The sequence below is a fragment of the Silene latifolia genome, chromosome 10 (assembly GCF_048544455.1).
Source record: "Silene latifolia isolate original U9 population chromosome 10, ASM4854445v1, whole genome shotgun sequence".
In the NCBI taxonomy this organism is placed as follows: Eukaryota; Viridiplantae; Streptophyta; class Magnoliopsida; order Caryophyllales; family Caryophyllaceae; genus Silene; species Silene latifolia.
Genome location: NC_133535.1, coordinates 136,713,440 through 136,785,528, shown reverse-complemented (window position 1 = coordinate 136,785,528; position 72,089 = coordinate 136,713,440). Strand labels below are relative to the sequence as shown.

At 37.8% G+C, this 72,089-nt stretch overlaps 3 protein-coding genes across 4 annotated transcripts; 1 reads left to right on the top strand and 2 right to left on the bottom strand.

Annotated features, from left to right (window-relative positions):
* The first annotated feature begins 43,601 nt into the window (after positions 1-43,601).
* LOC141606017 (equilibrative nucleotide transporter 8) lies at positions 43,602-45,773 on the top strand. The gene is made up of 2 exons (XM_074424976.1): positions 43,602-44,218; positions 44,774-45,773. Exons 1-2 carry the CDS (start codon positions 43,696-43,698, stop codon positions 45,484-45,486), a joined length of 1,236 nt encoding a protein of 411 aa, XP_074281077.1. The 5' UTR covers positions 43,602-43,695; the 3' UTR covers positions 45,487-45,773.
* A 638-nt stretch (positions 45,774-46,411) lies between these two features.
* Positions 46,412-49,188, bottom strand: LOC141606016 (uncharacterized). Its single transcript, XM_074424975.1, has 3 exons — positions 48,565-49,188; positions 47,608-47,780; positions 46,412-46,761 (listed from the first exon to the last, which is right to left on the bottom strand). Exons 1-3 carry the CDS (start codon positions 49,063-49,065, stop codon positions 46,608-46,610), a joined length of 828 nt encoding a protein of 275 aa, XP_074281076.1. The 5' UTR covers positions 49,066-49,188; the 3' UTR covers positions 46,412-46,607.
* Positions 49,189-59,493: 10,305 nt separating this feature from the next.
* Positions 59,494-65,397, bottom strand: LOC141606015 (uncharacterized). 2 transcript variants are annotated; one of them, XM_074424974.1, is made up of 6 exons: positions 65,249-65,397; positions 64,476-64,541; positions 64,143-64,276; positions 63,219-63,671; positions 60,085-60,244; positions 59,494-59,829 (listed from the first exon to the last, which is right to left on the bottom strand). In XM_074424974.1, the coding sequence occupies exons 2-6, from the start codon at positions 64,500-64,502 to the stop codon at positions 59,809-59,811; spliced, it is 795 nt and encodes a 264-aa protein (XP_074281075.1). In that variant the 5' UTR covers positions 64,503-64,541; positions 65,249-65,397; the 3' UTR covers positions 59,494-59,808. The 2 variants fall into 2 exon arrangements, with proteins under 2 accessions (XP_074281075.1, XP_074281073.1); XM_074424972.1 differs by having other exon boundaries at positions 59,494-60,244.
* Between the last annotated feature and the right edge of the window lie 6,692 nt (positions 65,398-72,089).

Sequence of the window (72,089 nt, the reverse complement as noted above, 5' to 3'; positions counted from 1 at the left end):
ACAATTAGTCTCACTATAGACGGATATATCCGTCTATAGTGAAAAAGGGTTCAAATATGCTTAACGTGGTGATATTTTTTGGCCCCACCATACAACTTGTTGTCTGTCTTATGTTTAAAGTGGGTGTATATTTGACCCATCTATAATGAGAATTTGTCTAAATGTAATTACATACGTTCTCCAATCTCCACATGTATGTTACCTTCCTTTATCTTGTAATGAGACCTAGGTTGCACAGACACGGCTCTTTTATGGCCTCCGTGTGTCCGACACGATGTCGGACACGGACACGCCTAGGACACGGCTCAAAACGTGTCCGACACCTCAAAAACCGTGTCGTCGGTTTTATTTTAATTCACGGCGTGTCGGACACGGTCCAGAACAATTGGACACGGCCCGTATTTGGTGGACACGGCATTTATGCCTTTTCAAAACAACAAAATCCAACAACAGTACGACCCCAACAGCCGCCGCCCCAACCCACCGACACAAGATCTCCTCGTCGTCGCCGCCTGCCTCTCGTTGTCAACACCACATTCCAGGATAATCGTTTTCCCCTAATTTCTTATTTGTTGTTCAAAATCAATTTTTCCTAATTTATTATTCTAGGGTTTTTCTTGGTTTTCTCTAATTAAGAATAGTTAGTTAATAGGACATAAACAAAGGGTATCATTGATTTGATAAATCATACTGTTCCGGGTGTAATTCCAGAGCATGTATAGTTACCACCCGTGGCTTGTTGAATGATGTCTTGAGTTGGATTCTCCCTTGGCCTTAATCGTTCCTCTCGGCCTCTCCTGCAACAATGAACAGGCGAGGGCTTGGCTTTGAGCCAAGCGTACCCACTCCGACGCCCAAGTCAGTAAACTTAGATGTATAAGTTGTATGCTAATTGGCTAGGAATATATTGTAGAGAGATAAGGAAGATTATACCAGATGAATAGTGTATTTAGGTCAAGTTGTATATTTCTGGCTTGGATCCTTTCCTCAATGAAGGTTGAGGAGTATTTATATACTTCACCTTTTGTCACGTAGTGGCCAAGTGGCCAAGTGGCTAGCAGGTGGAAAGACTGATCTACCCCTCGGCCGAGGGACCTATGGCTAGCCGGCGGGCTCTGTTGACCCACCGCCGAGGGGTCTTGGATATGAGTACGCGGATATGTGCCCCGGCTGTCAGGTTGGCATGCCGGGACCCAGGCTGACAGGCCGATGGGCTGCATCGGTTAGGTTGTCTAAGTCGTTGACTTGCTGTGGATATCTTTGACCTTGTCTAATGTGTTGACTTGGTCAGCGGTGCAGAATATGCCCCATCAATTTGCCCCCAGCGTAGTCTATGTCGTGGTATGGGCTTCGATGTACGTCTGAGCGTATATTCTGCGCAAGTAGTTTGTAGAAAATTTTCTGCATCGGCTTCTTCTTCGGCGGCTTCTTTTGCCTCTGCCTGGTCTTTCTTAGGCCGTACCATATCCCCCCTCCACATGGATGTGTATTGGGCATCCGATGTGGATAAGAAAGGGACGCTGGCCGAGACCGGGGTTGAGCGCCGGTTATTTTTGATTGCCCCGCCGGCGGTGTCCGGCTTGGTCGATCATGTGGCGGCGGAGAGCGGATGCTTGGGAATTTTTTGAGGAAGGTGAATAGGCGGAGAGATTTGAATAGGCGTGTTGAAGACGTTTGGTCACTGTTGCATTGATTGACACAATTGTTGCAACGATTGACATCCCGTGGTTGCATGTCCGACACGTGTCCGCACGCTGATTGGTTGACGCTTCATGGGTGTTCTCGATTGGTCTGCTTCATGGGCTTTTCCCTATAAATAGGGGCGGTTGCCCCGTGAAATTGCCCACCAATTTCATTCTTCAAAATTTTCTTCTCTCTAAACTTCCAAGGGTTTCTTTGTCTTCTAATTTCCATAGTTGTTACTCCGGCGAGCGTTTTCTTCAAGGTAAACAAACAAACTTTCCAATTTTTAATTTTGTAAGTTCATTGTAAACATGTCTTCTGCTGACGCCGGGCCTAGTAAGCCGGGCCCTAGGTCTCCTTCTCCCGAAGTCGATCCTCGGGTTCTGGAGGAATGGGAGGATGATTCTGATGTCGATGATGACGCGGACGATTTTGGTGATGATCTTTGAGGAGGCTCGTCCCTAATACCGTGAGGCGGTACGTTATGGATCACGGCCTCGCCTGTAAGGCACGCGTTGACCGAGTTTGGGCCCATAAGTTGGCCAGTTCTTCCGGTGAGAAATTTTTCGAGGGCCACTTCTTCTTCGGCAGGGGATACAAGATTGTTGTCCCTGAGGAGGGCCAGGCCGTCTGTTGCCCTCCACCGGGCCACACTGGCGTATATATGCGACATTTGGAGTACGGGCTCCGGTTTCCGCTGAATGGATATGTTGTGGCCATCCTTAAGGCCATGAACGTTGCCGTTGCCCAATTGCACCCGTTGGCTATGAGGACCATAATCGGGTTTGTCTGGCTTTGTCTCTTCAAGGGGGAGGCCCCAACGGTGAACTTATTTCGCCGACTTCATTACCTCCTCCGCCGTCATTCTCGGCCGCGCCGGTTGGCACAGTGTGCACACGGAGAAGGGTTATGTCTCTGCTGACAAACTTTCCTCTTGCAAGGGCTGGCAGGGTCGGTGGGTGTACGTTAAGGTGCCGGACGACTATCCGCTGCCCTGCTCCTTTCAGCATCAAGTTAACTTGCGGTGTGAGACTAAGGCGGAGCATGACAGATGGGTCTCCCGGAAGAAACTCAAAATGGATGCTGGCAGGGTTCTTCTCTCGGAGGACGAGAGGCTGGCAATGCGGCTTTTTGAGGTAGACAAGGGTGGGCTGCCGAAAAGATGGATTCCTCCAACGCAGATCATTCTTCAGGATGAGCCGCTTTGCCATGTCGGCCTCATACCGGCCCTAGCGCAGGGTGAGTGGGGTCGGTGTGAGGCCCATCACCGTTCTCATTGTGTCTTTGAACTTTGATTTATTTCTTCTACTTAACTCTTGCTTCGTTTCCTTCGCAGGCCATTTTGGACCGGACCTGTCTGAGGATATCCTCCGGAGAATGGGGATCGAACAAAGATAAGACCGTTGCTAACTTACATCCCAAAGCTCTCCCCAATGACCGCAGGAGGTCGCCGACCGATCTCAGAGAAGCGGCGGCTGAAAAGCTTAAGTGCGGTGGAGACCAGCGAAGGTTGTTAGTAACGTGCCGCGCCACACGCGAAAAACGAAGTCCTCGGCGGTGGTGGCGTCGACATCGGCTCCGCCTTCCATCCCCCCTGTTCAGAAGAAGACGGTGGAGATTGTTTGTATCTCCAACGGGGATGACTCCGACGAGGAGGAGGGGTCGCCCCTTGTCCGTAAAAGAAAGCAGACGGCCTTTACCGCGACCGTTGATTCTGCTGCTGACGAGGAGACGCGCGTTTCGGCCAAGAAGGCCAAGCACGGTATTGTTCTTTCTGTGGCTTCAGATTTAGCCGGTTCCTTAGGCGCTGCTTGTGACAGGCTCTTCGGCATGTCTGCGTATGTCGATACTTATGCTTACTTTAAATTTTGTAGATCGACCGCAGTCGTCCGCCGCTCCCGTTGGGCAGCAAGTGGAGGGGAGTTCTGTGCGGGCTGGTGATCAACACGTCACCGCGGACTCTCCATCCCAGAAGGTTTTCCTCTCCCAGCTGCAGGCCGGTGATCAAAATGTCACCACTGTCCCTTCATCCCAGAAGGTTTCCCTCTCCCAGCTACAGGCCGGTGATCAAAATGTCATCACTGTTTCCTCATCCCTGAAGGTTTCCTTCTCCCAGCTCATAGATGAAGGCACGGAGCTTATCAAGGAGCTGGCGAGGTGGAACGGTCTTACCGGTGCTCGTATCGTAGAGCAGGAGAAGGCTAAAGAGGCGGTGAGGGCGAAGGCAGAGAAGGAGGCGGCCGCTGAGAAGGCAGCTCTGGCTGAAAAGGCTAAAGAGGCCCAGGAGGAAGCCAAGCGGGCAAAGGCGGCTGAGGCCGCCGAGGCTAAAGCCGAGGTCTTGGCCAAGCCGAGGCCGCTAAGGGAGCTATTTGAGTTACCCATCGAAGAAAGTGCCGCTGCCGCTGCTGATGGCGAGCAACAACGGACATAGGGAGATAATATTTGTAACCTTTTGTCTTTTGGGTTATGCTTGTAATTTCTTGTAATTCATTGAATATATTTAATAAGAGTTCGTTTTTACTTCACTTCTTTTCCTTGCGCTAGTATTTGAGCTTCGACTGCCCTTTTAGCGTCTCCGTCTTTGTCTGGGTTGTCTCCTTCCGTTATTAATTGAGTGTCTCTTTTGTTCCCGCCTCGGCTTGGCCGAGGCAGTCTAGAGTGCGTGTCTCAATTGTGTTAATGCTTCTAAGGCATTGTGAACGCTCTGCGCGTATCACCTGCGTCGGTGATTGCCGCTCTTGTCAGTGTGTGACAAAGTGTGAGCTCGCATCGCTTCTTGTTATCGATCGCTAGTGGCGTCTACCACTTGGAGTGATTTGCGACGGCGTCAAACCTCTTGGGGTGACGGCCGTGGCATCTACTACTTGGGGTGACTGCGACGGCGCCTGTTTCTTCATAGAGACTGTCGTGGCGTCTACCACTTGGAGTGACTGCGACGGCGTCAAACCTCTTGGGGTGACGGCCGTGGCGTCTAGTACTTGGGGTGACTGCGACGGCGCCTGTTTCTTCATAGAGACTGCCGTGGCGTCTACCACTTGGAGTGACTGCGACGGCGTCAAACCTCTTGGGGTGACGGCCGTGGCGTCTACTACTTGGGGTGACGGCCGTGGCGTCTACTACTTGGGGTGACTGCGACGGCGCCTGTTTCTTCATAGAGACTGCCGTGGCGTCTACCACTTGGAGTGACTGCGACGGCGTCAAACCTCTTGGGGTGACGGCCGTGGCGTCTACTACTTGGGGTGACTGCGACGGCGCCTGTTTCTTCATAGAGACTGCCGTGGCGTCTACCACTTGGAGTGACTGCGACGGCGTCAAACCTCTTGGGGTGACGGCCGTGGCGTCTACTACTTGGGGTGACTGCGACGGCGCCTGTTTCTTCATAGAGACTGCCGCTCTTGTCGGTATGACAGTGTGAGTCGGTGTCTGCTGCTTCCTAGTGACTATGGGAAGAGCGAACATTCTGATGGAAGACTTGGATGATTTTTCATTTAGGTAAAAACATGCGTCGGGGTGCCCACAGCTGTTTTGGACACCTCCGCCGCTACATAGATTATTCCCGAGATTACCAGCGTCCTAATGGCCTAGTCAGCCACTAGTTACATCCATGAGGTCGCCCTCCTGTTGTAAGGATAGACCCTTCCCTTTTTCTGATTTCTTTGCCACTTTGAGGGATTGCATGTTGCATCCTCTGGCGGCTATCTGGACGTTGACCACCTCGTCATTCTCGTCTTTGGAGACGAGCTTATGCGCTTCCCCCCGGTCCGAGACATACATCAGTGTTAGGGCCCGGATGGACATTACTGCGTCAGCCTCGCTCAGGGTGACTCGGCCTATGAGAACGTTGTAGGCGGACGAGCCGTCGATGACCACGAACTCGGCTAGGACATTCTTAGCCGCTTTCTTTTCGCCGAACGTTACCGGGAGTCTGATTGATCCCAGTGGCACCAGGCCGGCCCTGAGAAGTCGTATAGTGGGTTGGTGCGGGGGCTCAAGTCCTTGACTTTCGGGCCGAGGCCGAGGAAGCACTCCTGAACATGATGTTCGTGTATACGCGCTGTGTCAATCGGGCACCTCTTGACCAGGTGGTTGGATATGTCCAAATTGACTACAAGTGGGTCATTTGTGAGGAGCGATGACTCCTTCGTAGTCCTTCCTTCCGATGGTTATATCGGGGATGTTGGAAGCGGGGATCGTTGTGTTGGGCACAAAGTTGATGGCCTGATATAGCTCGTTCGGTGTCGTTTGTGCCCATGAGCGGACCCTCCGTTCTCGTTGCCCCAGATGACAACATGGATCACTCTATCCGTTCAAGACGGATTTCTTACCCGTCTTTGCCGGCGTCGGTCTTTTGGCCTTTGGCAACGTACTTGCCGAGGCTCCCCTTCCGGATCAGCTCTTCAATGGCATTCTTTAGATGCGGCGATCGTTGGTTAAATGGCGGTGTGGCGTGGTACTCACGATCTTGGCTCGTGTCACCGTCACTTTTTGGCTTGAGGGGTTTCTCCCACTTCTGGCCCTCGCTTTTGCTCAGGGCAAAGACCTCTCGGCCGACACGACGAGTGGGGTTTTGTCACTATACCGCCTCGGTGGTACGTTCCCGAACTCCACCCGGTGCCGTCGAGTTCGTCTCTGGCGATTTGTCCGACCGTGACCTATTATTCTCACGGCGTCGTTCATCGGATCGTGACCTATTGTCGTCACGGCGTCTTTCATCCGGATTATCCCCGGCGCTCTTCTTTTCGAGTGCTCGGCCTCGCTGGGGCCTACCCAAGTCTTGTGGTAGTCCTCCACCTTAATGGCTTGGTCGGCCATCTTCCTGGCGGCATCCAAGCCCAGGCCTCCGCACTTGATGAGCTCATTTTTCAGATCTCCCCTTGGGAGGCCCTTCATCAGCGCGAAGGCCGCCAGTTCGGGATTAATCTCTCGAATCTGTTGGACCTTTCCGTCGAACCTCTTCATGTAGCTTCGTAGAGACTCGCCCCCCTCCTGTTTGATAGTTAGGAGGTCCGATGTCTCCACGGCCCTTCTCTTGTTGCAAGAGTACTGGGCTAAAAAGGCGTCCCTTAGGTCGGCGTAGTAGTACACCGAGCCGTCGGGAAGCCCCTTGTACCAACTTTGAGCCATCCCATGCAACGTTGTTGGGAAAACTCGGCACCACACTTCATCGGGCTGCTCCCATACCGACATGTGAGACTCGAAAGCCTCAGCGTGGTCGGCTGGATCACCTTCCCCTTTGTATGATATGGGCGGCAACTTGAGCTTAGTTGGCACCTGGATTTCTAGGACATAGTCGCTGAGGGGCTGTCTGACCACGTGTCGAACGGCACGCGGCGATCGGCTCCTCACGTCCCTAGTTCGGCTCCTCTCCCCGTGGCGGGTAGGACTTCTTCCCGACTCGGCGAGTCGGGCTTCTTCTTCTCCGACTCGATGGGTCGGACTTCTTTCATTTCTCGGGGCGGGCCTCGTGGGCGCTGCGGTGACGCTATCCCCGCGAGCGCGGTCGGGACTTGTGTCCACCACTTGCATTCTGGGCTCTTCCGGGCGTTTTGACAGGCCAACTTCTTCTAGCGCTCCATTCAAGTCTCTTGGAGTCACATTCAGGCCCTGGTCTCTGTGCGGGTTCCGCCGCTCTTGTCGGTGTGACGAGTGTGTGAGCCGACGTACTACCAATGAGGTCTAGAAGTTGCTTTAGTAATGCCACGTCGACCACATGTCCCATGAGGGTGACTTGGTTGGCGGGGCGGCGCATCATCCGGTGTTATTGGCATCCCGAACTCCGGTTGGATCACTCCGCCGGTGGAGGGCTACATGACTCCAGAATTGTTGAAGGTATCATCTGGGTGGAGGGGCTCGTCGGTTACGAACACCTCTTGCTGTTTCGACATCTTCTTGGCTTTTTGGGTGGGTTTTTGTTTTGTGTTTTTAAGGGATTTTATTAGCTTTTAGTATGCGCTCCCCACAGACGGCGCCAATTGTTCCGGGTGTAATTCCAGAGCATGTATAGTTACCACCCGTGGCTTGTTGAATGATGTCTTGAGTTGGATTCTCCCTTGGCCTTAATCGTTCCTCTCGGCCTCTCCTGCAACAATGAACGAACTGAGGGCTTGGCTTTGAGCCAAGCGTACCCACTCCGACGCCCAAGTCAGTAAACTTAGATGTATAAGTTGTATGCTAATTGGCTAGGAATATATTGTAGAGAGATAAGGAAGATTATACCAGATGAATAGTGTATTTAGGTCAAGTTGTATATTTCTGGCTTGGATCCTTTCCTCAATGAAGGTTGAGGAGTATTTATAGACTTCACCTTTTGTCACGTAGTGGCCAAGTGGCTAGCAGGTGGAAAGACTGATCTACCCCTCGGCCGAGGGACCTATGGCTAGCCGGCGGGCTCTGTTGACCCACCGCCGAGGGGTCTTGGATATGAGTACGCGGATATGTGCCCCGGCTGTCAGGTTGGCATGCCGGGACCCAGGCTGACAGGCCGATGGGCTGCATCGGCTAGGTTGTCTAAGTCGTTGACTTGCTGTGGATATCTTTGACCTTGTCTAATGTGTTGACTTGGTCAGCGGTGCAGAATATGCCCCATCACATACAAATCAACAAAAATTAGAGTATTGATTTTGAATATGGAAGAGTGATGGTAAATAACAGGGGCGTTTTAAAACAATCGGAGACCCAGTGCGAAATAAAAAATTGAGGCCCTAAAAACTACAATCGAAACTTTGAATATACAGTAAAGTTTCCATTTGCTTAATGTACAGAAAATTAAAATAGAAGAGTAACCATAAATGGATTCCAATTTCCAACAATGCACAAATTAACTAAACATGGGACTATGTCTACCACTTTACGGCATGAAGAACGCCTCCTTACTTTAGATAATTTAGGTGTGAAATTAGAATACGCCGCTTAATTACTCTAGATTTAGGCATGAAATGAAGAATTCGACCCAAATTTATCATGAATTAACCAAAATAATCATGAAGAACGCCTCTTTTTTTTTTTTTTTTTACACAGTGAATATTAAGAACTTGGGCCCAAAATTTGGAGGTTCGGTTCGACCGCCCTGGGCTGCCCTGGGCCTCAGACGCCCCTGGTAAATAATGGCAGAAGGAAATCGAGAGTTTGGCAAAAGGATGAGAGAAGATGAGGGGGTTGTTTTCAACTAAGTTACAAAAATAATAGAGAAATGAGGTGGTTTGGGTTTTTTTAATTTGGAGCTTTGATGCATTTTGTTTATTTAGTAAGACCTGAATGTTCATTTGTAATTTGGAATTTTGTATTTTTGTAAGACATATTTGATCTTGATTTACACAAATTCTTATCATAGACGGGTTAGACGAATAATATCCCTCTCAAAAATGAAAGTGGGTAGTGTAAGTGGGTGAGAAATGGATACTCTCACTTGCCCTCCCACTTTAATTTGGAGAGAGGGTCACTATCCGTCTATAGCTATAGACGGATAGTGGTCGTCTATAAAGAGACGGACTGCTTGATTTATAAGACATTAATATTGGTTGTCATTTTACGATTTTGTGGCCTTTAAATGACCAAAGTTTAGATGTTGGTTATAATATTCTTCAAATTCTCTTTATTTTAATATATATATTGATATTTATTTTTGCCGTGTCCGTGTCCGTGTCCTAAAAATTTTGAAGTGCCATGTCGCGTGTTGCGTGTCGTGTCCGTGTCCGTGTCCGTTTTCGTGCAACCTTGAAGACACTATCACTCAACTAAAGTGCGTTCACTGTGAATACAGAATCACTTCCAAAAGTGATGGGTTGCTCTTATTTCTAGGATCCATCGCGATAATCTGAATGTGTGCACAGAATCTACGCTTTATGGGCCACATTGATGTCCTAGCCCAGTCACTCCTATTTTTTAGTTTGATAGGAGTCGAACTGAATTAAATGAAGTTGCGCAAAATTGAATGGAGTTGCGCTGAACTGAACTGAATGAAACTAAAATAAGAGTTATTTTGTAAAGAGATGAGCTCAACTGAGCTAAATTAAATTGAATAAAGCTAAACTGAACTGAAATGAGTTGAAATTTAGCCAGAAAGAACATGCCTTACTCCTAAATTAAAGGACTTAATTGTTATGTTGGGGGATCTATTTAAGTGTACTTGTACTATAGAAGCATAAACTATTTGGCTCAAAAATCGTATAGTAACTAGGTTTGGTGCCCGGCTTCGCCCGGGCTACCTCTATTTACCGTTAAATTTTATTTTCAATAAATAAACTATATTGGAGTTGTCTAACTCACACGTTTACTATTAGTAATACTCCCTCCTATCCACCCTTTTTTCCCCTTTGAAGTGGGCACGGAGATTAAGGGTGGGGAGTATAATATTGATGAAGATATGAGTGGGGTTTGGTAATTGGAGAGAGGTATAAATAATTATGATTAAATATTAATAAAGGAGATGAGTGGGGTTTGGTTATTGGAGAGAGATAGGAATAATTAGAATTAAATATTAATAAAGTATATAGTGGGGTTTGATGAGTGGAAAGAGGTAAGAGTATAATATTAATAAAAACTTTCTCAAAAAGGAAAGGGGAAGAAAACCTGAATAATCCGTTTTAGGAAATAGGGAAGAAAAGAGTGGATAGGAGGGAGTATATTTTTCTATGTCATATCTTGTAATTATGATGAAATGTAAAATTTATTTTCAAATTATGAGACACGTTCACTACCCCGCTATTAATATTATTACTTTCACGTCATTCTTTGTTAATATCATTACGTTCACTACTCCCGTGGTTACTATTATTTCTTTTACTAATTCCTCTATTTTTTTCTGTTAAATCATTATTCCCGTTAATTTTATCCAGCCTATATTTAAATAAATAAAATATTTCCTTGAGTCGATTGGTTATTTAATATTCATACTTTTTCCCATTGTTACCACTGTTACTTTCACTACATTCTTTATTACATTTACTACTCCCACTATCATTATTATAACTGTCACTACTCCCACATTAATACCGTTAATTTTATTAATCTCGTTGCTGCTACTATTACTTTTACTACACTTAATTTAATTTACAATTCTATGATGATATTAATTAATTCCATAAGTGGGACATGTTAATTTTAAGGAAAATCAATATATTATTATGTTTAATTTCTAAATTTAATTACTTTAATTTAATATAGTTTCCATAAATATTCTTCATCAAGGCATCTTTATATTATACTTTTAACCAAAACTATAAAATATTTACATTGAGGTCCCTTTATCAGGTTCATCACACGGTACTATCGATTTAAAACTATATAATATATTTAATTTGTATAAATTTCTTTAATTACATTGAAGTCCCTTGGTTTCTGGAATTAATATATAGTATTGATTGATATAGTTCGACAACAATTTATATGTGACGTCTACCACATGATATATGATACTTCATATATATAGACGAATTTTTGGGTTAATTAGCGTTAATTAGCAAATTAATTAGATAATTAGCGTTCAATTGAAACTATTTACGTTTATGGTGTCCACGTCATCACTTTTTTTCCCCAGACTTTCAACAAAGCCGCTAATGTTCTTAGCGGCTTTACCAATTCTTCATCGAAAATTCACACTAACCATATCCAGTAGCTACTGGAATACGCATATTCGTGTTATTCAGGAAAGCCGCTGAGAATCATAGCGGCTTTGTCAAGTTTTCAAAAAAAAAAAAAGAACGTAGTAAGCCGCTGAAAATCATAGCGGCTTTGCTACTTTGTCACTAGACATTCAGCTTCCACAATCCAGTAGCTACTGGACTCAAAAATTGCAAAAAAACACAGACAAAGCCGCTAAAGTTCTTAGCGGCTTTCTCTAATTTTCACGTAAAATAAAAGTAAACCGCCTAAGCTGCTGTAGTTCTTAGCTGTTTTGCCTGTTTATTTGAAAAAAAAAAGCTGCAAACACATAAAACCCAATGCCCAAACCTTCACCATGACAAGTACGGCTGCAAATACATCATTCATGTGACACCCTCATTTTTAGCGTTAAATAAACACGTAAATTCTACAGAAAAACTGACAGGATATGTTTGTAATTGGTTCAACTAGATAAAACCTGTAATTTTAAAAACTTTTCTAAACCATTCACAAACATTTCCAAATGAAGAGTGCCAAAACCTGCAAATACTAACAAACTAATTTACAAAACATAGCTAAAGTCACGAGAATAACGTGATACAAACCAAAGTAAGAGAGGGAGACATATGTCCCTTCAAAATATAAACACAACCAAATGTTTAAAGGTTTACTACAAAATATAACCAAACTAAGTCCAAGGTTCTTTTGCTCACTAGCTCTTCCGTGTACCCCATCTAATCATCATCAACCTGTCAATCGCATTTTATACAAACACGAAAGCCACAATTCAGTGGGGAGTAACTTCGAGTCCTCCCAGCCACGAAATGTCATATTTAATGTAACATGTAATATAACATGTAAACAACATCATAAATAAACTAATTATCGAATATTCTAACATATGAACACTAAACTGACCAAATTAACTATCATGTGAAACATAAAACAAGCAGTAATCCAAACTTTATCAATTGTAACCGGCTTGCATCTCACCTATTACAATTCATAAAATCACCATACAAGAAAGGGCAATATATCAAAGACAGGCATAAGTTCTTAGCACCGTCAATAGTCACTCAGAACTCGAGTCTATACCACGAGGTAGGGAAGGTAATCGAACCGGTATCTTGGCTCGAGGTTCTATCAAAACATGGCCAAGACACAACACAACCCTAGCCTAAAATGCAAGCTTGAGACCTAGACATGCGGATACACACCACCGCACCCAAGACCCACAATTTTTCTAAAACAAAGTGAGTACCCTAAGGAGTCCACCAAAGGGTTGGCTAGTACTTAAGCTGACCACTTACCCTCAAAACAAGTAACGAGGTCATGCCCCAACTTGGATATAATCCCACCAAGTCAGGAACACAAAGGCTATCAAGCAGTGAACATATACTCGTCAAAGACTATAAAGGCCTATCTATGACAAACACAACAACCTGCAAGAAGTATTCAATACCAATTCCATTTCAAGCAATATTAACAATATTAAAGGTTTCAGGGAATCTAGGGCCGTTTCAACAATATAAGAACCCATTCAAATCAACCAACAACATATGTGGAATAAAAACATATTAAATGGCCTAAAACAAGAATAAGGCCGATTATCCACTTTTCACAATAATTTTCATCCAACCGAATTTTTACCCGCAACCCCAGTCCTGCGCAGTGCGGGTTCAATCATGGTGACCAATCACACAATTGATCGACATCGATTGGTCAAAGGGACCAAGGGCTCGTTTTTTCGGCATAATCATCCAAACATTACAATTATCGCTATAAAATTCATTTTAAGCCTATTCATTACAATTTCATATCATAACCTATCCTAACATGTATAAACTACCAATATAAGCATAATTTTACCAACATCATTATATTCATTACTAACATTATTCATTTCAAAAGATTACCCATATGTTACTTATACTAAATATAACATTAATACACCGAAACGACATTTAACAACGCATGAAAAACCGCGAAACAAGCAACGGGCCGACCGGGCCAACCTGGGCCTGCCGTGGCCTGCTGGGCTGCGGGCTCTTTGGACCTGCTGGCCGCCACCCCCAACCCTCCATTTCTCCATTTTTGTTCAGTTTAACATCGTCTGAAGTATCAATTAATCATTCCCATTTCATTTCCATACTAATATGTGAACTTAAACTAACAAAAGACATGAATTAGACATGAATTTAACCCATATTATCATGTGAAATAAACCACTCAATTAACAATCACAAAATCATACAAAAAGCAAAGAATGTGACATTTATTCGTCGAGTAACTCGAAATATGTTACCTTAAGCTAGAAAAAGGCAAATAACCCTTGAGAAAACCCTAAAAACAGTAGCTATCCATCATCCTCTACTATATAGGAGTCCCCTATATCATCCTCATAATCTTCACCTATTAAAAACAACAAAAACACAACAATAATCACTAAAACCGAAATTATGCCCCAAAATCATCTTAAATCAACATAATGAAAACTGAAATTAAAACATACTAGGATGTAGATCTTGAAGAGAGGATTCCGAAAATATAAATTTTGCGAAAATCGGACTAGAAACGAAGAAGTTATGATGAAATTACGATTGTAAGATTTTTTTTTTTTTTTTTTTGGATTTCGGTCAAGAGGCACACAAGAAGAACAAAGGAAGTTCTAGGAAGGAATGGGAAGGAGGAAGAGGAGGTGTGCCGAGAAAGGAGAAAGAGGAGCGGGATTTGACGGAATTTCATTAGTCGGTTTTGGCTCGTTTCGACGATAATTAGAACCGTTTGTCAAATACAAATTCCGGCAATGCCAAAGTTCTTAAGCACGAGATTACAAGAAGATTGAGTACTCATATGACCCATTTCCAAAATCGTTTGCCCAATTTTCAAAAGAATTGTCATTTTTCCCGATATGCCCTTATTTCGAAATAAAAGGTTTTTACATGGTTTAAACTATTTTTAAACATTTCGAAACTATCAAAATAAATACTTTACTTCAAAATATAATAGAATTATATTTCATTGAATTATTATTACTTCAAATACATTAATATTAAATTCAACTTGATTAATAAATTACTTTCGCAATAAAATAACGGTCCGAAATTACGGGGTGTTACAATCACCCCTCCTTTTAAAAAGTTTCGTCCTCGAAACTTAGAAGGAGAAATTATAGTAAACAACATCTTAATAATATAATCATAAGAAAAATATAGGTATCTTTTCAATGAAACGGTGATACTCTTGCTGATCAGGCAAGAACATCCACATTTCATATCAAAATATAAAAATATTTCTACACCAATAAATGAGAAAACCCATTATTGGGACGTCTCCAATAACGAGATTTAACACTCATTAATGTTAAAATCATTAAAAATCATAAAAGCATTTTCAAAATTTTTAGTTCAAAGTTCTATAATAAGAATAATATCTATACTAATTATGATTAAATACGGCCTAGCAACGCGGAAAAAGAGTAAGAAAAAGGAATATCTTACGAGAATAATTCAGGATATTTAGCTAACATAGAAGCTTCAGTCTTCCAAGTCTCTTCTTCGACATTTCCACAACGCCAAAGAACACAGACTAGAGGTACAACTTTGCTCCTAAGTTGCTTGCTGGCTTTTTCGAGAATCCGGATTAGCCTTTCTTCCAAAGTCAAGCTAGGCTCTAAATCTGGAATTGAAATCGGTAACTAAAACATTTAAAAGGTCACTTATCGTAAGAATCAAAATTCTTTCAAGAGCTTCAACTAAAATTTTCCGACATAACCAAACTCTCATCAGAGGAACGGAAGTGTTCTAGTTACGTATTCAAGAACATCACATTCCAAATCAAAGATAAGGTCAAAAGGCAAATCATTTGTATAAATCAAAAATCAAAATACCTTCAAAAACATTAATGAAGAGTTTTCAAAAATATAAGTCTCATTCATGGAACGGAATTGCTCTTGTCGTGCACACAAGAACGCTAACTTTCCAAGTCAGAGACAAATTTAAAACAAAAACTATTCGCCGACAAGCGTAGAACAAGTTATCAAACTTTTCCAATAACTAGTTCTAACATCCGATCAACGTTAAAATCAAAATAAGAGAAAGGTAATCTACTCAAATTTTCTTTTGCAAAAAGCCAAAATAAAAATAAAGGTTTCACCTTTAAACTAAAAGGGGAGTTAAATTCCTGAAATATAATATTAAACTTTAACAAAGGCATCATGATTAGATCAAAGTGAATAGAAATTGGATAAAATTTACAAAAATCTCAGGTTTAGCAACTCAAAACCATGATAAAGAAGTCTATACTCAAAGAACAATTAGAGAATTAAATCAAATTTTCATTTTCCAAATCTTTACAAGCACGGGAAATTTTGTAATAGTAACATAAATTTTTAACAATGAACCAAAAATGGTAGCTTGAAATATTTAGAAATTGTGCGAAATGAAAAGTAAGTTAGACATCATAGATACAAGTATGCTAAGAGGGTTCAAGCTTAACCAATCAAAAGAGCTATGATGAATTTCATGGGGTAAGAATTGAAGTCGAACCTAAAAGGGTGTCAAAGATGGAGTTTCATAGGTTACCAACATCAAACTTATGAGAGGAGTATGATGAAGTAAGGAAGAAAGGTATGAGCGGTAACGCTCATGATCAAGGAAGAAGTGAAATTAGACAACAAGGAAACGCCAGACACTCTTATCTCCAACAACAACATCACTCAAAACGGTTCTGAAAACTTCCTAACAACAAAACTCATAACTACATCACTCCCAAGGGTTTCCTCAATCGCCTATGTTACCTCATCCTAATCTATTCCTTGAAACAAGGTACTCCACTATAGGTGTGATCTCATCGCTCCAAATCCTCAAACATCCAGAAACAACTTTCACAAGCTTAAGGTCAAGGCTTCCAACAAAGCTATATTCGTATCCAACTAGTGTCAACTATGGGTTCCTCAAAAAAAAAAGTAAACCTTCAATCAAGAATCCCAATACCAAGCTCTAAACTCCAAGAGAAGGTTCCTCAAATATTCCACAAGGTTCTCATTTCAAAACAAGGTAGTAACATATCAACCCCAAAATCTGAAAAAAATCAATAGAATCTCAAGTTTCTCTATTCTTTTACTTATTAAGGATTCCCAAAAGCCGAACTACACTCAGCTACAACATCATCCCATCATCTCAAGTACTCAATGCGACCTCAAGGTCTATAAAACTATAGGGTTGACAAATTCTTCTCAATACTAAGTCTCTCTCAACTCAAGAACTCTCAAGAGCCAACTAATACCAAATCACATCACCAATCCATTATGGTCATCAACATCCCAAGGAGTATTCTTTCAAATTTGACATCCTAAAACTTACTTACCATCAAATTCCCAAGGGACAAGGTCTTAATTGTAACAACACTTTATCACCTAAGAGTTCCTAAAACCATGAATTGAAACTATGTTCTTTAACCTAACAATTGGTGTCAACCATACCATTACCCTTTCTAGTTACCAAATCAAGTGCTAAGACTTCCCAACAATGTAGCTTACTCTCACTCTCATACCATACCTCAAGTAGTAATCAATATCACTCACTAAAACCAACTAATAATCCCACCATTAGCTTTTCTCATATGGTCATACACATTATCAAACTCTCATGTCCAAAGTGATTATGGAAGCCAAGCACAACTCGACTTACTTAGTCAATCCTACATCCTCAAATCCACCATTCAGTTTCCTCCATTTTAAGTCAAGTACTAAGCACTAGTATCCCAGACATAAACAACAAAGCCAAGTTCTATAACTTTAATCACATAGGCAATTCATTCCTAACACAAAGAATCCACCAATCAATTATACTCACTTTGTCAAGGAACTAGGTATAAGAATCACTAAGTATGTCTCATCACACTACCTAAGTCTTTCCAACATCAAATCCTCTCAAAACCAGGAAAGGGTCAAACACAAACAATCTCTTCAAAAGTCATAATTTCCAATCAAGGCCAACATCTCTCAAAAGAAATAGTACTATAAAAAGGCGTTAAGGAAGGATAAGCAAGGAACAAAGGACAAGTTAGGAAATACAAGAGTGACTCACAAGGAGAAAGAAAAGAGGATTTAGAAGAAGGATTAAGCATTAAGAAGTAAAGAGCAGGGCAAGGTACACAAAGAATGAGAAACATCTTCAAGGAAGTAGAAGCATTCTTCAAAGTTGAACAAATCTTCAATTTCTGGCAATAGGCACCATGTCTTGATCTTCACGTTGATAAGTTCACAGTTATTGATCCAAGGGCACAACAATTATAAAATGACAATCAACAAACATGTTAGTACCTAACAAAGAGCAATCACCAAGAGACTACAACATAAGGTCCTAAGTCTACCCATCCTACCCATCTCTCAAGTTTGTTATTTTAAGGTCAAGTTATTTATATTGGGGTGCACAAACGTGCGTCGGGAGCAAATATGCTCTGATACCAACTGTGACACCCTCATTTTTAGCGTTAAATAAACACGTAAATTCTACAGAAAAACTGACAGGATATGTTTGTAATTGGTTCAACTAGATAAAACCTGTAATTTTAAAAACTTTTCTAAACCATTCACAAACATTTCCAAATGAAGAGTGCCAAAACCTGCAAATACTAACAAACTAATTTACAAAACATAGCTAAAGTCACGAGAATAACGTGATACAAACCAAAGTAAGAGAGGGAGACATATGTCCCTTCAAAATATAAACACAACCAAATGTTTAAAGGTTTACTACAAAATATAACCAAACTAAGTCCAAGGTTCTTTTGCTCACTAGCTCGTCCGTGTAGCCCATCTAATCTAAACTAACAAAAGACATGAATTAGACATGAATTTAACCCATATTATCATGTGAAATAAACCACTCAATTAACAATCACAAAATCATACAAAAAGCAAAGAATGTGACATTTATTCGTCGAGTAACTCGAAATATGTTACCTTAAGCTAGAAAAAGGCAAATAACCCTTGAGAAAACCCTAAAAACAGTAGCTACCCATCATCCTCTACTATATAGGAGTCCCCTATATCATCCTCATAATCTTCACCTATTAAAAACAACAAAAACACAACAATAATCACTAAAACCGAAATTATGCCCCAAAATCATCTTAAATCAACATAATGAAAACTGAAATTAAAACATACTAGGATGTAGATCTTGAAGAGAGGATTCCGAAAATATAAATTTTGCGAAAATCGGACTAGAAACGAAGAAGTTATGATGAAATTACGATTGTAAGATTTTTTTTTTTTTTTTTTTTTTGGATTTCGGTCAAGAGGCACACAAGAAGAACAAAGGAAGTTCTAGGAAGGAATGGGAAGGAGGAAGAGGAGGTGTGCCGAGAAAGGAGAAAGAGGAGCGGGATTTGGCGGAATTTCATTAGTCGGTTTTGGCTCGTTTCGACGATAATTAGAACCGTTTGTCAAATACAAATTCCGGCAATGCCAAAGTTCTTAAACACGAGATTACAAGAAGATTGAGTACTCATATGACCCATTTCCAAAATCGTTTGCCCAATTTTCAAAAGAATTGTCATTTTTCCCGATATGCCCTTATTTCGAAATAAAAGGTTTTTACATGGTTTAAACTATTTTTAAACATTTCGAAACTATCAAAATAAATACTTTACTTCAAAATATAATAGAATTATATTTCATTGAATTATTATTACTTCAAATACATTAATATTAAATTCAACTTGATTAATAAATTACTTTCGCAATAAAATAACGGTCCGAAATTACGGGGTGTTACAATTCACACCTGCACAAACCTTCACCGTGACATACACAATGCCCAAACATACACACTCCAAACACGACATTGAAATCTGGAAATGCAATTCATGTCATTGATAACAAAATAAACCAACAAAGTTCGTACTACAATTCCATATAATTTAACTAAAGTCATACTTAGAAATAAAACTAAAGTTCATACAAATTAAACATTTCCATCAAACTACTTGACACATTAGCCCAATCTCGAGCGAGTCCTCTTTGATTTTGATCTTGAACTTGAACCGGTAGGTGTCTCCTCCTCACGGATAGGGGTAAGCCTATCCTCCAAGTGACGTAAATGATATCTAGGAGGAGGTTGGTGTGGAGGGCTTGGATAATCTGTAACACCCCCATACTCCGAGTGCCTTACCAGGACCACTCAGGTATAAGGATGCTACCATCTCGGTTACCCGAGGCAATGATAATCATCAGACAATAACGAAACAACATTTAAATAGTAATACTTTAGTGAAAGGTTACAATCTCAAAACCAAATCCAAAATACGAATACAAGTTCTCAAACCAACTGTCTAATCGCCTAATCGAAATGTTTATTAAACTACTAAAGCTACAAAGCGGAAGACTTCTATCATCGACGGTGGCACATCCCGGCTATCCCAAAGAATACGACCCATACCTGCTCAATAACTGCTCACCATCCCCGAATGGATCACCACAGTTTTTAAAACATTAAACGGGGTCAGTACTAATCACACAATTTATATAACCAACAGTACATTAAACAACACAGCTCAAGAAGTCACACACAATCACCCACTCAAATCAATCTCCGTCACCGACTGTCCACTGGACCAGCCCTGCCAGTGGGGGACCGCAGCCGTACCCACCAAATCCCTGCTCATCATACCGAGCGATAACCCTGTCCCATTAATGTGCACATCCCCTCCCGTGGCGGGTTCCACGGAGGGTGAAACTAGGGCGTGAAGCCACTCCCGCAAGTGACTCCACTCAGCCGAGAACGCATCTCGAGAACCAGAGACAAACAATCACAACTATCAAACAACAATCAATCAACAACCGTCTCAATACGAATACGATAACAATCAACAATCACACAACACCAACAATGCATTATGGGACTAATACTGAGTAGGGAAACCCTACCTGGAAAGCACAACACAATCAGACGGTCTCACAGCTGATATCAAAAAGCTTCCTCTACGAATCCTCCTCCTAACATACAAACATATAATCACTACCAATCATAAAATACAACAAAACCCCCAAATCCCAATATTAGGGTTTAACCAACTTTAACGAAATACTATAAAAACGGTACATAGATCTTACCCTAGACGCAAGGATCACAGCGGTATAAAGAAAGGTAAAATCCGACCTTCCAAGCTCCGGGATTTGCCAACAATGTGATTGATGCGAAGAACGTAGTTTGATTTCTCGTTTTGAAAGTAATTAGGTTTTAAAAGTGTTTAAAGAAAAGTGACAGAAGTTATTATATACTTAATCGCATTATTAACAAAACCCGACAAATCAACCCCCGTAAACCGGCTACTCGATCGAGTAGCTGAGGTACTCGATCGAGTGCCCCCTTACTCGATCGAGTATCTACGTTACTCGATCGAGTACCCAACAGGTCAGAAACTATTTATAAGACGCAACACACCCTTACTCGACAGAGTAAGGCCTACTCGATAGAGTACCCAGAGACTCACAAATCCGTAGTATTACAGTCTTCCCTCCTTAAAAAGAACTTCGTCCCCGAAGTTCAAACCACAACAAGACAAAGACACACTACAACACTCCCGACTCAACAACCAAAACAAAACTCAACATAAAACATGTTACTAACCCAAACTCAACCCGACTCGACCACAACAAATATACCGACACAACATAAAAAGGGTATAAAACTCTTAAAAACTCTTCGCGATCATCTCCTACCCCCCTAAAAGAAACAAGGTTACGTCCCCGTAACCATACATACCTGATAAAAAAGGAAAGGGTAACGCTCTCTTATGGCCTCCTCTGCCTCCCATGTAGCTTCCTCAGTCTCGTGGTTAGACCAAAGGATCTTAAGCAAAACTGTCTCACCACTCCTAGTCTTCCTAACCTTCCGGTCAAGAATCTGCTTAGGTACCTCAAGATATGATAAGGACTCATCTAGCTCTAAGCTCTCTGCCTCTAACACATGTGACGGGTCACTCACATACTTCCACAACTGGGATACATGAAACACATTATGCACTCTCTCTAACGCAACTGGTAAAGCCAGACGATATGCAACCTCTCCAACCCGCTCTAAGATCTCATAAGGCCCGATGAACTTCTAACTCAGCTTGCCTTTCTTCCCAAATCTCATAACCCCACGCATAGGAGACACTTTCAGAAGAACCTTATCCCCAACCTGAAACTCTATATCCCGGCGATGTAGATATGCATAACTCGTTTGCCTATCCTGAGCTGCTCTCATCCGTTCCCTGATCATCTTAATCTATTCAACCATCTCATGTACCATCTCTGGTCCTAGAACCACTACCTCAGCACTGTCGTCCCAACAAATCGGACTCCTACATCTCCTCTCATATAAAGCCTCAAACGGTGCCATGCCAATACTAGTGTGATAGCTGTTGTTGTAAGAAAACTCTATCAAATCCAACCTCTGTTCCCAGGTACCACCAAAGTCCATCACACAAGCTCGTAACATATCCTCAAGAGTCTTGATCGCTCTCAGTCTGACCGTCTGTCGCAGGATGAAATGCTGTACTCATCTTCAAAGTTGTTCCCAAAGATTCCTGCAACTCTTTCCAAAACCTTGAGATAAATCTCGCATCTCTGTCAGATACTATGTCCTTAGGGACTCCATGTAACTTAAGCACATTCTTCCGATAAGCCATAGTTAATTGTGCTTTAGTCCATGTATCTTTCATTGGCACAAAGTGAGCTGACTTGGTCAGTCGATCCACTATTACCCATATCATGTTGTTACCCTGTTGACTCTTCGGCAAACCCACGATAAAATCCATAGAAATGGATTCCCACTTCCACTCAGGTACCTCTAAAGACTGAATCTTACCTTGTGGTCGTCGCTGTTCCCCTTTAACTCTCTGGCATGTTAAACAACGGGCCACAAACTCATTTGTTTCTTTCTTCATCCCGGACCACCAAAACGTGTTCTTTAAATCCTTGTACTGACTTGTCACCACCTGGATGTACTTGAATATGGTGTACAATGTGCCTCTGTCATGATAGTCTTTTTCAGCTCCTCATCATTAGGGACACACCACCTACCATCGAACCTCAAACTACCATCTGTATGAATAGAGAATCGAGACACTGTCCCTTTCTCTACTCCAGCTCTCCACTCGACCATCTTAGGATCCAATGCCTGTTTACCTCGAATATCATCATAAAGATCAGCCGCATCTTGTCAAATCTCCCACGGCATCCCCTCTCTGCATCATATGTATCCCAAACTTCCCCACCTCATCTCTCAACCTCATCAAAGATAGAGTTGTACACAAAGAATGTACACTCTTCCTACTCAAAGCATCTGCAACAACATTGGCTTTCCCTTCATGGTAGATAATATCCATGTCATAATCGCCAATCAGCTCCATCCACCTCCTCTGTCTCATGTTCAACTCCTTTTGAGTGAAGATATACTTGAGACTCTTGTGATCCGAAAATACCTTAAAGGTCGCCCCATAAAGGTAATGTCTCCAAATCTTGAGAGCAAACACCACTGCACCCAACTCTAGATCATGTGTAGGGTAGTTCTCCTCATACGACTTCAATTGCCTAGAAGCATAGGCAATCAATCACCTTACCGTTCTGCATCAACACACATCCCAACCCATTCTTTGAGGCATCTGTATAAACCTCAAAGTTCTCGATCCCTTCAGGCAATGCTAAGATAGGAGCTGTGGTCAAACGCTCCTTTAATGTTTGGAACGCCGTCTCACAACTCTCATCCCAATGAAACCTGTTTTCTTTCCTCATCAAAGCTGTCATAGGTCTAGCTATCTTGGAGAAATCTTTCACGAACCGTCTGTAGTATCCAGCTAAACCCAAGAAACTCCTGATCTCAGCAACATTCTTTGGTGCTTCCCACTTTGTCACTGCCTCAATCTTTGCCGGATCCACAGCTACTCCCTCCTTAGAGATCACATGCCCCAGAAAAGCAACTTTCTCTAACCAGAACTCACACTTGGACAGCTTAGCATACAACTCATGCTCCCTCAAAGTCTGCAACACAATCCTCAGATGCTCCTCATGCTCCTCCTTAGTCTTTGAGTAGACTAAGATGTCATCGATAAACACCACCAAAAACTTGTCCAAAAACTGTCTGAAGATTCTGTTCATCAAATCCATAAACACAGCCGGTGCATTAGATAACCCAAACGGCATCACCACATACTCATAATGACCATACCTCGACGTGAAAGCTGTCTTTGGTATGTCCACCTCTCTAATCTTCACCTGATGGTACCCCGACCTCAAATCAATCTTGGAAAAGACTGATGCACCACTCAACTGATCAAACAGGTCATCTATCCTTGGCAAAGGATACTTGTTCTTCACCGTCACTCGGTTCAGCTCTCTGTAGTCTATGAACAACCTCAAACTCCCATCTTTCTTCTTCACGAAAAGAACTGGTGCTCCCCACGGCGATACACTAGGTCTAATGTATCCCTTCTCTATCAGATCATCTAACTGTTTCCTGAGCTCCTCCATCTCTTTAGGACCCATCCGGTACGGTGCCTTAGAGATTGGCCTCGTCCCCGGCTTTAACTCAACTGTGAAATCTATCTTCCTCTTCGGTGGCAACCCCGGAATCTCCTCTGGAAAAACATCTGCAAACTCTCCCACCACTGGTATCTGATCAGCTGTCGGACTCTCTATCCGGTCATCTCTCACATGGCACAAGATCATAGGACATCCCATCCTCAGATAAGACTACAAGGTGACAGCTGCAATCAACTTAACTTTGGGTTTGACCACAAATTCACGATAAGACACACTAACACCCTTAGGACCTCTCAAAGACACTTTCTTTTGATGGCAGTCTATCTTAGCTTTATACTTTCCCAACCAATCCATCCCGACTATCATCTCAAAACCGTCAAAAGGAAACTCTAGCAAGTCTACAGGTAGATCAACTTGCCCAACTATCATAGGCACATCTCTATACAACCTCTCACATGATACAGACTCACCCGAAGGTATAAAAACTTTCTCACTTACAGACTCATATACCCTCAAACCCAACCGTTTAACATGACTCGAAGATACAAACGACTGAGACGCCCCCGAATCAAACAAAACAAAGGTATGAATACCGTTAACAAGAAAAGTACCAGTGATAACATGTGCATCATCCTTAGCTGCTTTCTTGTCCATCATGAATGACTTTCCATCGGTCTTTGTCCACCTCCCGGACAAGATCTTGGTGATGTGGTCGGCTTAGCACCCGACCCCTGATTATTGTTGTTGTTCGTAGCTGGTTTCTGATAAGAATTACCGCCATTGCGGTTACCTCCACCCTGATAGCTCTGACTTCCCCGGTTAGACCATGACCCAGACGGTCTATTGCTCGCATAACTCTGTGCAGGTCCCTGAGAATAGCTCCCCCGAGCCGATCCCTGAAAAGCTCCAGGCATACTCGTGCACTCATGTCTCTTGTGGCCTACACCGCCACAGCCATAGCAGGTCATTCCCCAACTACCACTACTACTCATACGGCCACGCCCAAAGGAAGCCCCAAAGATCAACCCGACCCTTAAGAAAACCCTCTAGCTTGATTGTGGTTGCCTTTCTTGTGACTGGATTGGCCACCACCCTCACTCTCAGCCTTTCTTTTCTCACCCACTCTCTCCTGAGCCATCTCCACCAACCTCTCAGCTCTCCCAGCCCTCTCATAAGCTTCTTTAACATCAGTAAGGACTCCCACGGGTAGCTTATCTATGATCTTAGGGGTCAACCCCCTCTCAAAACTCAGCGCCAAATTCTCCTCACTCAAACCCATATCCTCAGCATACCTAGACTTCTCATTAAACTGCTTGTAGTACTCAACAACTGACATATCAGATGTCATCTTAAACCCATCAAACTCTTCTCTCAACTTACTCCTCACATGTTCTGGTACAAACTCTTTCCTCATAGCCCTCCGAAACTCTTCCCAAGGTATAGCAGGTAAGCCCTGGTTCGCATACATCTCCCTAGCACTCACCTTCACCTTATCCCACCACTCACCAGCTGCTTCCCTCAGGTAGAACGCAGCTTGTTCTACTCTCATCTCATTAGGACAGTGAACCAGGTCTAGTATGTTCTCCATCTCACGATGCCAGTTGTCAAGAAGGTTTGGTTCCCCGGTTCCCTTGTACTCTTTTGGGTTAAATCTCGCTATATAAAGGCTGATCTTAGAGTGATCAACCTCCTTGTCCTTTCCCACTTTCTTTAAGGCCTCTGTAAGAGCATCCTGATGCTCCAACATCTTAACGATAACATCTATGTTCATGGTCTCAGCTCTCGCATACAAAGCGTTTCTCTTGGGTGGCATCTTGAAACTATATAAGAAAGGGTAGATATAAACATACGCACTAAAACCTCAAAACACGAAAACAGGCTGCCCATAACACACTCGATCGAGTGCCTAAACCTACTCGATCGAGTAGAGGCTACTCGATCGAGTGCCCCGACATCAGACCCCAAACAGACCTTCTGATCTCTAACATACTCGACCAAGATCGAGTGACCCCCTACTCGATCGAGTACCCAAAAACCACAATTCTGGTTGTAAAAACGTCAAATACCCACTCGATCGAGTCAGACCCACTCGACCGAGTATCTCACCTACTCGATCGAGTACCCCCTACTCGATCGAGTCATGCTGACTCGTATATACTACCCGCATGCTATCTCACATATCCCAACATATTATGCAACTTTATAAACTCAACATATAATATACTTAAGCATGCATTACTACCAAGCTTTTCATATGATCAACAAAACAACTATATCATATTATCAAACGCCACATAGTAAACATCCAACATGCTTCTTGTTCAAACAACAATTCTATACGTTTCACCAACCTTTCATTCACAATCTCAACCTTCTACTTCACACATCCAACAATTACAACATACACCATCACATCCACATACAAACTAACAAGCATCACATACGACCTTGACATATACCCCCTATGTGACCGGTTCAAAATTGTAGGGCGAGTTCGCTATTTTAGGACGTCTCCCAAGCCTTTGCATTAGCTCCTACAACCTTTACCCCGGGTTCATTTTAATTGACTCCCTATGTTCATTAGATTCATTGGTTACAGGTTTCAGGATCGTCGCTCTGATACCATTTTGTAACACCCCCATACTCCGAGTGCCTTACCAGGACCACTCAGGTATAAGGATGCTACCATCTTGGTTACCCGAGGCAATGATAATCATCAGACAATAACGAAACAACATTTAAATAGTAATACTTTAGTGAAAGGTTACAATCTCAAAACCAAATCCAAAATACGAATACAAGTTCTCAAACCAACTGTCTAATCAGCTAACTGAAATGTTTATTAAACTACTAAAGCTACAGCGGAAGACTTATATCATCAGACGGTGGCACATCCCAGTATCCCAGTTAACTCGACTCATACCTGCTCAATAATTGCTCAGCATCTCCGAATGGAACACCACAGTTTTTAAAACATTAAACGGGGTCAGTACTAATCACACAATTTATATAACCAACAGTACATTAAACAACACAGCTCAAGCAGTCACACACAATCACCCACTCCAATCAATCTCCGTCACCGACTGTCCACTGGACCAGCCCTGCCATTGGGGGACCGCAGCCGTACCCACCAAATCCCCGCTCATCATACCGAGCGATAACCCTGTCTCATTAATATGCACATCCCCTCTCGTGGCGGGTTCCACGGAGGGCGAAACTAGGGCGTGAAGCCACTCCCGCAAGTGACTCCACTCAGCCGAGAACGCATCTCGAGAACCAGAGACCAACAATCACAACTATCAAACAACAATCAATCAACAACCGTCTCAATACGAATACGATAACAATCAACAATCATACAACACCAACAATGCATTATGGGACTAATACTGAGTAGGGAAACCCTACCTGGAAAGCACAACACAATCAGACGGTCTCACAGCTGATATCAAAAAGCTTCTTCTACGAATCCTCCTCCTAACATACAAACATATAATCACTACCAATCATAAAATACAACAAAACCCCCAAATCCCAATATTATGGTTTAACCAACTTTAACGAAATACTATAAAAACAGTACATAGATCTTACCCTCGACGCAAGGATCACAACGGTATAAAAAAAGGTAAAATCCGACCTTCCAAGCTCCGGGATTTGCCAACAATGCGATTGATGCGAAGAACGTAGTTTGATTTCTCTTTTTGAAAGTAATTAGGTTTTAAAAGTGTTTAAATAAAAGTGACGGAAGTTATTATATACTTAATCGCATTATTAACAAAACCCGACAAATCAACCCCCGTAAACCGGCTACTCGATCGAGTAGCTGAGGTACTCGATCGAGTGCCCCCTTACTCGATCGAGTATCTACGTTACTCGATCGAGTACCCAACAGGTCAGAAACTATTTATAAGACGCAACACACCCTTACTCGACAGAGTAAGGCCTACTCGATAGAGTACCCAGAGACTCACAAATCCGTAGTATTACATGATCGACGTCAATGGGTTGGACTAGATGCCCGTGTCCCGTGCATTGCAAGCATTCGATTGACATTGTCTACATCTCGCGCACCATGCCTACATGAGATAGTGGAACATCCTTCGGCATGTTACCAAGCATAGTAGTAGCATGGTTATAGTTGTATAAATGACCCTCCGTCTGCAAAATTTAACAAGTACAATTTTGTTAAAATTAAACTAATACTAAACAAATTACATTATACAAAGGTTGTTGAAATTAAAGAAATACTTACAAGTAGCATATTGTCCGCCGCATTCGGATAGAAATTGTGTTTCTTCTCATATAAGTCTTTGCTTTGTGTTTCGGTACTGAGGTTACTAACTACTAGACGAGTGATGGCATTATACCATTGTAGGTATGCATCATTGTAGTCAAGGTAACCATTGTAAGGAACACCTCTAGGGGTCAATCTTGTCTTGCGGTTATTCCACTTCGCAATGCTTTCTTTATGCAATTCCTCATAATCAGTGGCATTTCCCCGACGATCAATTTTATGCAACTTTTTAGATGTCTTGCATATAGGAGGAATTGTTGGATGCCAACCAAATTTCCTAACAACCCTATTAGGAAAATGCTACTCAACGGTTTCAAAGCAAATGAGTGGTGCATTTACAATCAATTCAGTAGGATCTTCGATACAAATGGCGGGAATAAGGGAAAGGACATCCGTAGTATAGGGTTGCCAAGTGAACATAGTGTAGGTCATGGTATCAAGTGCATGCTTACATTGAACTAATACAATCAAGTGATCCTTGTAAGCCCAGTCTACTCTTAGCCACCTACAACTAAGTGGGTCAACACCCTGCACCACTTGCAAACCAAGAGGGTATTCGACACCGGGTTGCTCCTCTACTATTGATGTCATGATGGTAGGTCGACCAATAGATATACGTTCCCAAGCCCAAAGTTGCATTAGAACAAGACAGCCACCAATTTCTATCGCTCCTTTTGTACAAGTCGTACACAAGCTTTTATATAAATAAGCAAGTGTTGCACTTCGCCAACTATATTCATTCAATCTTTCCAAATTTGTCAAAAGGGGGAAGTAAATTAATTGTACTCTATTCCCACTTTTATCCGGAAAGAGCACGGTACCGATCAAATATAACAAATAAGCTTTTATATATGCATGAAATTGTTGCTCGGTTGCATCTTGTGGTAGGCCTTGAAAATTTGCTCTTAACCAAGAAAGTTTCAAAGTTTTTCTCTTAAATGCAACAGTTGGTGGTCTAATACCTAAGTGATGCTCCAATAACTCAGGCCAAAAGTAATCAGATTTACCAGTTATAGGATCCCCCAACCTTTAGACCCAACAAAACATTTACATCTTGCAAAGTGATGGTGGCTTCTCCAACTGTTAAATGAAAAGTGTGGGTTTCTTGTCTCCGACGCTCAACTAATGCAGTTATCATATTAGGACGAGCTACAACACAAGCTAACCTATGAATACCATGAAACTGGGTTCCACTAATGAAATTCTCAACAACTAGGGCTACGGTGAATTTAGATTTGGAATATAGATGATTTCTACATTTTAGCGGCCCGATATCCTTCAAAAAAATAAACATATATGTTTTAAAATAAGTTAAACAAGTACATTTTTTTTTTAAAGATAATACGTTAAGTAGAACCGTTAATTACCTCTCCTTCCCAAATAACCGAGCTTCTATGTTTCTTTTGCATTTTGAGAACGTTATCATCTACTGGGCCCGACTCCATTTAACCTAAACACATCAACAAAAATAAACATTGTCAAACTCCAAAAAAAATAACATGGTTTTTAATACTTGAATTTTAAACAATGAAAAAATAACATGATATATTACCCCCTAGATTTATTTGTTGCACATAATAACCGCTTGTTATGCCCCTCTATATTGCACAAACTACAAGTAACGGTCGACTTGGAAACCTCGTCCATTTCATTACGAATTCTTTTAGATACCGGTCTTCCCTTTCCTCTTATTAAAGCATCATTAGGACTCAACTTCTTATCCGTCCATGGCTTACAATAACCCTCATCGGGAATAGGTTGAAATATTGCACGATAACAACCATGATATTCCCCGAAAAAGTATACTGGGTCAACATATTGATCCACTTAGATTGAAAAAGCACGACATACCGCCATTACATGTGAACAAGGATAATGAAAGTTTTGCCACTTATTACATGTACAAGTCCTTTCTGTCAATCGCACCGTGTAACTTCTTCCACCACGATTTCCAAGCCTACGACCTTGACTTGTAGTCACTTGATAAAGGCCTTGCTCAAAATCGTGTTCAATAACTTCATGATGGGCGGCAATTTCTTCAATTTCATCAAGTGTCTTAGTTACTTTATCCGACCATTTAAAACCACCTAACAATCTATCCTTTTTCATTTTTCTTCTATCAACGAAATATTTGTTAACTCAGGTAAAAGTGGCTTTTACAAGGGCTTGAATTGGGAGAAATCTTATCCCCTTTAGCACACCATTGAAACATTCACACATATTTGTTGTCTTCAAACCATATATTTTACCACCATCATGAGCAAGAGACCACTTACTTGAAGGGATGCTCTCTAACAAAGCTCTAGCATTTGCATTGATCAAACCAATTTTCTCCATACATAAGTCAAATTTTCTAATTTGGTGTTGCATAGCGGTCTCAGAGAAAGTTTATTTCAAATCTGAATTTTTGAACATCTTGTTAATGTTGGATGCATGATGTCGAATACAATACCTAAGAAAAGCGTATGGCTCTTCCCAACCACTCCCTACTTCATTCGTTGATTTTAAGATACCCGGATGACGGTCAGACAAGACACAAATACCTCTACGCTGTGTCACATAATGTCTTATGCAAGCCAAAAACCAACTCCAATTCTCATAGTCCTCCTTCTCAACAATGGCAAATGTTAATGGAACGAGTTGGTCATTTGCAACTCCCATTGCAATCAACATAACCCCTTGATATTTGCCATATAGATGAGTGCCATCTATGGTAATAATGGGCTTACAATGAGGGAAGCCTTTGATTAAGGGGCCAAATGACCAAAACACTTTATCAAATAGTTGGAAATTGAGATCATTAGTTGGCTTATTGACAAAATGGACAGCGGTTCCCGGATTTGCCTCTTTTAAAGTATCTAAGTAACGAGTAAGAAAAGCATAAGACTCCTCCCAGTCTCCATAAAGATCCGCCAACGCTCTTTGTTTAGCCATCCAAGTCTTCCAATAAGAAATCTTGAAGTTGAATTCCTTTGTTATGGATGCCCTTAACAAACTCACCTTAGCCCTCCAATCTTCTTTCACAAGATGCTTAATAGCGTTGCTAATAAACTCCCCCCTTAAATTTGGATGATCAAGAGATGGTTTCCGAACCACACAAGACGCTTCATGTGGACCTTTGTATAACACAATTGTGAAAACATCCATTGAAATATTTTTTTTTACTCGCTCTCAAATACCAACTACAAGCTAAGGGTTGTCTATTACATTTATAAGTCACGGTGTGAGGTCTTGATTCGGTAATTTTATAAACTTGGTTTCTAAGAACATTGTAGGATGTGACAACTTGTCGCAAAATCTCTTTGCTTGCAAATTCTTGCCCAACAATAAATTCCTCTCCATTCTTAAATGGAACCACATCTGATTTATACCAACTATTTTCATAATCAACATCTAAAGCATGAACCTTGATGAATTGGGTGTTAGTACATGTTTGAGAAACAAGGTCTATCATATCATCCTCATCATCATTCAACAACAACATTGCATCATCCTCCTCAATCTCATTTTCAATTTCATCTCCAAAAATATTACCATCAATGGGCGCTTCATCAACATTATTAGTTGACAAAGACAAATACCAATTTGGATCCTCAACTTGACTAAGCATATTTGTGAATGACAAATTAGAGGGTTGTGTAGTTGTTTGAGTTATTTCAAGAGGCATCAACTCAATAAACAAATCCATCGATGCGGCTTTCGATTGACACACACTTGCCAACATAGCTTTCAAACTATAATCATTACTCAAGGATAGTACTTTATAACCTCTTACACTTGAGAATTCCATTTTCATATTAATCTCATATTTTGTTTTATCTACCTCTAAAGACTCATATATTTCACTCTTGAGCTCTTTAAGACTAATATTACTATTAACAATAACAAAGCTTTCACAACCACCCTTATAACTAATATCTTCACCATTTACCACTACTTCACCATTCCACCAACAAGTCAATGGGTAATTATTTATCTCCATTGTAAATAATCAAACTAAATACAAAGTAGAACAACCACGCTACTAATTTGAACAATCAAAGTAACAAACTAAGCTAAAAACAATTACTAAACTAAGCACAAAATAATTAGTAAATTGGGGAAGAATTACTAAAGTATGCACGATAGATTTTGAGTGAGAAATTGGGTTTTTTGACTTATTAGGGTTCCGGGTTTTAATTGGAACAATTGGGGATTTTTGTGTTCAATGGAATGAATGTGAGATTCGCATTTTTTTTTATATTAACAACAAAGACACTATTCTTCTTAGCGGCTTCCATTGGCAACAAGGGTAAAATCAAACATCGTCTTAATAATTTGCTAAGGGAGGAAGCCGCTATGATTCTCAGCGGCTTTCCTGAATAACACGAATTTTCATACTCCAGTAGCTACTGGATATGGTTAATGTGAATTTTTGATGAAGAATTGGTAAAGCCGCTAAGAACATTAACGGCTTTGTTGAAAGTCTGGGGAAAAAAAGTGGTGACGTAGACACCATAAACGTAAATAGTTTCAATTGAATGCTAATTACCTAATTAATTTGCTAATTAACGCTAATTAACCAAAAAATTCTATATAGATACTTATAAGAAGGTTATTTATTTCTAGAGCTGACAAAAGCTGACCCGATCCGAAGAATATGACCCGACCCGCCTGAAACCCGACCTGATACAACCCGAAAATTAGGTGAACCGAAACCGAACTGACCTGACCCGAATAGACCCGATAGCCAATAACGGCCTTATTTTTTCCAACCCGACCTGAACCGACCCGACCCGATCCGTAACCCGATATTTTCTCAACCCGATAGATGACCCGATAATGAGTTAGCTTAATAATGGTTTAAATAACACCAAATTGACATTCATCTTAATTATTTTCACTTAAAACTACAATTAATACAATAGGGCGTTTGGTTAGAGAAAGGGAAAGGGAAAGGAAATTAGAAAGGGTAAGAAGGGGAAAGGTAAGGGATTACCTAAAACTTAACTAGTTGTTTGGTTACATCAAGAAAATGAAGTGTGGTGGTTTGTGGTTTGTTTTGGTGTACGGGTGGTGGTTTAGGTGGGGTGGTGGTAGCGTGGTGGTTGTGGTGGTGGTGATGGTGGTGGCGGCGTCATGGTGGTTATGGAGGTGGTGTTGCGGTGGTGGTTTATGTGGGGTGGCTGTGGCGGTGGTTTTTGGTGGTGATTTAGGTAGGGTGGTTGTGGTGGTGGTGGCGGTGGCGGTGGTGGTGGCGTCATGGTGGTGATGGTAGTGGTAGTGGGGTGGTTGTGGTGGTTGTGATGGTGGTGGTGGCGTTATGGTGGCTGTGGCGGTGGTGGTTTATGTGGGATGGATGTGTTGGTGGTTTTGGTGGTGGTGGTGGTGGCGATGGGGTCTTGTTGGCGACGGGTGTGATGGGAGTCGTAATTGTGGTGGTAGGTAAATAAGGTGGTTGAAGGGTAACAAGGGTAATGAAATCTCATACCTTGGGGGGGTGGGGGGTAAGGAATTAGATGGATTGAGAGGTAAGGAAGGGAATTGCATTCTCTTTGTTTGTGTCAAACAAACACCAACAAAGGGAATCAATAACTTTGTTTCCCTTTCTCTTTCTTATAGACCTCCAACAAACGCCCCCTTATTTTAATCACATTACCCCCACAACAATACCCCACAATACCCATACTTTATGCTTATTTTAATCATTTCATCCAACAACAATATCCTACAATACCTTATCTCTTTCCAATTACCTAACCCCACAACAATATTTTATGGTTATTTTAATGAACCCTTTAAATCTTGTGTCACCCATGAATGGGGAAAGTTATTAAGACTAGGAGGGAGTATATAAGATAAAATATCTACTGATAACCTGACCCGACACTGACCCGCTAATGACCCGGCCCGACCCGAAGATAACCCGACATGAACCAAACCAACTTGAACCCGTCACTGACCCGACATAATTAACCCGAACCCGATATGACCCGACCGGCTTTCACCCGACCCGAGTGACCTGATTACCACATTTAGTTATTTCAATCAAAACGCTTAATGATTGAGGTCAATTAGTAATTCTAGACCTTAATATCATCGCTCCTCACTCAAGTAATGCGTTATTTCGGTTTGAAGAGTAGATAATGCACGAACTTCCTAATTAATATGATATCGTTAGGAGTAAATTAAAAATTACTCCCTTATATGTTTCACTTCCCTAAAATTACTCCCTTATAAGTTTTTTTTTTTTTAAATTACTCCCTTAAGTTTACTTCAGGCTAAAAATTGCTACCATTTTCCAGTTCTGGTGAGTATTTCCGTCACTTTTAGTATTTTCGCTACATTTCTCTAAATTTATGACGAAAATGCCCCTGAGATTCTTTCACCTTATGTTATATGCCTTTACTCTTAACATTTATACTATTTCACCCATTCTGTATTTTCATCAAAACAAGTAGTCAATTCCTCAATCTAATTGTTCAATAAGTATTGGAGTTTCCATTTTTTTTTCAAGGTTAGTATATCTTTATTTTCTTGTTTTGGACATTCATATTTTATCCATATTCATTCTTTTCTATTAAAAACTGAAATTGTATTCAACTAAAATTAAAATTAAAATTGAATTTGAAATTGAAATTAGGGTTCTTATTGATTTGGGTATATGAAGCCATCTTTCTGATTTGAAATTAAAAACGAAATTGTATTCAAGTAGTCGTCTTTCTGATTTGTATTATTGTTGTCCTACAAAAGAATGTCAAGCCATTCAAGGGAAAGCAGCTACCATAGTACAAGCCAACATCCAAAGAAATGCTTATGTGGGGTTCCTGTAGCAATATTAACTTCACGGACATCTGACAATCCTGAAAGACGGTTTGAGAAGTGTAAATTCTCAAACTTAAGGACTGGTTTAGTTGGTTGTAAATGGTTTCGCTGGCATGATCGCACTCAAATGGATTGGCAAAAAGAGGTTATCAACAAACTGATGATGGAGAAGAGATTGTTGAAATGTGAAGTTGATATATTGGGTAGGGATGTTTAGTCACTTAAAGAACATAGGAGGAAGTTGGTACTGGAGATTGAGAAGATAAAGGTCTTAGGTGTGGTTGGGGATGCTGGTAGAGGGAGGTCATTTGTCAAAGGTTCAATAATGGCAATTTTTGCCACTTTGTTTATACTAGTAGTGTTGATGTGCACTATATTTTAGTTGAACAAATATAGCTCATGAAAATTTTCAATTAATGATTCATGAGCTATTTGATGATCTAGTGTATGGATTTTAGTTGAATGTAGGTTGAACTCTCTAGTTTGATGTTGTAATGTATGGATCTTATTTCAAGAAAAAATGTCACTTGAATTCTCTTTTAAGCTTTTGATGTCAGTTGAATTCTTGTTTTTTAACCTTGTAATGTAACCTGAAATCAACCAGTTGAATATGGACACAACAATTTTGTTCCAAAAACATCATGTCATTAAGCAATTGTCACCATATTGTTCTATATTTTTTGGAACTGTCTCAAAATGACAACATTGTTCAAAAGCAAATTACATCACCAAACTACATAACAAACAGGAACTAAATCAAGTTATTGCTAGCTTGAGTGAGCAACTCAGTGAAGGAAATTGTGGCATGTGAATTGGTGATGCGTGTAGATGATGGGGACCTGTTGGATGGTCCTGCTTGGAATGATGCAGCAGTAGCAACCATGTTGGATGGTCCTACTTGAGATGATGCGGCAGAAGCAGCAGTCTCATGTTGCCTCTCCCATGCTTCCCTTCTAGTAAATCTATGTTTTCTCTTATCTCTCCCCTCATTTTCCCATTGTCTTCTACTTAGTGGCCTCCTACCAGGAGTCATGTTCTTGCTAGGAGGAGCAAAATGTCATGTTCACTGGATCCTTCCTTTCTAACAGTATGCAAAATGTTGCATGTGGACAAGGCAATCCACTAATGTCCCAATGGAAACAGCTACAAGTCCTCAAATTTAGATTCACAACACACTGTTCCTCTTTATAAATTACTTCATAGACCCCCATATCAAACCTAGACCATTTACAAAACCTAGCCTCTTCCTGAGCCCAAGCATTGTATTTAGTTGCATAGGGCATTAATCTCTCCTCATATGCCATACCACCCTGCCTCTTCTGACATATTCTCTCCATAACATACCTCCTCATCCACTCCATGTGGGTGAGGATTGGCTTGTCTCTAGCTTCTTTGAGTACAACAATAAAAACCTCACACAGATTGTTGAGTAGAAGGTTAGACTTACAATTAGTGCCAAATGCATGCCTTGACCAGTGTCAAGGGGAATGACATTCAGATACTCCCATGCTTGAGTTGATAGAGACCTCATAGCTTCCATCTCTATGTCAAATTCAGCCTAGTAGGAGGTTAAAAAAACAAAGTCAGTATAAATAGCCAAGTCAGGAAAACAGGCAAGTCATTTGAAAAAAAAAACTTAAGAAGTAAAAAACCAAGGTTGTACAGAAAACCATACCTTTGTTGCTGCTCTTGCAGCATTCCAAAATATTTCCTTAAACAACTGGCCACTGAAATTTATCTTGAAGTTAGCCCAAATATGTCTTGCACAATACCTGACATGTGCCTTTGGGACAGCCATATTTAGTGCATCTAGCAAACCCTTCTGTCTGTCAGACATGAAAGTTAACCCTTTTCCATCAACCTTCTCTAAATCAGAAGACAACAACTCAAGAAACCATGTCCAAGAATCTATATTCTCCACCTCCACCATTGTCCAAGCAATAAAATAAATGTTGTTATTGCCATCCAACCCCACAATAACTAGACATATCCCAGGATAGATTCCCTTCAAATGAAACCCATCTACCCCTATAATGGGTCTAAAACCTCTATTAAACCCTTCTTTGCAGGCTACTAGACATATGTACATTCTTTTGAAGATGAGTGGGGCCTTTCTATGGAACCACAGACCACAAATGTTGAGCTTCCTCTATTGTACTTTATAATAGCTGTTGCATAGTTCCACACATGTGCATATTGGTCACTGCCATTCCCATAAATGATTAACTTGGCTCTGCCCTTGCTAACCTACACTTCATATAACTAACTTGAACCCCTAACTCCTTTAAAACGGAGCTTTGAAATTTTTTCAACTTCCAATCCAAATTATCTCTAAAAAACTCTATGTATTTCTCTGCCAAGCACTGAGATGTCACTTTCCTATTGTAGTTTGACATGACACAACTATGTTTTAAATTCAGCCCTTTTGTCTGAAATATCTCCTCCTCGTCCATCTTTCTTGCATGAACTCTGAACTTGCATTTAATTGGAGCATTACATGTGCAGGCTCTAAACTTTGACTTCTTACTATTCTAGGGGCAATTACATATATTCCTGCATTGGGTTGTCACCCTGCCCCTCCCATTATGAGAATACCAGAAGTCATAACCATTGCTCAGACTGTGAGCAATTAATGCCTTCCTAAATACCTCCACACTAGGCAACTTCAACCCTAACCTAAGCTTGAATAGAGGTTTTGAGATGTCAGTTAAAGGATTGAATGAAGGGTAGGAATCAAACTCATCATCAGAACCCTGCAAGATCCTTAGCTCATCAGAATCTACTCCTTCCTCTTCAATAAAATTTATCTCTAGGTTATCAACTCCTACAAGTAGTTTGACTCTTTCTTCTACTACTTTGTTTTTTTATTTTTCAACATTGACTGTCTCCTCCACATTTTTTAGAATCTCACTAACATCTGCTTCTGCAAATATATCTTCCTCCTCTGCAACCCTTACATCATACTCATCAAGATCAAATTCTGGATCACTTCCTTCACTAAGATCTGAATCAGTGAACTCATCTTTCTCTACTTCAGACCTTGCCTTTTATTTCCCCTTATCAACCAAAACATTCCCTTTCTCCTTACCTTTACTAGGTACGGACTTATTCCCCTTGCTAGCAATAGATTTTTACATGATACCTTTCCCTTTGACCTTCTCTGATACTGTCTTACCCTTGCTACCAACATCAACCTCAACTCCTTACCCTAGACTCTTCTTAAATTCAACAGCAATCTCATCACCAGCCCCATGTGAGACCTCAACTCCTATCCCTACACTTTTTTCAACTTCAACACCAGCTCTTAAGTTGCCCTTAAACTTTACCAGTCTCTTTACAGGAAACTTAGCCCTAGTCCTAGTTGGGATGATAGTACTTTCAGTTAAAGGATCTGAGGGTGTTGAATCTGGTTTTTTTATTTGTGATGCCTATGACTTTTTCTGAGAGGTAATGAGGGTTAATTTATGAGGTATGATTTCTTTTGCTGAGATTTTTTGTCAAAGATAGAGGGGGCTCATTTATTGTGTTTGATTGCTTTTTTCTGGGGGCCTTGAATGGGCTTGGACCAACTTTTGTTGTTGATTTTTTTATGGGTTCTGAATTTAATATTGGGTGGGCTCTTAAATTGGGCTTTATGTCTATGATAGTGGAACTCGGTTCTGTACTTCCAACATTATCCCTTTTTCCTCTACTTCTGGTAAGCCTGCAAGATACCCCTCCTTTTGGTTGAGTGATGTACATCATCACACACCTCATCTTACACATTGTCCTCAGCAACTGGACCACATCATCCTCAATCAACAGCAAGGTCCTACCACTAGTCAGATCCACTTTATACCTTCTATACCACATATCAAAGTCTACTGATCCACATAATTGCTTCCTTAAATCCTTACAAAATTCAACATTCAATTGATCCTTCTTCACCCCTTTCATATGGTGTAAATAACCACCCTTATACAGTTATACATGGTAATCCCTTTAACTGTTTCAAACTCCCCTTTATAGAAGACCATTAAATGAACAGTGGCATTTGGAGCAACAGTTGAACTAATACCCTATAATATATATGAAATAGGGGGTTTAATTACACTAACATAAATGGGTTAAATTAGGGTAAATTAGAAAATCAATCATTAGAACATCAGACAATTCAACAATTACAATGAATTTCCATTCAAAAATGCGATTAACAATAAACAAGTAAAAAGTAAAAATTAATTAACAATTAACTTACCATATTACTTCTCGAATTCATTGTTGTCGCCTGCTTCAAGTGATCGATCTCCTGGTAAATCTCCAAGTTAGGGTTAAGAATATTTGAGAGATTTAATTGAACATTGTAATTGATTTGCAGAATTTGAGGTTTTGAAATACGATTTTGGGTTTTGAAATACGATTTAGGGTTTTGAAGTAGAATTTGGGGTTTTCAAGTGATAATGGTTGAGGTAAATGAAAGGTTGTGTGATGAATTGGGGATAAGTTAACTGAAGGGCAATTTTGTCCATTCACTCGCTTTTTCACCATAAAACTAGAAATGGTAGCAATTTTTGGCTTGAGGTAAACTTAAGGGAGTAATTTAAAAAAAAAAAAAACTTATAAAGGACTAATTTTAGGAAAGTGAAACATATAAAGGAGTAATTTTTAATTTACTCTATGGTTAAATTTCACTTGTTAGATTTGGTGGTTCACGGAATTTGAACTTGAAACTTCAAAGACATGATATTTGTATCATGAGAGAAGATTATCTCAACCAAAAATTTAAATCGTTAATTAACCCCTAACCTATAGTTATATACCTTAATAACAACAACATTAATAATCTTATTTTGCAATTGTTAAGTAAGAATGTGAAAAGTGTTTGTATTAGTAGTGATTGTTAAATTTGCTAGGGCTGAGCAAAATTATACAATACGGTTTTATTATATGTATCTGATACGCTATACGAATTTAAATATACGGATTTCCGGATATCCGATACGAATTTCCGAATATCCGATACGGTTTTTTAAAAACCGTATTAGATAAGGATCGGCAAAATGTGAAACTGGATATACGGTATCCGATACGGTTGCCTTTTTTCGAGAATAAAATATTAAAATATATACATAAATCACAAAATATCAAATATGTTGGTGATTAAACCTTGTTAGTATTAAACTTTATAAGTTATTTACTCTTATAACTTTTTTTAGAACACTTTTACGTTACTAAAAAAACTAACAATCACAGTTAGAAAAGAAAAAAATATATTAAATTACATAAGTGAGGCTGAAAACCGGATATCGGATATGCGGATATAGGGTTTCCGGATATACGGAAAAACCGGATATACGGTTTCCGTATATACGGAAAAACCGTATCGGATAAGGATACTAAAAAGGGAGATTTAAAAAACCGGATATTCAATACGGTTTTCAAAATCGTATCGGATATCCGGTTTTGCTCACCCCTAAAATTTGCTACCAATCAAAATGAAACCTTGTCATTCATCAATTGGTCTCCCTTGTGACGGGTTACCATTTGTGACGGATATTTTGTGAGATAAAATGGTAACAAAATAGGTTAGTGGAGAAAGAGGACCACATCAATAGTGTTGCAGAGAGAGAAAAAGTGGGTACTTTGTGAGGTAAAATGGTATCCGTCTTCAGCTTATGACGGATATGTCATGTCTTCAATGAGAATTTGTGGTCATTCATTCTAGGCTCCGCAAATGTATAGTTAATAGCTAGATTCCCTTGGGATTGATATTGATATTGATATGATGGTCTATTGAATTATGGGTCTTGCTATATGATCAAAGTTAGGCTGCTTCTCCTCCAACTTCTATCGGCCACTTGTCTTATCTTTAGTAATTTAAAAGGTTTTGCACTCAAAGGAAATGATGATTATGTTCTATAAATTAAACACTCACTAATCCAAAATGTTATATTATATTAAGTTTATCGTGCTTCCATTACATCCATTGATCCTACTTGGGACAAGTTAATTATGATATGTTGAATGTCAAAACGGTTTTGCACAAAATATATTTAGTTACAGATTATAAATATTACTGATTTTACTAAGTTAACGAACGTATACTATTCTCATCGTATAATGTTAAGAAGAAAGTGGAAAAGTAAATTAGGGAATAAAGAATAATAGTACGTTTACATTATTCTGAAGCTACCTACAATATGAAATTACGATATTCTTTAATTTGAAATAGTGAAAAACAATATATACAGTACATTATAATTACAAAAAGGAACTTGAGAATACTACTAGCTATTTCCTTTCAAATTATTTTCACACGTTTGTTCAAATTACAATATGTAAAAAAAATTGAACAACTGCATAAAACTGACTTGAAAGTATGATCGAGAGAACTTATTACTAAGCAAATCATGAAACTGAGATATGCAATTATGTTACAATTTTTTAGAGAATATATATATATAGAATAAACTGTTCATTAAAAAAGAATTTTTTTCGTTGTTTAGGAATAATATTCCTACTAACCCCATAATTCTGTTACTGGACAAATATCTAGTCTTTTAGAATCACTATCACTATGCTTAGTGAAAGCTGGATACACATGTGATCGATCACATAGCTAATATATGCTCTTACTATCTTAGGCTGGATGAAGAACAAGGCTTTATTTGGTCAAAAGAGTTTGTAATAACACCCTTCCAATTGTAAGTCCCCACTATATAAATTCTTCAAAATCAATCAATCAAATCGAAAATATAGATAACTATAAGAGCTGTCTATTGAAATCAAATTTATGATCCACCCAACATGCTCTTTCAATGGAGCTCATTGCAACAACTTATTTGGGAGAATCAAAAAAAGTTACCACATCAAGTATATTCCTTTGAGTAAACACAAGTAGAAGGACCTAGAATATCATACAATGTGGCTTTAAGGCCCTGTTCTTTTAAACTGAAACTAATCTGATCTGAACTAAACTGAACTTATAGGATCTGAACTTAACTGAACTTAACTTATAGGATCTCGAATCGAATCAACTAAACTTATAGGATCTCGAATCAACTTATAGGATCTCGAATCGAATCGAACTTATAGGATTCGAATCGAACTTAAATTAAGTGAGGTATAGGATCTGAATCGAACTTATAGGATCGAATCGAATCGAATCGAACTTATAGGATTCGAATCAACTTATAAGATCGAATCGAATCGAACTTATAGGATCTCGAATCGAATCAACTTATAGGATCTCGAATCGAATCGAATCGAACTTATAGGATCTGAAGTGAACTTAAATTAAGTGACTTTAAGTCCAAAAGAACAGGGCCTAAGGACCTCAATTTTTATTGGGTAGCTTTAAGAACCTTAAAATTACTTGTGACTAAAATACCCTTGCATATTGACATATATATGCAATTTTGTGGTATTAGCTTTATTTTTGTCAGACACCATTATTAGATTGAAAAAAAATCTGTGCTTTATGAACCGTCTTTAACTTACTTGTTTGAAAAAAAAATTGTCAATATTTGTTTAATACAGAATTTTCTTAGAAAAATAGTAAATTGTAGCAAACTCTTATTTGTAAGGAAAAATCTTGATTGACCATTTGCGACGACTTTTCTATCGCAAAATACTTTTAACGATGGATATAGGTCATTTTGCAGCGGGAACGATTTGCTTTTAACGCTTTTCTTAATAGTGAATATATGATGATTATTTTTAAATTAAATTACCAAAATATTATTATAAATCACGTAACATCTTTTGTTCGAATTTGGCAATATTATTTTATGATGTAATAAATATGCTAAATATTTAATTTGACAACATACATAATTTAGTCTGATAAATGAAAATTTATCTAAAATACATTCGATGTTTTGTCTAATCCCGAACAAGTGATTTGGCTCTCCGTAGAAAAATAAATCCGTCACATTTGTTCGATTTTATTAGTGTTCAATCTAATAATGGTATTGAATCAGAAAAATCTAGCAAGTACCATAAAATCACAAAATATAGAGTATATATGTTAATGCACAAGGGTAGTTTGGTCAAGAAGTAATTTTGAGGTCCTTAAAGCTACACAATGAAAATTAAGGTCCTTATAACTACTTTATATGATATTTGAGGTCCTTCTAATGGTGTTTTCTCATATTCCTTTTGTTGTTCATGTCCTTTAGTCCTTACTACTTACCTATACCAATCAACACAAATGGGAACACAAATGGGATAATGATAGCACAAATTCTCATTTGTGACGAGCATATTCATCGCAAATTTAAGAAGGGTTAAGTAATATCTATGTGAGTAGTTAAGACAAAAGCAAGAGTGTCTAGGGAGTAGCAATTTGTTTTGTCTTATCTACCCACGTGGTAGTATTTAACTCATCACAAGAGAGACTTGTTGCAATGATAGTGCGTCATACCGTCATTTAGTAACAGGCACTTGTTCACATATAACGAAACTGAATTTTTTTACATATATGCGAGAAAGGATGGCATAAGATTACCTAGAATATATTGTCCTTTCGATATGTTACATAATCATAGTACTTTTGAATATTAGTTAGTATAATTCATCTGAAAATGATCGAGGTATAATTTTGAATCGTCGTGTGCAAATATACAATAAAGAGGATAGTATACCTTATTACCTTGTCAAATAGAAATTCTAAGTTTCTAACCTATTTATTATGACATATAAATAGGTACCTTACATATCCTTGAGGGGTAAAATAACATTTCACAAGGACAATATCAAGCCTCACAAAGTACCTTCCTTAAGAGCAAAAAAGATGGTAGTCATGAAAAATACAGAGGAACAAACTATTGAGCAACAACAAGTAAAAGACACATACAAAATAGCTTACATTCTCCATTTCTTCTTAGGAGCAGGAAATCTTCTCCCATGGAATGCCTTCATAACAGCAATCGACTATTTTGCCCGACTCTACCCAACAAAAAATGTCGAAAGAGTCTTTTCTGTCGCGTACATGTCCTCTTCATTGCTCATCCTGCTAGTCCTAGTAGTGAGACATGTATCACTATCTCGAGCTGGTGTTCAAGCTCGAGCGAGTAGCCTTAGACTTAGAATGAACATTGGGTTTTCAATGTTCATTTTGGCTATGATGGTAGCTCCTACTATTGATTGGACTCATTGTAGGTCTACTATGCCGTATAAGAGCTTCTTACTGACTGGAGTCTCAGTCGTGGTGTGTGGTTTAGCCGATGGGTTGATCGGAGGAAGCTTAATTGGGTTTGCTGGTCAATTGCCTAAGGAGTATATGCAAGCTGTTTTTGCTGGAACTGCTTCCTCAGGTTATATTATATTATGCTTCTCACTTTACCTTTATTCTTCTATTTCATATTATCATGTATGTGTGCTTTCATGGATTAGAATTTGACTCCTCGAGTCCTCGCCACATGAACCGGCCTGAATAACTGAACTCTTGGATCAAAAGATCAAATATCGAGTTGAAATGAACTGACCAACATTCAAAAATTACGACACCTCTATCGTGTAGATTATAATTGAAACCTGAAAATGACCTGACCAGAACCGACTATCTCATAACTCACTATCAAAAGATCAAGCTAATACTATTCTTGCATGAGTCTCTCTCATTATATAAACGGTTTTTCTAATGTGTGTTCTTACTTAAATGTCGTAATTCACAAGATATTCTCATCAATTTTACTAAAAATAACTTTACACTTTGATTTCTCATGAGAATATTTTCGTTGGTCCCTGTTTCGATTTTGACCATCAATTTCTTCTTCAACTTTATGTCGATGTACAATGTAAAATCGATCATGTTGGTCGACATAATTCCAATAAATGATCTAATTTCAGTTGCTAATTTGTGATTACAGGGGTTCTAGTATCAATACTAAGGGTCATAACAAAGGCATCCCTTCCAGAAAACCAACAAGGTCTAAAAACAAGCACTCATTTCTACTTCATAGTTAGTGCAATAATCCTACTAATATGCATGATCTGCAGCAACCTGTTATTCACATTACCACTAATCCAAAACCACTACAATCAACTAAACAATCAAACAAACTTCCCATCAACAATCAAGCCCAAATTCCGTAACACTGCTCGGAAAATCCTCGGTCCAACATTCGGAATTCTGTCAATTTATGTCGTAACCCTGTCAATTTTCCCGGGATTTATCTCAGACGACAATAGAAAATCCCGGGTGCTAGGTGATTGGTACCCTATTTTGCTCATAGTAGTCTACAACTTTTCCGACCTTGCGGGGAAATCATTGACGGCCGTCTTTATACCGAGCAATAAGAATATAGGGAAGGTTATATGGGCATGCTTTGGAAGAGTTGTGTTCTACCCTGCATTTAGAGTATGCCTTCATGGACCAAGGTGGCTTGAAACTGATGCATCGATCGTGTTTTTGACATTCATGCTCGGTCTAACCAACGGGTACCTAACAAGCGCGCTTATGATACTAGCGCCTAAATCAGTGACTGTGGTGGAGGCTGAGACTGTGGCAGTTGTCATGGCGGTGGCCCTTGGGTTGGGACTCGTTGGAGGTTCTGTTCTCGGATGGCTCTGGGTCATATAGATCTACGTTTAATCGCAAAAACTTATATAAGACGGTTATGTGTGAGACACTGAGACGAGCAGACTAATGATCCCATAAATTATATGAAATACACAAGGGTTCAAGACGTAGATCTCGCATAAAAACAGTCTCCTTCGAGATTAGCTGAATGTCTGGTAGGATTAGAGCTCCAAATTTGTTCCAACCAATGTGTAATATTCCGTATCGATGAACTTTTGTATGATTGTATTTTAAGTTCACATCTAGACATAGTTATTTTAACTTTAGAAAGCAAATCATGTTACGAATCAGTTTTGCGTGAGGTCGTTATATATAGTTAACCAAGTCATGGAATCGTCTACAAAATAAAATAGAATTAGACGGGGTATAATATGAATTTGTCGACTTTAAACATGGACTTCATGGTTCGATTCATGTCTCACAAACGTATTAGTAAACAAGTTAGTATGTAATTGTAGGCTTGTAATGCCCTCTGCAATTGCACCCCTGTAAACAAGAAGGGTTTAATTGCGATGACGCTTTTGATATCATACATTCCGCAGTGCAGGGTTTAGCCCTATACATGGAGCCTTCCCTCTCTTGCTAACAACCCAATATATGCTTCATGTTATTTAGACCTCAAGCACTAACAGATCAACAAAATGACCAAATAGCTACTAACTAGATGCGATATCGATCCAACCCAGACCCAACCCCAAACCGAATCCATGAAGTACAAAACGAACTCAATCCAAATCCCAATTGACCCGATAAACGCCCTACATGATTAAGTTGAAACAAAACAACACAAATGACCAAACCTGTGAGTCAAACTCGAAATGTAATTGATCAGTTCGAGTGTCTAGTTGACAAGCAGTAAAACGACAGTTTTCAGAAATCAGCACACAACACCAAACCCACATCCAAGAACATGAAAACACAAATGCAAACAAAAGAAATTCAAATTTTCTATTATCATGGTTAGCAAGTACAGAAGGGTAAAACAAAGAAAACTCAGGGTTAATTGTGGTCATTTTTAGGTTAGTGAAATGGGTTATATAACATAGGAATATTTAGGCTAAAGAGCTATATTACTACGGTCTACGACGCATACACGAAAAGATAAAGGCTTTGAAGCTGACTTAAGAAGCGGCTGCTATAGGAGACGGTAGAGGAATAACGCCATGGAAAAACAGAGGTGGTACAGGACTGCTGGATGCTTTCATATCAACTTCTTCATCCTCATCATCATCCTCGGCATCCCACATAAAGTGAGCATACGAACCCAGAACATAACTGCACAATCAAAAAGGATATGGCATTTGCATTAGCTCGTTAATGTTTCTACTTCTTATATATGGCCAAAAAAATTGGAGGTTGGCTAATATGATCAGTCATAACTAGACTTTGCAAACAGGTCATTGAGGTCGGGCAGTCAAGTGTTGTGTAATTCGTTTCGGAATCGAGTAATTTCAGGCTATTTGAGCAACAGTTGCATTACATATTCTCGTATCAATACAATGTGACTGTGAGATCAACCCACTTCAACTAAAATCGCCATATGTGTATTAGCCTGCTGAAGAAATAAATGAAGAAATAACTACCCCAGATATAGGCTAATCTTGAACACTCCCGATAACTTTATCATAAGATCGTAGCATATGAGAACTTATAATGTTTTATGGAGGTTCTTTTTAAAGTAGGGAAATTTACATATAATTTCACACGAGTCTTTTCAAGTCGAGTGATTTCTACTTATGATATGTTTGGTAACCTTGAATTGGAATTGAATTCCGTAATTGAGACATTTCAAGTGTTTGGGAACCCCGTAGAATTTGGAATTGGAATTGACTCAATTCCTTATCAATTCCAAGTTAGTTAAAGTTTGGGGTTCTCAAATACCTACCATATAGTAGTCATTTCAATTCCATCACTTCTTACGTTTTATTTGGTGACGTAAAGTTCATTACAATATTTTTATTTGGAAGAGGTTAATATCAGGTTTAGCAAAGTTCAGCTAAGGGTCAAGTCAGGTTATTCAATCTAATTCACGTCTAAGCCTCTAGGGTCGTGTCTAGCTCATAACTAAGGGAACACCATAACTTCACAAACTGTACAAATGACACTGGTACAATATCTCACCAGTCATCAGGGGCAGCTTTGACAGCCTGATCAAAGTAACTCTCAGCTCTTGAAGAATCTCTCTGAGTTTGCCAAATCAAATCCGCGTAAAGGGCCAATACATTCGGGTCACCCGGGTTAGCAAGTATAGCTCTCCCACAATACTCTTCTGCTTTCACATAATCACCTCGAACCTAAATAGTAATCACAAATTCCGATTTAGAACCATGATAATAGCAAGCTCCTAATTTAAATCAAATTTAGAAATAACAACTTCAACAACTTTAAAAAATTATCAAACATTGTGGAATTCTTAACCTACCAATAAACATCTAAAACCGTGTTCTTTTGAACTTAATTTCATATCAGTTCCGATCCTATAAGTTAACATCTAAAACCATGTTCTTTTGAACTTAATTTCATGACAGTTCCAATCCATGTTCTTTTGAACTTAATTTCATGCCATTTCCGTGTTCATATCTAAAACCATATTCTTTTGAACTTAATTTCATGTCAGTTCCGTAACCACATCTAAAACCATGTTCTTTTGAACTTAATTACATATTAGTTCCGTGTTCTTTTGAACTTAATTACTCCCTCCGTCCCCGTCATTTGTTGTCCTTTTTCATTTTTGGTGTCTCAGTCATTTGTTGTCCTTTCTATATTAGGAATGCATTTGATGAACATTTTGGTCATTCACACTCAATTTGGTTCACATGTCATTTAGTAATTGATTCTCTCCTCTTTTCTTGGTCTTTGTGCCAAAATCAAAGGACAACAAATGATCGGGACGGATGGAGTACATATCAGTTCCGTGTTCACATCTAAAACCATGTTCTTTTGAACTTAATTACATAACCGACCCTATAAGTTAAGTCTAAGTTGAGTTCACTTTTGTTCAGTTCAACTCCTATAAATCATAAACTCGAAGAGCGTAACATAAAATTAAAAATAAAAAAAATTGACAAAATAAATTACCTCTTTCAAAAACTTGGCATAATTACCCAAAAGCAAAGAATTCCCAGGATTAGCCTCAATCATTTTCACATAATACAAATCCCTCTCATCGGTATCGTCACCGTTACCGTTACCGTTACAACCACCATTTCCAAACACACCACCACCACCGCCGGATCCATCACCCCACCCACAATCTCCACCGTCCAATGATCCAAACCCTTCTTCTTCTTCCTCATCCTCCTCGACGACGACTCTCTCTCTTAACCCTACACCAAACCCAATGTTCGTCAACATTCTCGAACCCGACCCGTAGTCCAAACCCGATCCGAATGAGGAGTGGCGACGGAGGTCCGAATCGGATGCAACCCGGATCATTTTTGTTGATGTAGTGCCGCCATTATAAGAAAACGACGTCGTAGTGAGGGTGATTGATTTGGGTTGGTCTGGTGATGGTGAGGATGAGGAGTTAGTGGGTGTCCATGAATTTAACAGTGGGGTTGATGCGCTTCTTAGTAGCATTTTTCTAGGAAAAAAATTAGTAGTATTTGTAATTAGGTTAGTGAAGCTAGTAACAATGGCGGAAAGGGGAAAAGGAAGATATTTTTCCCCCACCTTTTGGGGTTTTAGGTGGGAAATGGAGCAGTCGGAGAGGTCTTATTTATATGGGACTGTGGGTGAAGTGGTGACTGACTGACTGGTGAGTGAGTAGAACTGGACTTTGGTGCGGGTCAGCCCGGCCCAAATTTCGGGCTCCAATTTTCCTAGCCCGCCCAACCTGTGTATGAGTCCGCACAAAGGGCTGAGAATCGGTCCAAGATCGGACCGGACCGGACCGAAGACCAAAATAAAAATTTAGTAGACTAAAGACCGGACCTAAAACTTTCGGTCTTGGACCGGACCAAACCTGAAATATTTGGTCCGGTCTGGTCTTGGACTGAAATGGACCTAAAATTAGTTTTTTCACTATTTCGTATACGATAATTACATTTTAATTCTGCTAAATAAAATGCATTTAAATAATTAGACGACACTTTTTATGAAAATCATTGACAATACTAATTTATAATGTCTTTTGAAGATAAAATATTAATTTGATTCATAATATTTTAATGTTGCGTCACTAAAAACATGAAATTTGGTCCATTCGGTCCGAACCTAAATTAACCGGTCTTGGACCAGACCGGACCGAAGACCAAACCTTGAAAAAATGAGGACCGAGCATCGGACCAAAATAATACGGTTCGGGTTTAGTCCAGCCCAAATGGTCCGGTCCATTTTTTCAGTCCGGACCTAAATTTGCTCACCCATACGCACAACCCACTCCCCCGTCATGGGCCGATCCCGGGCTCACTCTTCCTCAGCCCACATTGTTCAGCCCACATGGCCCACTTCTTTTTTGCACTTTTCTGCCCATTCGGGCCGGTTCAGGGCCACCAATCCCTAGCTCAACCCGAAGTCCACCTCTATGAGTGAGTGAGTCATAGTGAAATATGGGAACTTGGGAAGTTTGTGATTGGGTTCGGGGTTAGGCTCAGGCTCGACCTCCATCTTTTATTAATCGTCGCCTCAGTTCAGTTAAGTGCATTAAAACATTATTGGTATTATTGTTTAATACTGTTATTATATTTATATATATATATATATATATATATTTATGATTATTATTATTATTATTATTTTATTAATACTATTATTTTATTAATATTATTACTGTTGTTATTAAGCTTTTTTACGTATAATTTTGTTTAGCACAGTTCAGCTTATTTCAGTCCAAAATATAGTACCTTGATCTATTTGTCATCCGTGAAACTTAATATCAGTTATTCATGTATTCATCAACAGTGAAAGAAACGGGTGGATCGGATGATAACCGCATGATTAACGATATGTTTAAAGCTAAAAAGTATGGAGTAATGAATTTTAATTCACTAAAAGAAAATAAAATTAGATAATTTTTTTGTTGAACTATTTAGTTTGTACTTTAAAAAACTACTTATTGTGAGAGTGAAAAAATTAGAATAATTGAGTGTTTATATCTTTTTTAAAGAAAATTTAATAATATATATCGGTTGGTGGATGAATGATGGATTGACCGGAGAGATTTCTTCATCCACCCTGCTTCACCCACCACCCATCTGTCTTATTTAAGTTGTGTTTGTATTTGTCTTTTAGCTTTATATAACTAAACCCTTTTTAAGTTCTTCAAAAAAAAACGAGATATTTCTGTGTGTGGTATTCAAATGACTGTGTTTTTCGCCGTCACAATTTTCAAATGACAATTTATTATGGTTGTGATTATAATTTAGAATTTCTAAATTATCATCACAAATCACACGATCCTCATTGCGCTAATGCGCTCTACCTTCCCACCTCTCATTACATGACGTTGACGTAGACTTGGACTGGTGTCGTCCCGCCCAGTCCAATAAGCTCCGAGGCAAATTCTTGTTTCATACGGTTCTTTTTCGGTTGGAATAAGACGGATAAAAATGTGGCCGTTATAAATTGTTATTAATTTTATGTTAGAAAGTGACAGCTTTAATTATAACATTTTATTATAAAATACTCAATTTCTATTAAAAAATGTTGACGTTTTCTCGTCTTATGTTGAGACCGATCAAAAGATACCTACTCTCATATCAACTAGACGGCCAAGATGTCACCATGCCATCTTAATTAGTATCCTATCCAACGGCCTGCGTGTTATATGATCATGTGATGTTCTATCTTGTATATACAAAAATGAGAAAAATCAAACTTTCGACTTTTCTAGTTCAATGTTGACGTCTCCATGAAAGATACAAAAAACTTCCAAACTATTTACTTTTTGCAATTAATGTGCATCATATTATTATTTTGATTCTACATGTAAAATAATAATGTATTGCGTATGACTTTTGCTTGAAGACATAAAAGTCTTTTTGTTAAATGTTTTATTAATGCGTTTGAATTCGACTTCCGACAATAAAATCATCTTAAAGAAGATCAGTGTTTATTTGAAACAGCTGAGATCATGGTTTAGGTTAAATCTATAAAATATTATTAAAAGGATAGCCTAAAAATGTCACATAAACGATGCCACATATGATGAAAAAAAGTCACGTACACAATAACAATATAACTTGGCAAACTAATATGACATGCATTATCAATTTATTATTGTTCCGGGTGTAATTCCAGAGCAAGTTTGTTTACCACCCGCGCTTGTAAGATGACGTCTTTAGTTAAATCTTCCTTTCGGTCTCCTGAAACGATGAACAAACTGAGGGCTCGGCCTTGAGCCGAGCGAACTCACTCCGACGCTCAAGTCAGTAAACTTAAGGGATAAGTTGTTGTTACTTGGCTAAATATATATTGTAGAGAGATAAGGAGGATAATACCAGATGAATAGTGATTCTTAGGTTAAATTGTGTCTCTCCTCCTCAATGAGAGTAGAGGAGTATTTATAGACTTTCACCTTTTGTCACGTAGTGGCCAAGTGGCCAAGTGGCTAGCGGGTGGAAAGACTGATCTACCCCTCGGCCAAGGGACCTATGGCAGGCCGGCGGGCCCTGTTGACTCACCGCCGAGGGGTCTTGGATATGAGTTCGCTGATGTGTGCCCGGTGGTGCCGTTGTCTCGGTAGGGACCTAGACAGGCTGCGTCGGTTAGGCTGTCTAGGTCGTTGACTTGTTGTGGATATCTTTGACCTTGCTCAATGTGTTGACTCGGTCAGCGGGTGCAGAATATGCCCCATCAATTATTATATTGCATTAATTTAATTCACTTATTTTCTTTAAAAATCCATCCATATTCCATTAGCTTTAAACTTAATTAACTAAAAAAAACTACAATAAAAAAATACGCATTAACTATAAGTTAATAATTTCAAGATATTTCATATGGAGTAGTATTATATGTATTCGAAATAAAAAAAAAAACCTGAATATATAAGAAATTAAGAACGAAAAAGAATAAATGAAGTTAAAAACAAAAAAAATTTGTATTGTCACTAATTCACTATTGTTTTTTTTTTTTGAAAGGCATTAATTCACTATTGTTATTACTATAAAAAAAACAATAATATACAATAACTTTGTTGTATATAGATGTTTTAGAGAACTAATTAATCAACAAATGAGTATTAAAGATCATATAAAATATTTTCTTAGGAAAATATAAAATATTTAGAAAATAAATATTTATTTAATTTAAGTAATTTACATACAAATTTTGTAAATACTTAACTGAAATTATAGACTAATAATAGAATTTTAAAAGGGTAGTAATACCATGTATTTAGTTCATGAAATTATTTCACGTAAACGATAAAGTTTTATTAAAAAAACACAAATTGCATTGTTTAGCAATATATTTAGTAAGTAAACAAAAATAATTATATTTGTAATTTTGTGTTCATGGTGAATTTAAATGAGACCTTCTCCATTCCACTTTTATTGTTTAATTATCCTTTAAAATTTATTCCAAATTAATAGTTTTTTCAAAATCTATACAATAATATAAAAAGCCTAGATTTAGTAGCTAATAGAAAGACACGTGACGCAATACAAGTTATACAATAACATAAAAATGCTAGATTGAGTAGTTACAATTATATGCTAGATCAAAAATTAATGAAAATATAAATTAAAAACAAAATACAAAAAGACAAAGTAGTAATCAATATATTATAATCATTTATCCTATGAAAACTTTCATCTTCCGAACATTACTCTATTTCATAATTACAATTTATTCCTCTTTAATACCAAACTTTTCATATTCCATAATTATGAAACCATCAACAAATTTTATCTATAAAATAAGATTAGTAGATGAGAATCTAGCTTACCTATTTGTTTTCATTTGATTGAACTTTAAAAAAAAAAAAACTATCTTTCTTTTGTGGTGAATTGGAATGAAATGAACGAAAAATGAAGAGATGAGAAAAATAGAAGAAAAGAGAATATATAATTAAACAAGCATTTGTATCGTATTATTCGTTTTTGGTGTTGTCGAATGTTGATGATGACACTTGAGATTATTGATGATCGATGATCGAATATCATCCATTGTGGCGAAAGAATGTCCAACTTGGTGAATGAAACTCTAGCTTGACCAAATTGTACCCTTCACTTTTTTGTCTCACACATTCTTAAGAACAATGTAATGTTTTGGAATTTTTTTTTAATGTATTCATTAATTAATAATGTGTAGTTAATTTGTTTGGATTAACAACATATTACATATGTATTGAATAAAATTTATATTTTGCTCGTACTTTGATTATCAAATAGTAACATATTTTTTTTTTTTTGAATTTTTGAAGTGAGAATATTGCAGTAATATCGATGTTTTTTTATCTCGATCTATTATATCCATCTCATTTAAATTTTTTTTATTTGATTAAATGTTACAACGGTTAAGTGAAAATGAGTGAAGAATAGTTTAATTTTTCAATATAATTACTATTTTCAAACATAAAATATAACTATGGTTGATGTTACTTACTATTTTTATGATATCATCATTTTAATAAAGTTATAAACTAGAAAAAATATCATTTAAATGTCGAGTAAATACAATATCATTTAGCTATAGATAACAAATAAGAATAATATAAACATGATGCAATAACAAATAAACAATAAAGAATGATGTAAGTATCAAGCCACTATAAGAAAAAAAAAAAAAATTAAGTGAGCAAATAATTATTAATGACGAGCTAGAAAAGTCACGTGATTTTCAAGGAAAATCTATACAATATTTTAAAAAGATAGAACTAAGCATTTCACTAAGTAATGTCTCCTATCAAAAGTCATCTTGAATTGTGATGTGTCACATGCATATAGCTAGTGAAAATAAAAATAAAATTTATGTTGGACAAAAGAATGTAAATGTCAATAAACGTTTTAGTTTCCTCTCATCTTTATAGCTATTAATAATTAATAATTAATAATTAATTTACTCTACTAATTTAAAATCTAAATCCTTTCTTAGTTGATTTTTTGGCTTCCCCCTCCTCATTTATACTACCTATACACATTGTCATTTTTGTCTACAATTATCATCACTTGTATTATTACCACAATGTTTCGACTTCTCTACCTTAAACACTTTTGAGATTTTAGATCTTTAAGCTTGCACACCCAATTCAAAATTATTTGGTTCACATAAAATCCTAATTGAATTAATCATTTCAACTTGACTTTATAACAACTTTACGTAGCTACAATATATTTTATACTCTTATTTAATTGTAGATCATTCTACAGAATTAAATTAATTGTTTCACTTTACATTTTATTATTATAGTTTGATTGACTTTTTGTTTTTTTTGGCAGGTACTCCTTTTATACTATGTAGTATGTATAATTACATATAGTAGTATAAATCTCAATGAAGCCACATAAGACATTACATCCGCCAATTCTTGGAGATTTTTTTGTCAAAAGTTTGTGAATTCTACCCAGTTTATCTTCGCTGCACTAATGTTGCACGTAACACCTTTTTTTCCTTAATTTTTTGGTTAAGACTTAAATTAGTCACAAATCAAATAACTCAAAGTGTGTAAAAGGTTATACGAGTAAGTCAATAAGCTTAGACATTTTTGCCAATATAGTTTAAGGAGATATTTTTGAGTTGTAGCTAATTATTTTTACAATGTATAAAAATGTTTATTTATTTATATTTTTGGTTGAACAAAGTGGAAGCGCCTATGTGACATATTGTATAGAACTAAATATTTGTTATGTGTGTCATTCATAAGATGCATAACTAATTTGCTCATTTTTACCAATAATTGTTCGAAATTATAAAGTTATACTCTTTTACTTCACTCTCTTACTATTTTCCATAAATCTATTGTACGCGAAAATAATTTGTGACACAAATATTTGATTTTTTTACTTATTTGATCTTACAGGGCATTCTACATATTTTTAAAATATGACAGAAAATTTTTAAAAGTTCAAAATCCATTGAAATTGAGGGAATATGAAACTGTTGTAATATACAAGTATATCATTATTAGGTACTGAAAATTTAGTTCGTACTTGCAACACATACACAATAATTTAAAAATGTTATCTTAAGCAACTTTTTTTTTATCAAATATGCAATTATTTTCACTATCCATCTATAATTACAGGTGTAACAACTCTAATTCATTTAATCAATAAAGAGAAATTAAACTAACGCTTAAATATTTGTTGGATAAGAAAAACATTTGTATTGCATAATCTTTAGGGTAAATTGATTATTACTCCCTTATATAATCCACTTTTTGAAACTTACTCCTTTATATAAATTGTTTTGAAACTTACTCCCACCATATGTAACTTTTATCAAATATTGCTCCCATTTAATTATTATGGTCACAAAAAAGGTAGTGTTTTATCCGAAATTTGAAATTTGATACTAATTCTTATTGCTTATGATTGTATTTCCATTTGCTTTATTATATGATCAATTTAAGTCAACTTGCTTCCTCCCAAATTTGTTAAATCCCTTAAGCTATCTATCAGTGTTTGACGAATTTGGGAGGACGAAGATTAATTTAAATTGGTCATGTAATAAGGTAAAAGACAATACATTAATAAGCAACAGGAGTTAGTGCCAAATTTTAAATTTTGGACGAAATATTCTTTTATATGTGACCGAAATCATTAATATGGGAGCAATATTTGAAGAAAGTTACATATAGTGGGGGTAAGTTTCGAAAAAAATTATATAAGGGAGTAAGTTTCAAAAAGTGAATTATATAAGGGAGTAATAATCAATCAATCAATACTATATATTAATTTCAGAAACCAAGGGACTTCAATGTAATTAAAGAAAATTATACAAATTAATTATATTATATAGTTTAAAATCACTAGCACCGTGTGATGGACCCGATTAAGGGATCTCAATGCAAATATTATATAGTTTGGGTTAAAACTAAATTATATAGAAACATGGTAATTTTCCTAAACATTTGTAAGAGACTAAAACATGGTCAATTTCCTTCAAATAAAATAATTAATTAAGATGATCAATTTCCTTATAATAAAATAATTAATTAATTAAGATGGTCAATTTCAAGGAGACTAAAAGAAAGAAGATGCTTGGTAATTTTCCTAAATATTTATAGAATACCAGAGGATGGTCAATTTTCTTAAAATAAAATACGGAGTAATAAATTAGTATAAACACGCACATTTATGGTATTAATTATTATCATCATGAAATTATATATTAAATTTAAAATCTATGCAATTTTATTAAATTTTATAGTTTGTTAGATGTATAGAGATGTTAATTATTTAACATACAAACATATAATATAAGTAGGTTATAAATAATTCAAGTTAGATTCCATAATATATAATATTGCATAATTCCTTCGATTTGATTTAATGCATATATGTGATATATTTATATAAATATGTAATCCTCTTAAAATTACATGCCTATGTGGTAAAAGTAATTTCATCAGTAAAGGAAAAAATTGTAGTAACATTGGATATAGTTATATGATAGTAATCACTCATTTGAATAGTAAAAGGAACAATATTATCAGCGAGATTAGTGAAAATGATAGAAACAACAACGGTAGTAGTGAAATACTCATTATTAATGCGGCAATAGAGAAATTAACAATAATTACGACGGGAGTAGTGAAATTATCAATATTAATGCGGCAAGTAGTGACAGTAACAATAATTACGGCGGAAGTAGTGAAATTAACAATGATTACGGGCAAGTAGTGAAATGTTATTAATAAGAGTAAAATATTAATAGCATGAGTAGTGAATTTGTCTCAAAATTTATTTCATCGTAATTTTAGGATATGTCATAGAAAAATATATTAATGATAAATTTATAAGTTATGCAACTTTACTTAGTTTTATTTAATGAAAAAAAAATTATTGGTAAGTAGAGGTAGCCCGGGCGAAGCCGGGCACCAATACTAGTTTACCCTAATCTTTAAGCCGACTAAAACAATAAATTATTAACGATCTCGTGATTTTCACGGGCTCCAAAACTAGTTCATGTATAATTCGTCTTAATAAATTATGTGGAGCACACTAGGTCACTAGCATATAACTTTATTTAAAAAAAAATAGATAATATTTATACAGTTAATAACCATTTTTTTTTTTATGACGAGGGGGTTGAATCCCCCCGAGCTCATGCATTCCCGCACCACCACATGGACCATGTAAGCCATCCCTTTGGGGGCTGTAGTGGCCAAGTGATCATCGCCCCAGCTGGTAGTCGAACCCGGGACCTCTCACTTTAGATAGACACTATTCGTCTAAAGTTATAGACGGGTCAAATATGTGACCACTTACATAATAAGACAAACAACAAGTGGGATGGTGAGGGTTACTATTCATCTAAAAATGAGATTATTTGACCCGTTTATATCTTTAGACGGATATACCCGTCTACAATGAGACTTATTGTATTAACTAATGATCCATGTTACTACTTAGTATCCGGTTTTTTTTACTGTAAGAGTGATAATTTATTCTCATGTACTATAAGACACTATTAGCCTTAATGTAAATACAATAAAGGTTTTATTACTCCTATGTGCATTATTTATTTTTTACTATAATATTTTCAAAAGAAAATAAAAAAAAAAATTAATTGTGACGAAAAGAGTATTAGTGTTGATAGTTCTACTTAATAAATCGTTACAAGATAAAAAAATGTTTGAACTTTCATTATTTCTTAAAGCATGATGTTTCTCATATCTTTGGTTGTTTTTATCAATAGCAAAACATAATGAATATCTTTGGTTGTTTTATCAATAGCAAAACATAATGAATTGAATGGGACGGATGGAGTATACTCTAGTCAGTTACAACATTATACACTGTAGAGAGTAGAACACTACAAAGAGAATCCAATTTATTTGAGTCCATTTTTTAAATAATGGTCAAAAATAAAATATTTGTCGTTTTGGGCCAGTTTTGAAAATATTTGTCAAAATGGTGTCCACGTAGGCTCGGGATTTCTAGACCTGAAACACGCCACTACTAATGGCGTGTTTTGTGAAAGAAACACGCCATTAGCAGTGGCGTGTCTTTACAACAATTTTTTTCCTCAACTGACTGAACTTTAAAAAAAAAATAAATAAATAAATAAATTACATAAGACACGCCATAGGGGGTGGCGTGTTTCCCCTCCGAAACCCGTCATCCCAATGACGTGTTTGTTTTAGTCCATTTTTTAATGAAGTTTCTTTCCCTACTCATTATAAACACGCCATTGGTAGTGGCGTGTTTTAAGTCCAGAAATCCCGAGCCTACATGGACACCATTTTGACAAATATTTTCAAAATCGACCCAAAACGACAAATATTTTATTTTTGACCATTATTTCAAAAATGAATTCAATTTATTTTTTCATCCCCTCCGTATTTTTTTGAATGTTAAATTTTTTTATAAAAAAAGATAATATGCTTTAAATTTTTTTTGTTTTACAAAATAGAAAAAAAAGGCATTAGAAACCATTTTTGATCCGTATTATGACCCTAACCAGACTCGTGCCCGTATATGGTCCGACCCCTATTGTGACCCAGCCCATATTACCCGACCCACCCAGCTCATTTGACAGGTCTAATCTTGAACATGACATCCATCCTCGACCCTTCCCTGCTCTTGACGTACCAAAAAGAGATCATACCCATATTCGTGGGCGTTGTGGGCTTGTGGCTTACCAATGGCAACATATGATTACTACATTCTCATCATCATCATTTTTATGGTAAGCCAGAAATTTTGCAACACAATGTTCGCAGTCCGACCCGTCGCAAGCTTGTGAGCCAGAAATGTTGCAACACAATATCCGTCACAAGCAAGACTAATTGCACAATGTTAGTCACTGAGCTATAATTTGTATCACTAAGCTATGTCACTTAACTTCAACATGGGTCTTAATTCTGAAATAAGTTTATACCATTGACATATTTGCAAAATAAACAAATAACAAAGCAAAATTTGCTCAATGAAAATAATCATAAACAGGAGAATGAGCTTCACACCATTGCTAGCAACAAATCAAGAACTTGGCTCAATGTAAAGGTAGTACACATTCGGCTTAAATCAAAAAAATACAAGTGTGTACTAAACTCGGCCTAACCTTCTCATTTCTCGGGCTTTATATAAGGAGCAAGCGGAAATGACAAAACCGAGAAATAAAACAGATGGATCCTTTTCTCTGGGAACAGACAAACTCGGTACATTCATGTACGTTGCTGATGGTCAAACATATCAAAGCAGCGGCCTCTCAGGTGATACAGCTAAGGACCTAAAGAAGATTAGCACTTTTCAGGAACCTTATAGCTCTACAGTAGTAGGGCCATATTGACTCCACATAATCAAGGTACTTCTCCATAAACCATTCTTGAAATACCCTCCATTTTCTCATTGATAGCTCTTTGAGGTCGGTATTTTTTAAGTTGACTATCGGTTGTAATAAACGAGCTCGAATTTCCTCTTTGAGCTTCCCCTCTACAAGATACTGGTATGCTATTGAATAATACGTTGGCATGTTTTTAATTACCTGTACAGTTTGCTTGAAGGAAAATACATAGAGGGCAGCTATTCCTTTAACCAGCTTAACATAAAGAGCGACAATTAGGGGACCTATAACCCACAAGGGAGTCAACTCTCTCGAAACTTCAGCGCCATAGACCACGTTTATTGCCAGATAGAAAGGTGTGCTGCATAGCATTGCAAACATAAGTTAGTAATAGACCACACATTTGTTATTGAAGTATACTATTGGGCAAAGGCACCAAGAAGCTGTATTACCATGTTACGCATGACATTGGGAAAAACAAAACAAATAAAAACGAGAAGTAATCCAAATAAAAACAAATTAAGGTATTACAATCTCCCCCATTCAATCATCAAATAAAAGAAATAAGAAATAAAATAAGTTAAAATAACATACAAAAAAAATACCTATTTCAATTCACCAATCAATCAAGGACAAAGTGCTACCTAAGAAATGAAAGCAAAAAGACACTTCATAAGTTGTCCCGCCTGTCGATTTTGATTTACACAACAAAGTATAAAAGAGCTTAGGTGTATGCTTAGAACAGAGGCATTCAGATGGAGAAGGAGATGAAGGGACCTTTTCCATTGGATATGCGGTTGGGGACTATGTTACTTAGATTTGAGTACATATCTACATAATCCACATTCCACAAGTGGGTATGTATCCAAGTGTCGGACTTGTTATGACACAATTTTGGGACACGAGGACTTTCCAAACAGGAGGGTATAAGTAGGGGGACACATTTAGATTATAAATTTTAGTAAAGTTGAACAATTCTTACTTTTTTTCAAGTGAGTAGAGATGTATGAGAACAAGGCTTACAACAACAACAACATAGCCTTAATCCCAAAATGATTTGGGGTCCGCTGACATGAATCATCCTTTAGAACCGTCCACTACTTATCATGCAAATAGTTAAAAATTCATACTATATGCTTCATACTCTAGTCTATACCACTACTTATCATGCAAATCCCCTTGTGAACTTTGTCAAGAGAAGAGTCAGATCGGAACCTTTGTCAAGAGAAGAGTCAGATCGGAAAGGGTAATGTACAGATTACATACCCATATACTTGAGTGTCATGTCGGCCACTAGTTTGGCCCTAAGTAATATAGATTAGGGGAAGGAAGGAAATAGAGGTAGAGAAATCCATTTTCTTTCAAATATTTCCAATCGTGGAAACTGGGAAACCTTACCACCTTAGCCTCTTTCCAATTTGTTAACACAAGGTCTACAAAAACGTAAATTATGATTACAAGCAGTAAAAGAGACTTCCCACATAGTTTGAAATGCAACAACATTGCCCTAGTATTTCCTGCTTAGAGCGAGGTAAGGGGTCAAATGTCCCCAATCGAGTAAACACAACAAAAAGGACCCAAACTATCATATAATATAGCTTTAAGGACCCGAATTATTATTCTGTGGCTTTAAGGACCCCAAACATGGTTTTGACGAAAATAACCTTGCATATGCTCTACTTATTTTTCAGGGATAAACATACTTGTATATGTTTTACCCGAATTCTTGCTTGAGACGGATATGGTATCCGTCTTAAGCGTAAGACGAGTCAAGTAGTAAGAATAAGACAAAAGCAAAATGAATGGAGAAAAGTAAATCTTATATTCTCAAGTGGGATGATACTAGATCCGTTTTACTTTAAAGACGAATACCTCCGTCTTAAGAAAGACTGACTGATATTTTAATTTGGACCTAAAAGGAAGTAATTCGTCTACGTTTCAATCCTCGATAGCTAGATAGTATTATTTTGTCTACGTATAACCTAATTTTGAAGCCAAAAATAAATTAAAAACTTAAAACAATGTGTTTTAGACGATTTTATAACTATCAAACTCAATTGTGTCTTTCATTTGTAAATTAAAATATTTAACATATTTAGGAGTATTTAGTAAGATTGTTTTTTTTTTTTTTGGTGCTCATTATGTAGTAAGATTGTGAGCAAGTAGTTTTGTATGTGATCGTCTCACAAAAAGTTATTGTGAGACAATTCAGTAATATATTAACTAAAAGTCATCAAACAGATATGAAAAGATATTGAACAGTACTAAAAAAATGTAATATAACGACATACGATAAAATAGGTATTAAGTATTAACATTTTAAAATGGGTACTAATTAAAAAGTTTTATTAGCATCATCTAAATTGGTACAAAAAATAATATCGCCCTTTTATGTATTGAAATGTTCATATAGGCGTTGTTTGGTAAACGACATATTGGCCAATTTTTAGCATATTCAAGGGTTTTAGCATGTTTGACCAATTAATATGCTAATTTTAGTGTTTGGTAAACAGCATATTGAAACAACATATTTGGGGTCAATATCTTTGTTTTAAAATATCTTTACCCCAAAGATATTGGTTAGCATATTGTAAAATAGGAAATTATTCTCCATTTTACAAAGAAAACTAACAATCTACTAATCGTAATCTGCCAATTACCAAACACTCAAATTAATTCTGCTAATTATAATATGTTAGTCAAACCTTCTGATAAAATATGGCATTTATAATCCGGTTTTGCAATCTGCTTATGCTGAAATTATCCCGCTATTTACCAAACAAGGCCTATAATAAGCTATTGTAAGACGATCTTTTATAATATTTTTTGTATAGTTCGTTATTCACGTACACTAACTTTTTTAGCTGATTAATCATCATGATTTTATTGACGTAAATTAACACGTTATTTATTCAATTTGATTAAATATTTAATTTGATAAAGCTTTTGGATCAACCTAAGATCTACCTAACAATACAAAATAAGTAGTAGTATGTATTTATACATAAGGGTATTTTGGTAAAAAAGATGATTTGAGGTCCTTAAAGCCACATAATATAAGTTGAGGTCCTTATAACTACATTTTGTAATAGTTAAGGTCCTTCTAGTGGTGTTTACTCGTCCGCGGAATCTTAACATGTCAAAATCATAATCACAGAGGTCGTTTCAATTCATGTATTAGCCATATGATGATGTTCCATTTAAAAGTTACTCATAAAATGAAACTAAATCTACTTCTAAAATTTCGCATAATACTGAGAAAAACAAAAGGCGAGACTGCAAAATAATAGTTGAGGAGATTATTGAAAGCTTCAGGCATAAACTGTCAAACTTACAATATAATTAAGGGGATTGTTATTGACGCATCCAATCCAAGAAAGTAGCATAAAACCGCCTTTAGGATCTTCCCTCTTTCCTTGTTGCTGGCTGCATTCTGCTCTTGCAAATGGCCAACCTGAGATGGCCCTTCCGACATATCATTCCGAGTTTCACTTGGTGCCGCTGTGTGCAGAATGTTCAACCACTTCATAAACAATCTGTGTATAGCCTTAGAACCTGAACTTTTCTTGTCTGATCCCGGCGTATAAGAAACTGGTAAATCATGATCTATTGGAGACTCTGATAGAGTTTCATCCCTTACTTGCGGCACGATTGAGATTTTGACAGAGTTTTTGGATGGTTTAGATTTATTGGCTGAGTCTCTACCTTCATCATTTTGAATATTTCCTTTAAAGGATGAGATTCGAAACCTTTTTCCTTTTACTTCATGTACGCATTGAAGAATTGGTCTGCAGTAGCAAAATATTTCACTTGATAAAATGATAAAGGCATTGAATGGAGGACAAAGGACAGAAAAGTAGGTTAACGAGTAACAACAATGGCAACTGCGACATATGTTGAATGAATACTACAGCCTAAAATCCACTTAGGTTCTTTCACAAGAAAAGAAAAACTGACATAGATCCATGTTGCTTACTGAAAATACAAGGGACAATTAGTATGGCAGGCAATCACTGAAACGACACCAGTTTTCACATAAAATATTGAAACCTCATAAATCACTAGCAGAAGCGTCAATGGAAGTAGAAACAATTAGAAAGCTAGATCATCTAAAGGTCATATACATAATGGATAAACATATTGATGCAATGAAAGATAACAGAGTCGGCATAACAAATCTAGAGAAGTAATGGCTAAAACCTAATTGGTCATGTACCATTTACAGTTCATGTAGCCAACAAGAAATACAGAGCATTCACCTCAAAGAAAAAGTTTGCTTTAAGGAGATAGACCCATCACTTCGTGAAATCAATTTGTATTGGATGCCATTGTGCTTCAACTCTATTCCTTTGCTCGAGGAAATAGTCTTTAAAGGTACTGTAACATACGAATTCTGGAAGGAAGAAAATACAAACACCCATACAATAAGTCGACAGGGCCACCCACGGCAGAACCAATAGATATAATATCAACTTATAGCATCCAATATGCATTGAAATGAGTTGATGATAATTTGTCCTATTCTTTAATGGAATTACGAAGTCCAATATAAACAGCGTAAATTAGTATGCCTACTAACAAACAAACATTACCTGTACATGATGGGTCGCCAGAACCATTTCATCAACAATGAGGATAAATAATCAACCCAGTGTAACCTGCTTCAACAGTTCGGTTAATTAAAAGGGCACAATAAATAAAGAAAAACACCAACTCATAAAGTAAAGGCGTTTCCCTCCTTACGCAACGAAAAATATGATGGGTTTGTTTACAATTTTTTTTCCCTAAATTACTTTAATTTATGATTACTCCCTTCATCCGGGTCATTTATTTACCTATTCCATTTTAGGTGCCGCCGTCAATTGTTTATCTTTCTATTTTAAGATTGATGGGCAATTTGATCGTCCATATCCAATTTGGTTCATTTGACATCTAATAATTGGCCCCTCCTCTACCCTTGGTCTTTGTGCCAAAACCAAAAGGTAAACAAATAAACAGGACACGGAGGGAGTATTAGTTAACATCCGGCACTGATAATTTACCCGGCACAAAGACATAACAGCTAGAGACATGTACTCTGCTAATTTAATTACCCAATCGCTAAACGCCGACGACATTTTTCCCCACTTTACCCCTAGAGGTGGCACTTACCCTCCCATATTTCATTCTTTTAATCAAAAACCAACAAATTAAACAACAAATTAACTAAACAAACTATAACCCTATAATTAAGAAGAAAAGCCATTAAAATTGAAACATTAAAATAAATATTAACAATTTTACAAAGCCAAATCAACTTTAATTGAAAACTAGCAACGAAAATAAAATAGAAAACGAAGAATACAAAATAGACAGACGATATTACCTTGTTAGAAAGACGATTTATACTGGATTGGGTGTGTTCGTTGTATAGGGTTGGAGGATAAGAGAGAAGTTATGGAGTAATGTATTCAAGGGGTGATTTCATTGAACACAATTCTCAGTTCTCACCATATTGCTCGGATAGTTTAGGATAAACCAAACCAAACCAAACCAATTTTTTCTTTTTCTTTTTGGTGCGTAAAGCGGGGTATTCACATTCGACAACCGTGTATAATCCGCGTGCGCTCTTACGAGAAGTTATTCGACTGACTAAAGAGCTTGCTGTATTTTAACCAATAATCTCAATAATCTTATCTTATACTGAGCATAATTAGGAATTCGGGATATTAATTTTACCAGAAACCGATTACGTTCGACTCGCCTGACACAATTAAATGGGTGAAACCGAATTAAACAGACAAAACTCGGGTGGTGGATGAGTCGAGTGACAAGTCGGTTTGGGTTCGGGTGAACCTTCATTCGATCCGTCACCCACCCGATCCATCATCCACCTGAATAAAAGAAAAAAGAAAGGCTACGCTCTATTCAGAGTAGGTAGGCAGGGCCGGCTGAATGGGTGTACAACCCGCGCGGTCGAACAGGGCCTCCAATTTAAGAGGGCCCAATATTAGTCTCTGCGCTTGTTACATATAAATATTAGCGAGATATCATGACATAAAGCTTCTGGTGTCTTAGTGGTAATTGATCTTTTCATTGTCACCAGTGACACGAATTCGACTCCCGTTAGCTTCTTTTTTTAACTTAAATTTTACATTTATTTAAAATAAAGAAAATGAAACAACATCATGAATAGAACTTGGGTTGTTTGCAAAAATGCAAATACTAACCATCAAGGCATCCCCCTTATACTAAAAGAATAAGAGTTTCTTAAGATTTTCCCGCCAAAATAACTTACCATAAATATATTCATTATAAATTATATTATATCTACGAGACAACTATTCTATGCAATAGATAATTTTATTCCGTTTAAAAAAGGGTAATGTTTTTTCAATTTGTATGAACATATTGAAACGATTTTTTTAATTTTGTTACATAAATGAAATCGCACTAATTATAGGTACGATGTAATAGAAATATTTCATTATTATTTTTGAAACTAAACATGATGGCCACAAACATTTTTTTAGCAAATACGTTCTAATTAATTCTATTATTCTGTCTTTTGAAACAAACGTATTACAAGTTGAGAGTATTTATAAATTGTTTTTGTTTTTTACTTCTAAAAGCAAAACGTTACGAATAATATTTGTTTTCTTACCATTTAACTTAATATCTATCTCTGCTCCATACTATGTGAACATTTAAACTTTGGTTAATTTTTTAAATTTTTAATTTAACATATACGTAAATATATTTATTACAACACATATCCTTCCATTTTTTGACTTTTCAGTAAACAATCATGCTCGAGCTACTCGCCTAACTCTGGTTTTCTTAAGAAGCCCTTCATTTCTCCTCAAAAAAAAAAAAAAAAAAAAAAAAAAAAAGCCCTTCATTTGAAAAGAAAAACCAACACCCGATCTATGATGTAAAATATTTTTTTATTCTTTATCTGATTGTATTTTCAATGTCATTTCTTCACGTTTATATTACGCCTTTAGTGATCATAATGATACAATAACAATATTTTTTAAAATAAAGTTAATCTTATGCGGAGTATAAGTATTGAACCTTCTTTTTTCTACCTCTTAATAATATATTTCTTAATTAAATTTCAAATGGAGTTATTATATTGGTAAAAATTTTAAATTCTCTAATATCTCTATCTAAAAGTAAAATTCATATTTAAATTTCAAATGGAATTATTACAGTGGTAAAATCGTTAAATTCTCAAATATCTCTATCTAATAAACCGCGCATTTGCGCGGGATCTATACTAGTTATCAAATACATGATTTAGTAATAAATATTATTGTCCATATCTTCACAAATAAAATAGTGAAAAGAGGGCTCAACTATCAACATATAACCTTCTTCCCAAGTTTGGCTCAAATTAAAATCTCTGAGGGCTCAACTATCAACATATAACCTTCTTCCCAAGTTTGGTTCAAATTAAAATCTCTGTGTTTTTTCATAGCTTTTTATTTTTAATTCTTAGTAGCTTTACGGAGTAATTATACTATGGACAATTTTTGGAGTTAGTCTCCCTTTACATGTCATTTTGGTCGGAAATAATAAAACGAAGTTTGATATTATTTTCAGCCAAATGTGACCACTTTTGAAAACAAGATACAATAAGCTTTTTTTTTTTTTTTTTCTTGGCAGCTGTAAAAGAAGATGTACCTAACTAAGTAATCATAGCCTTGCACGCAAGGCTATGTGCAACATTATTAAACGATCTAACGATCTAGGAATGTAACTAATAGCTAAACAATGAAAGAAAGGTAAGAAAGACTTGATGTCGGCCAGAATCGCCTTTATTTGATGGTGGGGACGTTCCACGCCTGCCAATTGACTAACAAGGCCAAAGCAATCAGTCGAGATCATCAGGTGCCGAAAACCTTGATCTTGTGCCCACCGAATAACCATTCGCACACCCAAACCTTCCGCTTGTAAAGCAGACTCAGCTCTAATCCTTGTCTCAGCTGTCATAAGTTGTTCTCCAATAGCAGACAAAGTGACCCAACCAACTCCCGCAATATCCTTCCCTCTCCAACCTGCATCAACCATCACCCGAACAAAGTCACAATGTCTAATCTCACCTACAAGACAGACAGGATTACTATCTCGGATCCATAGATGACTCTCCTGCTGTGGCGAGGGGATATTGTTCTCAGCCAAATCAGTTTCCTTTTGATGCCCCTTAATAACCTGGTCAGCCGTACCCACAATCTGTGTCCATAAATTATAAAAACTAGTTGGGTGGAACTCCATATCTTGAAACAGGACCCGGTTCCGAATGCTCCATAGACACCATAACATCGCCAAAAACCGGATCCGCTTCCTCCATTTTTTTCAAATATGAAACCCAACCAATAATCCAGTGTTCAATACTCATATGTGTATCCATACTAGTACGAATGCCAAACTCCGATCTAGCCCACAACCTACGAGACACAGGACAGTCTCGAAACAGGTCCTCCATTGTTTCCATGACTAAGACATCCGTCTTACACAATTTGCACTTTGTGTCCAGCGCAATACCCCTTTGCCAAAAGTTATACCCAACAGACAAAGTGTCTGTTAGAATTCGCCATAGTAGAATTTTCCATGATTGTGGTCCAGGAAGACCCCACAAAGTCTTCTTACAAAAGTTACGCGCATCCTCTGAAATCCTCACCTTATCTTTATTTGTTCCTTTGAAATCCATATAGTCCTCAAAAAGTACCCCATAACCACTCTTCACACTATAATGACCATCCTGAGTATGTAGCCAATAAACTTCATCTTTCGTCTGTGTCATGCAAATTGGCTTTGCTAAAATACTAGTAGCACACTTATCCTCAAAAAATTGATTAACCAAATCTGCATTCCAAACAACATCACCTCCATAATGACTCCTTGCTGTAAGTTCATGTATCCGTAAATTTCTCAAATCCACCGAGTCCAATCCTAGCAGATTTTGTTTAGGTTCCGGATACTCTCCCTCTACCCATCTACTTGTCCAAACATTTAATTGCGACCCTATTCCCGGCTTCCATCATATATGTTGCCTCAGAAAATGCAACTCATGCAAAACACTTTTCGCTCCCCATGATAAATTCTGTCATTCCACAAGTTAAAAGTTATCCCCCACTTTTCCTTGTTGTAAGAGCTTTTTCCTGTAGATTTTAGTGAAGTAGGTGTTGTCTCCATAGATAATCCTCCATCCATGCTTAGCCAACATTGCTTGATTTAAACATTCAATATTACGAATCCCAAGACCACCCTTAGTTTTCGGTAAACTAAGAAACCGCCCACTACACCAATGGATAGGCTTCCCTTGTCTTTTTCCCGCCCACCAAAAATGTGATAATAAGGAATTAACCTTATTAGTCACACTTACCTGTATTTTGAATACCGATAGAAAGTAAATAGAAAGATTTGATAGGACGGAAGAAATTAAAGTAAGCCTTCCCGCAGGTGATAAGAAAATGCCATTCCAATATGAGATCCGTTTCATCACACTCTCCACCATACCCTTAAAAATTTCCTTTTTTGACCCTTGAATATCAGTCAGTAGACCAAGATACTTTCCTAAACCCTTATTGCCTTTTATGTTCATATGCCTCAATCCACGCCTTGCCTTTGCAAGTGTTGTACTTGGACTGAATTGAATCCCTGATTTATCTACATTCATCACTTGGCCCGAAATCTTGCAGTAGCTATCAATAATGTCCCTTAAGGATTTGGTTGAATTTTTTGTGTCTTGAAGGAAAAAAACTGCATCGTCTGCAAAGAAAAAATGAGAAAGAGGCTCCTCCCCACGACACAAACTGATCCCCTTAATCATTCCACTTTTCTGCGCCCGGATAAGCTTCCATGACAGGACTTCCATGCATAAAACAAATAAATAAGGTGATAAAGGATCCTCTTGTCTAAGGCCATATTTTGGTTTGAACAACTTTAAAGGCCCTCCATTAAAAAGGACCTGGTAGGAGACCGTGGTGACACAATTCATGATCAGCTTTATGATACGACTTGGCAACCTAATTTTAATTAAAACCTCCCTTAAAAAATCCCATCGTACTCGATCATACGCCTTGCTCATATCCGCCTTGAAAGCATAGCAATTATTCCGCCCTTTTTTATGTGAATTGCTCTTGTGGAGTACCTCATGCGCCAGTAGAATATTATCCGAAATCACACGTTCCGGGATGAAAGCATTTTGAAAATCCCCTACCAAGTACCTCATCACACCAGCTAGTCTATTTGTGATACACTTTGAAACAATACGCATGAAGACATTAGCCAAGCTTATAGGCCGATAATCCCCTACATTTTCCGGATTTTCACATTTTGGGACCAAGCAAATGAATGTCCTATTTTGCTCGTGGAGTACCCTTCCCGAATTAAGCACTGATAAAACAGCCTCTGTCATATCCCTTTTAATAAAATACCAACATTTTTGATAAAAAATAGCTGGTATCCCATCAGGTCCCGGTGATTTCATCGCTCCCATTTGAAAGACGGCTTTACGAACCTCCTGAGCCGTGAAATTCCGGTTAAGTGAGTCACAATCATCACTCTTCACTACGTTAGGAAAATCACACAAAGACTCTTCCATTAAAAGTCTCCATGTATCGTAGTCCACCGTTGAAGTTGGATTATACAACGCAAAGAAGTATTCATGAAAAATAATCCCTACCTTATCCAAATCATACTCCCAGCCACCCTCACTATCCTTCACTCCTAAGATAAAATTTGTTCCCGCTCTCCCCTTTACCCAATTGAAGAAATATTTAGTACACGTATCTCCATCCACCATCCACCTCAATTTTGACCTTTGTCTCCAAAAAATTGCCGCTGCTTTTGAAAATTCTCGTACCTCGTCATTTGTTTTAGTATACAACTCAGCATTACCATTTAAGATGGCTTCCTCCATCCCTTTTTCCAACTCAACATCAAAATCATCCCATTTTTGTCTCCATTCTTGTCTTTTATCCAAAGTCCATTGTTTCACCCGTTGTCGTACTGTAGATAGTTTTCTTGCAATCCGAAAAGATGGTGAACCCCATACACTCAACAACCACACTTCCTTTATAATAGCAATACAATCTTCATACGTAAATACCCATGCGTCAATCTTATACGGCTTTTGTGTCTTATTTTTCGTAAGTTGCAAATCAAGTTCAATAGGCGCATGATCAGAGATTTGAATCGGATAATGTTTAATTCCCGTATTCGGAAACAACAATAACCAATCCTTTGAACCCATAGCCCGATCAATTCTTTCATATACTCGTTTTGCCCCTTGTCGATTATTACACCACGTATAACGTGGCCCCTTGAAAGGAATATCAACTAACTGATTATTAACCTTCCAAATATTGAAGTCATAAGCCCCATTGATAGTCCTTGTATTCATGCTAAGCTTGTCACTCCCAAATTCCACCTGATTGTAGTCGCCCAAAATCAAGTAAGGCTTATCTAAAGTCACCAGACATTCCTCAAATTCTTCAAGTATTGTTTGACGTAGACTAGAACACGGTGCACCATAAAAGAGGACGAGATACCACAACCTGCCATTACATTTTTCAACTAGCAACACGATGAAGTTATTACAACTCAAAACATGGCTCATTTTGGCCTCATGTCTCCAACCTACCCAAAGCCCTCCTGAACTCCCCTTGGCATCTATGCCAAAATTATTCAAAAAACCAAACGATCTAAAAAAAGGATTGATACTAGATGCATTACACTTAGTCTCAATTAAAAAAACAAAATCATAAAGCTTAGAACTAAGTAACGCTCTTATCTTCGGAATTGTAGGGGCGAGCGTGTTATTAAGACCCCTACAATTCCATGTTAGTCCAATCATGGCAAAGGAGGAGGTTGAGATGGTCCAACCTCCACAAAACCTTCATTGTTGCTGGCCACTGACGAATCAGATGATACTTCAATTTCCATATCCGTCACAGCCAGACGAAATCCTCCACTTCTCTAACACTAACTTGATCATTGTGATTACATGTGACCATAAAATAGTCACAAAACCTCATCTGGAACAGCAATTTGTGCAAATTTGTCTGTTTTTGATAATTTATTTGTCGATCATGTGGTTTAACCTTTTATGGGAATTTCGCACAGGGCCACCGAAATCTCCCAGACGGCCCTGTACGTAGGAGTTAAGAGTAGTAATGTAGTATGGAGTAATTTTTTTTATAGGACCCAACTCAAAC

Bases quoted from the DNA above. Each gene is read 5' to 3' on its own strand.
- LOC141606016 (XM_074424975.1), bottom strand. From the start codon at position 49,065: ATGCTACTAAGAAGCGCATCAACCCCACTGTTAAATTCATGGACACCC. The intron at 47,781-48,564 runs GTAATTTATTTT...ATTACTATTTAG, and splicing joins ATGCCAAGTTTTTGAAAGAG to GTTCGAGGTGATTATGTGAA. The intron at 46,762-47,607 runs GTGAGATATTGT...TTGATTGTGCAG, and splicing joins AAAGCTGCCCCTGATGACTG to TTATGTTCTGGGTTCGTATG.
- LOC141606015 (XM_074424972.1), bottom strand. From the start codon at position 64,502: ATGGTTCTGGCGACCCATCATGTACAG. The intron at 64,277-64,475 runs GTAATGTTTGTT...TCTTCCTTCCAG, and splicing joins TGGCGACCCATCATGTACAG to AATTCGTATGTTACAGTACC. The intron at 60,245-63,218 runs GTAAGTTTGACA...AATGCTATGCAG, and splicing joins ACAATCCCCTTAATTATATT to CACACCTTTCTATCTGGCAA.
- LOC141606017 (XM_074424976.1), top strand. From the start codon at position 43,696: ATGGTAGTCATGAAAAATACAGAGGAACAAACTATTGAGCAACAACAA. The intron at 44,219-44,773 runs GTTATATTATAT...TTGTGATTACAG, and splicing joins TGCTGGAACTGCTTCCTCAG to GGGTTCTAGTATCAATACTA.